This window comes from Carcharodon carcharias, chromosome 13 (assembly GCF_017639515.1).
Source record: "Carcharodon carcharias isolate sCarCar2 chromosome 13, sCarCar2.pri, whole genome shotgun sequence".
NCBI classification, from domain to species: Eukaryota; Metazoa; Chordata; class Chondrichthyes; order Lamniformes; family Lamnidae; genus Carcharodon; species Carcharodon carcharias.
The window spans coordinates 116,903,177-116,975,265 of record NC_054479.1 but is presented as its reverse complement, the minus strand read 5'-3'; the positions used below and the strand labels follow the sequence as shown (position 1 = coordinate 116,975,265).

General features: G+C 40.3%; 1 protein-coding gene across 2 annotated transcripts; it reads left to right on the top strand.

The window, feature by feature from the left end:
- Nucleotides 1-18,892: 18,892 nt before the first annotated feature.
- On the top strand, nt 18,893-64,518 carry LOC121285804 (guanine nucleotide-binding protein G(i) subunit alpha-1). 2 transcript variants are annotated; one of them, XM_041202637.1, is made up of 9 exons: nt 18,893-19,333; nt 38,531-38,573; nt 38,683-38,824; nt 46,066-46,223; nt 47,237-47,365; nt 48,562-48,691; nt 51,598-51,751; nt 53,082-53,289; nt 62,414-64,518. In XM_041202637.1, exons 1-8 carry the CDS (start codon nt 19,216-19,218, stop codon nt 53,270-53,272), a joined length of 1,065 nt encoding a protein of 354 aa, XP_041058571.1. In that variant the 5' UTR covers nt 18,893-19,215; the 3' UTR covers nt 53,273-53,289; nt 62,414-64,518. The 2 variants fall into 2 exon arrangements, with proteins under 2 accessions (XP_041058571.1, XP_041058572.1); XM_041202638.1 differs by lacking the exon at nt 18,893-19,333 and adding an exon at nt 29,762-29,806.
- The last annotated feature ends 7,571 nt before the right edge of the window (nt 64,519-72,089 follow it).

The window sequence follows — 72,089 nt, the reverse complement described above, 5'->3', positions numbered from 1 at the left end:
TAAAGTATAAAAAAAAGGGCAGTAATTTCATACATATTTCTCTGTGCTATTGTGTTAGCTTAAAAACATACTGACTGAAAACTATGCTTGCACCCACTGCATGGGAATGCAGGGATCTACCCCTGTACCTGAATGGATAGACCTAGGCTGGGCCTTGGCCTCATTGAACTGGTGATTGTCGACAGCAAATGTGGATTCCAAAGTAGCTTGCTGGAGGAGAGGTGTAGGAGATCCAGCCTCTGTATCGCTGACATTGCCCCTCAGCTAACTCCTTCAAGGCAACCAGGAGAAAAATGAATGGAGGGCTGGTAGTGGTGGCCAGGATTGGGAAGTGTGGGTAGCACGGTAGTAGTAAGAGATGCATCAGCACCTTGGGATGGTTTTCTATGTTAAAGGTGTGATACAAATGCATGTTGTTGTAAATGCTTCTTTGTGCAAGCTAGGATAATTCAAGAACAGGAGATCTTTCATGAAATGACTTGAACTGCAGAGTGACAGTGACAGCACAGTACCTGATAAAATGTTAGATTTTTATGCTATTTTTATCTTGTTCTTGTGATCTTGTGGACAACACTGGTATGACCAGTTTTCTTGCCATTCACAGTTGCTCTGAACTGGTAGTTGTGGACTTTCTTCTGAAGCACCATGTGATAATGGTGTACCCATTATGGTATCAGGTTGGGAGCCCAAGGATTTTGATCAGGTAATAATGAAAAAGTGTAGCATATATATACATATATGACATATATATATATATATATATATATATATCTCCAAATAAAGATGATATGTCACTTGCAGGAAATTTGCAGTAATTCTGTGCTCTTAATGTGGTTGCATTTGTCTTTCTTGGTGGTGGAGACCATGGAGCTAGAAAGTACAGTCTAATTAACCTTGATAAGTTTCTGCATGCTTCCTGTACATAATACTTACACACTGCAGTTGCACTACATAGGAAATGAAGAGGCACGATATTGAATTAAGTATCAGAGACACCAGTCATGCAAACTGCCTGATTGTGTTGAATGGGGTTAGCTTCAGGAATGTTATTGCGGTTGCCTCCATACCAGGCTAATGATAAGTATTTCATAACTCTACTGACTTGTTCCTTGTAGATGGTGGAAAAGTTTGGGGACCCAGAAGGTAAGTTACTCACCACAGAATACCTAACTTCTGTCCTGCTTTTGTAGCCACAGTATTTATCTGGCTGGTCCATTATGTTTCTATCCTTATTTGGGAGAATTAGTGATGGTAATGCCATTGAATATCAAGGGGAGATGGTTAAATTCTCTCGTCTTGGAGATGATCATTGCCTGGCACTTGCGTGGTATGAGTGTTACTTGGCAGTTATTGGCCCAAGCCTGAATGTTGTCCAGGTTTTGCTGTTTGTCAGTTGGACTGCTTCATTATCTGAGGAGTTACGAATGGAACTTAACATTGTGCAATCATCAGCGATCATCCCACTTCTGACCTAATGATGGAGGGAAGGACATTGATGAAGCAGCTGAAGATGATTTGGACAAAGACACTGAGGAACTCTTGCAGCAATATCCTATGCCTGGGTTGTTTGACTTCCGACAACAACAATTATCTTCCTTTGTGTTAGGTATGACTCACATCAATGGAGGGTTTCCCCCTGATTGCTGTTGAGTTAAATTTTACAAATGTTCCTTGATGCCACACTGAGTCAAATTATTCCTGGAGACAAGGGCATCTCACCTCTGGAATTCAGCTCTCTCTTCCATGTTTGGACAAAGGTTGCAATGGAGTCTAGAGCTGAGTGATCCTGGCGAAACCCAAACTGAGCATCAGTAAGAAGGTAATTGCTGAATAAAAAGTGCTGCTTGACAGCACTATCAATGACACCTTCAATCACTTGGCTGATGATTGAGAGTAGACTGATGGGGCAGTAATTGGCTGAATTGGATTTGTCCTGCTTTTTGTGGATAGAAAATATCTGATCAATTTTCCATTTTGGCAAGTATATGTCTGTGCTTTGCTGTTTTGGAATAGCTTGGCAGGGCGGTCTAGTTATGGAGCATATGTCTTCATCTCTACAGCCAAATGTTGTCTATCAATGCCATGATCTCTATCAATCATGGCTTACACCTCACATTCATATCTTTATATCACTCTCATACACATAGCACAGTTGCAAACCTCACACCCACACCTCACCTCTTGCACATGATACCAGCTGTTCAATCATCACCCAAACATGCTGCACCACACACTGTTGGAGGTCAAACTTCTCAGCCTCAGGTCATCAAGAGCAGTGTCCTTGGCCAGACCATCTTCAACTGCTGCATGAATTACCTTCCCTCCATTATGAGATCAGAAGTGAGAACGCTCACTGATGATCGTCAAGTGCTCAGTTCCATTCGTAACTTCTCAGATAATGAAGCACTCCTTGCCTGAATGCTGCAGTCTTGGGCTGATAATTGGCAAGACCTCACAAGTGCCAGGCAATAACCATCTCCAACAAGAGAGAATCTAACCATCTTCCCTTGACATTCAACAGCATTTCCATCACTGAATCCTCCAACATCAACATCCCTGGGTTTCCATTAACCAGAAACCTAACTGTGGTTACAAGAGCAGGTCAGAGGTTGGGGATTCTGCAGTGAATAACTGATCTCATGATTTCCAAAGCCTGTCCACCATCTACCAGGCACAAATCCTGCATGTGATGGAATAGTTCCCACTTGCCTGGATGAGTGAAGTTCCAACAACAATCAAGAAGCTCAACACCATTGAGGACAAAGCAGCTCACTTGATTGGCACCCTGTCCACCACCTTAAACATTCCACATTGATAGCAGTGTACCATCTATCAGATGCACTGCATCAATTCATAAAGACTCTTTCAACAGCATCTTCCAAACCTTTGACCTCTACCACGTAGAAGAAGGCAGCAGGTGCATGGGAACACCACCATCTGTAATTTCCATCTAAGTCATACACCATCCTGACTTGAACCATATTGCTGTTCCTTCACTGTCACTGGGCCAAAATTGCGCAACCCCTCCCTAATAGCACTGTGGTTTAAACTACACCACATGGACTGCAGTGTTTCAAGAAGGTGGATCACTACAACCTTCTCAAGTACAATTAGCGATCGGCAAGATGCTGGTCTTGCTAACAATGTCTACATCTATTGAATGTGTAAAAACTAAATTATTGGTAGGTGAGTGATGGGGTGTGATGCATTGAGCAGTGTGTGAAGAGCCAATGGTGCAGTTTGTGGGGAAATGGTATTTTAAGATACATTCAATGATCCTGAATACTTGTGTGAGGTGATTAATTTTTTTGCAGCACTCCATGCAGATCCTTGGATCTTGACACTTGGCATTGACTGCCAGAATTATCTGGTCCCATTGCTTTTGCAACATTTATCTGGAGGGCCTTCTAGCTCTCGTGTGGATGCATCACTCTCTCCTCCCCTGTGCCTCCTGGACCAAGAAGCCTAGGGCAGCATCAGAGAATCTTGGAGAATATTCTCTCTGTTATTGCACCATAATTCTTTCTGTTCAGACTCTTTTTTATAATCAGTTCCAGCACCTGCCCCAGCCAGAATGCACCTACCCTTTAAGGAATGCAGACTAAGCATAAGTACTGCAGCTTTAAGTGATGCTAATCTCAAACAAACTTGCAGCCCTTGCTGAGTTATGTAGCCACTCAATGGCATGTTAGCTCTAAATGCATGCAACAATCATGCAAGTGAGATATCTGTTTCACAGGATTAACAACTTGCATTTATATAATGCCTTTAATATAACAAACATCCTCAGAGCACTTTATAAATGTTATCAAACAAAGTTTGACACCAAGCCACATAAAGAAATGTTCAATCAGATGGCCAAAAGCTGGGTCAAAGAGGTAAGTGTAAGGGAAGGCCTTAAAGGAGGCAGAGAGATTAGGGAGAGAATTCCAAAACTGAGGGTTTTGTCAGCTGAAGGCATGACTGCCATTGGTGGAGCAATTAAAGTCGGGAATGCTAAAGACGTCAGAATTGGCAGAACGTAGAAGACAAAGGGTGTGGGTTGTAGTGGTGGGGGAGGTGGGAGGCTGCAAGGCTGGAAACGATCACAGAGATTGGGAGGTGTGAGGTCATGGAGGTATTTGAAAAGAAGGATGAGAACTTTAAAACTTTAACTGGGAGCCAATATAGGTCAGCAAGCACACGGAGAAGGTAGAACAAGGGAGGACAGTCAGACTTGCATTGGAATAGTGGACTTCAGCAGTGGATGAGCTGAGGCAGGGGCAAAATTGGGTGATCTTACAGAAGTGGAAATAAGAGGTTTTAGTGGTGGCATTGATATGTGATAGGCAACTCATCTCAGGGTCAGATATAATACCAAGTTTACGAATGTTATGGTTCAAGCTCAAGCAGCTGCCAGAGAGAAGGCTGGATATTATTGTATTGATATACAGATATTTTCATGTAAAATTTGGTTGAAATTATGTAAATTGGGTCTAAGATTTTTTATTAGAATGTACCAATCCCTTAACCACGAATAAAAATACTGAACTGATTGATAGTAACAAATGTCAATTCCTTCTTTTTCAACAAGTTTTTCCCCTCCTTTTATGATCTTGGTAGATCACCAATACCGGACACAAATGCTGGAGAGATGGGAGCCAGCTCACAGGTGCTGAGACCACACACAGAGAGAATGATGGAACTCTGTAACGCCACTTCATGACATTCTGGCAGAAATGGTGAGCGCCATTGAGGTGCAGGTATCAGTAATGTGTCCAGTGAGTGTGAAGCCAGACCATCACTTTGGTCTGAAGGTTACACACTGCACAGGAAGAGGCCCTGGACTAAGACACCTGCCTTTATCTTGTTCACGAACCAAGGTTTCACATCTGAATGGTATAAACACTGCTCATCATAACAAGGAGCCACAGACAAGGAAATGTTTTTGGGAGTTTATTTACAATAGTGAACATTATATACAAGTGATTAACACCAATGCCCACGTGGTGCAACTACATCTTCTTAACCTTCCTAACCGTGCTGCTATGTTTTGGTGTTCCCCCAACATTCACAGCGGAGGTGGAGGCAGCCTGCTGGCTGCTACATTCTATCTGTGATGACCTTGGCGGGCATCCTCTAGAGGGCAGAGACTTGGAGGGGCCCGGCCTGCTTTGGGTATCCTGCTGTGGGCCAGGTGCACCCTCCTTGGCCTGTGGAGCTGGAGATAATGGGGTCACAGGAAGAGGGGATTTGGATCGGCTGGACATTCCGGAATCACTTAGGTGGATGGTCCCGGGGTGTCGAGCTGCTGGCCCTCCACCCTATGGGTGCATGATGGTCCCTCTCTGCCACCTTGAGGAGAAGGGGAAGCTGGAGTGAGATCGAGCTGCACCACACCCCTCTCGTGTTGTCACTGCTGGAGGCCAACTATTGCATCAGCGATGGAGCTCAGCCCGCGCAGCAGTGCAGCACCAATGTCCTGGACCATGGTCTCCAAGGCGGCTGCCATACTGCCAGTGTTGACCTCAGCGTGAGAGCATGCCGGCGTTATCACCTCCGACTGAAGGTGGACGGACTCCTCCAACATCCTTTGCAATCTGAGGAGTACACCAGACATCCCTTCCTGATGTTCCCGTGTTTGTCTTTGCAGTTCTACCAACTGAGTGAGGACCGAGTCCAGAGGCTCATCATCTGACTCAGACACTGCAGTTTCTTTGCCTCCATCAGTCCTCTGAGTACTGGTGACCTCAAATGATCCTGTTTCCATCTGCTGTGGAACAGATTGTGTCCTGTACTCACCAGATTGTGATCCTGAGGGTGCTCTACATCTACATCCTACCGAGGTGTGTGTCGCTGTGTTGGTGGAGAGTGTGAATGAGCACCATGATGGGTCTTCAACAGTGCTGCCCTCAGGGCCCTCATCTGAGGTGCTCTTGATGCTGGGGTTGGGGTCAAATTTGCCTGAGGGCAACATCTCAGATGTACCTAGGACAGAAAGTGGAGATTATTAATGCTTGGCAGCCACATTACATAGTGTACTGTGGACACAGAGTAACACTGCCAGAGGGGGTGATGTGGTGCAGGATCCTCACATAGATGCTTACCGCTGACCTCATAGTTGCTGCAGGACAGTCCAATTCCTCTCTCACCAGCTCCAACGCACAGCTCTTGAACAGAGTGAGGACCTTGATGTCCGGCACTCCACCCTGGGTCTGGGACCTCTCCCGTTGATTGTGCGTGATCTTGTCCTGCATAAAGACAGATGGAAAGAATGTGAGCATGACACATAACCGGCCAAATGAGAAGGATGCCAGGCGTGCTTGTGTGCTGAGTGGAGCCATGGATGGGATGAGGAGATGATCTCCAGGGGAGCTGAGGCCAGATGGAAATGTGAGGGTGTGTGTGAGAGAGTGAGTGCTGATGTCCTTTGTGTTGGCAGTGAGTGAGATGCCAGTGAATGTGTGATGGGTTGGTTAGTGGGTGGGTTGAGTGTGATGATATAGTTGACTTAATGTGGCAACACGGATGACACCATTTGTTCTTTTTCTGTACTGAGTGGCCGCCCTCTTATGTGTAGCATTGGCGCTGACCAACTCTGCCACCACCTCCCAAGCAGGAGTAATGAGTCTGATGGGTATCCTGCAGCCAGAGCAGGGGTAGAGGACATTGCAGCCGGCCTCCATGGCATCCAAAAGGCATCCCAGGGATGTGACACTAAATTGGGGGGCTGCATTCTTCTTGGCTTCTGGGGCCATGCCTTCATTGGAGCAGCCCTGCAAGCATTGAGAAGTGTGCACGCGACTGCAGTTTAAATATGGCACCCAGAGTGAGGAAACAGCAAGGTAATGGTGTGGCGGGCAAATCAGAGGCCGCCTGCCAGTGATCTGACGTGTTTCCCATGACTGCATAATTTATGAGGTGAGAAAGTGACAATATGGTGCAAAAATCCGCCATTGAAGCTGGTGGGTAAAATGTTGTTTCTCATGTCTGCTACCATACTTAGTGCAAATCTGGGATGATTCTGCCCAAAATCCCAATTATTTATGAAAGGGTGAAGCCACAAGATTCCATAGTTTAAAACTGAAGAATTTCTACTACACAAGAGTCAACGAAGCAAACATTAAATCTATACATGCAGAATTAACTTGAGTTAAACAGAATTAACAGGCAAATTGTGTCAAATATAAGACATAAGTTGCAAATTAAATGGCATGTTCAATTAAGACAGATCTTACAAGTTGGCCCAGAGTCCACTCAGATTTTGATGATAACACTCAGTCACAAAGTCCTTCAAACTCTGTCTTCCATATAGAGAAGCTGATCCTTCAAGAACTAGTCTGAAACCTAGCCAACAGCAGTGCATAACCAACCTGAGTACATGGGTGTGGTCTTAACCACAAATGGCACACGTCTGCAGAAGCAGCTCAACTCAGTCTGGATGGCATAGATCCACCAATGTTATCTTCAGAAACAACTGCAGCAACTTATTCTCTTTGCTTATTCTCAGTTTCTGGATCTAGCCTCTTCTTGAATCATCCTCAGCTTGACTGTTCTGCTCCAGCGGACTCAACAACTGCTCTTGTCAGCTTGGACTGACCTTTGTCCTTTTATATTTTTCAGCAAGCTTTAGTTCTGCTTTCCCAACCTCAGTTTATTTTTGGATTCCTTAGAAATCAATTTCATTTCTAGGTTTACTGTTGTGGTATAAAGATGAGACCACTCAAGTCTGTGAGTTTCTAGTAAGCAAAGATTTTATTTATGCTGGGAGGTCACAGCCTACAGTACACAAGTTCTACAGTGTGTCTCTCCCCGATACAAAGGTTGTATAGCATATTTATATCTTTTAGTTATCATATTTCATTATACTGCCTAGCACAACCTCCAGTTACATGTCTTATGAACAGAATTATTCATGCTGCAGGTGTCTGTTATCTCACTGGGAGCCTGGGAAATGACTCGGTTCTAACGCTTTCCAGTCTATGCTCTTATTGCCCTAACATTTGCTTACCTATCTTGTGAAGGTCATTAAGTTCTATGACTTGTGATGGTTAGTTGGGTTCCCACAGTCCCATACCCATCATGCTTATGTGTTGGCATTATTTCCCATCATGCTCAGAAAGAGTTCTCATGGCTGCACTGGTCCACTTTAAAGCTGTTATTATTCATACCACATTTGCCTATTTTTTAAGCTGTTAATGCACACTTTAATATCAGTTTTAAAAATGAATTATTTCATTACCTCACTTCATTTACCTTTTCTGCTTCCTTTTCAATTTTATTTTCCATTCATCTTCTGTTTTAGTGGTAGTATCTGCTTCTAAGACATACAAATTAAATTTAAAAATATAGATTCCCCCACACTCCTGTCCTTCTTCTTCTGAGCATGTTGACTCATTGCTGAAGTAGATTGTCCAAATAGCCATTCTCCATGAATGGCTTTGAAGAATATGTTTATTTTATATTCATTTACTATTGGTGACTGATGGTATTTTAAAGAGATCTATGGCCTAGAAATTGGATGGCTCTGTGCCAATTTTGGATGCTAAACAGACTTGAAAGCCTCCAATACAGTAAGCAGGAGTGCACTGCATTACAAGATGGAAGTGTGCTTCCTGCCATATTGGTGAGGCAAGACATTATGGGCCAAAGCCCATGCTGGAAACAAGTGTTTGGCTCACAGAACATTCAGTTACATGACCTAAACCCTATTAGAGGCTCCTACTACAATATTGGGTTTTTCTGAATGCATTTGGTACCTTTTCAAGGAAATCAGATGCACATGTGGCCAAACCGATGCTCCTTACAGGAACTGCTTCAGGCCAAAAACCCACCAAGATAAATGAATGAAATAATTTGTTATTAAAACTGATATTAAGGTGTGCATTAACAGCTTAAAAAATAGGCAAATGTAGTTTGAATATTAACAGCTTTAAAATAGACCAGTGCAGCCATGAGAGCTCTTTCTGAGCATGATAGGAAGTACTGCCAACTCATAGGCATGATGGGTATGGTACTGTGGGAACACAATTAACATTTTCCTGAATGTGTAGCTAGGTGGAGTCGGTCATGACCTTAATGGCAGTTTTCTTGATCGCTCCTTTTTCCACTCAGCCCCCCTCCTGGTGTCACAGCAGCCCGACCTTAGAGTCCTTTTTTGCAGTGAACTGCCTGGGAAAGCTCATTAGGTTTCTGCAGCTTGCTGGCTCAATGGTAATGAGGCTCAAGGCCCAATATTGCATGTGTCTCGAGCTTACCCTTCAGGCACTGTAGTATAAGGGTATCTGGCATAGCAAGGGTTAATGTGGGACTGGGAAACAGTACTGCCCACAGTGTGATGTAAAGAGACACATGCCCTGAGACTAGAGTCAGTTGTGGACTGGATAGAGATCTGTGTAGAGCAAGCATGGGTTTAGCTCATAGCTTGGGCTATACTCTGTAGTCCTATACATAGTTATGTGTTATCAATAAACACTTAATTGTTCAACCATACAAATCAGAACCTCTTCATGAGACCCATTGAATATACAACATACAACAGGCAGAGGGATCATTCCTGTTCTCTGTTTTGGGATATATTCAAATTTCTAGTCTCCTAGTCTTCCTGACTGAAATGTACTTTCTTCCCAGTCAAAGGATCACTGACATTGTTGCTGCCTAATGTCATTTTATTTCTATTGTGGCCCAGCAGTAATACAGTGCTGTGTTTACACTTAAAACCTCATTTGAAACTTGTTGATGTTTTGCACAACTTGGTAAAAATGCTCTATTGATTGACAAAATATTGATCTAATAGAATGCCATAAGTGTGACATTACACACACATTTTATACATTATCTGCATTCATGCTTTGTGATCTTAGTGTAAAAGTGAGTAAACAGTTTTATAAAATCACTCTGCTATTTTAACACACTATTAAAACGGTGGGCAAAGAAATTTCGTGTTGATGCATCTCTACACAATTGCACAATGTAATTTCAACCAAATAAAGAATAGAGTTCCCCAATGTGAATTCAGAATGTGAACCTATGCCTATTATTCTGTGTGCTGTGCCACAAGGCCATCCTGAGGCTGGCTAACTTGAAATCATTAAAAATGTTTAGTGTTCAAGAATTTTGAGCAAATTGTGCTACAGAGCTGTCAAGTGCCTTAAATTCATTGATTGCTTCCACATTTGTTTGTTTATATGAAAGGACTTATGGTCTATTCTAGCTCTACACTACTTCTCATCCAATAATTTCCAGATTCTCTGGCCTTGACAGGTCTGTTGCAATTTATTTCCTTGGGGAAACAAGAAAAGGGAAAACCTGAAGGCTTTATTTCTCCCTGGACTGGCATGTCACAGTCCAAGAGATCTCAAGGTTTGTTATAATTTATATTTATGAAAAGCCAGTAACAAACTTTTCCTCATTCCAAAGCAATGCGATAACCTTGTGGTTGGTCGGCATTTCTTCAGATTAAAATGACATGAAGCTGAATTATGTTTTCTCCTCTGTACCATTTCATCCATTCGTATATACATTAGTAACTATAATATATGCAAAAATCTTGTGTTTATACATGGACCATAACTGAGTAATTCGTCTCTGCTATGCAAAAATCTGTCAGTTACTTAATTTCAGTGCTTAGAACAACAGCCTTTCTTAGTGTTGGATCTTGTGGATCCTTGTTGCATACTTGTAAGTGGTGGCTGAGTTGATACTATAGATAAAGTTGGTCAGGAGACACTTCTTAGGTGGAAAACATTATGTTTATTTATAAAGGTACTCAGCAGCCACCACATGTGTGCTTTCACTTTAAACCCCATCTCTATACTACTGACTATTAACTACAGTGGTAGCCGTGCAACTCCCCTATTGGTTACTAAAGATCATGTGATCTTCCTTAACCGCTTTCTTCTTAAAGGTATATTACACATTAGATAGACCAGAATTACCACATTTGGCTTGTTCTTGCTGATGAAAATGATGTATTTTATTTAAACTATTAAATTTAATTAAAAGGTTATGGTGACAAAGTTGTTTTTGTTTGACGATAAACATCATATCAGATTTATCAATACCCCAAATGTAAATGGTTTCTATTGACTGACCAGGCACATATTTATGAGGTAGAATTTTGCCCTTGATGGGCGGGCAGGCCCCAGCGGCTTGCCAACGGAAAAATTCTGCCCATGGTCTTTAAGCTTGGAAAGGGCCTAGATTTTTCAAATCCATCGTCAGACTGCTACTGTAGTGGGATAGTATTAACAGTAAAGAGATAAATCTGTCATCAATTTATTCGTCACATCATTAGAAATTACATTTATGATATGCATATTAATTCCAGCTAACTTTGTCTTTTTCAAACTCCTTTGAATGATTTTTCTCTATTTGGCTATAAAAACAAACAACAAATTGACATGGAGTTTAAAAGAGATTTGGAACCATCACTTTCCATAGATTAATGGATAACATTTCATTGTTGTTCTTGGATAAGTGGAAAATTAGTTACAAATTTTCAACTTGAACAATTAATCTTTTCTTCATAAAAGTCATTCTATTCAGTTGCACAATAAATTAGACATTAGTCATTGTATATTTTCCCAGTCCATACTATTCCTCATTAATTCTAGTTGTCCTTCTGACTTGCATCGAATTAAACAAAAAATGGGCATCAAACCAGTTAGTCAAAAAAAGGAACAAAAATGACAGATCAACTCTTTGCACCATAACAATTGAGAAGGAGGAGGTGTTAGAAATGCTATCTTTAGTGAAAATAGATAAGTAACAGGGTCAGATGTGATGCATTCAAGGGTACTGAGGGAAGTGGGAGTGTAAATTGCAGAAGCACTAGTGATAATCTCCCAGTCTTTCTTAGGCACGGGAGTGGTGCCAGAGGACTGGAGAATTGTCAATGTTACACCCTTGTTCAAAAATGGGTGCAATGATAAAGTCAGCAACTACAGACCAATCAGTTTGACTTTAGTGGCAGGGAAACTTCTGGGAACTATAGTTGGGGACAAAATCAATAGTCACTTAGACAAGTGCAGGATAATTAAGGAAAGCCAGCATGGATTCATTAAGGGATAATTATATTTAACTAACTTGCTAGAATTCTTTGAGGAGATTGATAAGGACAATGCTGTTGATGTGGTGTATATGGATTTTCAAAAGGCATTTAATACAGTGCCACACAACAAACTTGTGAGCAAAATACTAGCTCATGGAATAAAAGAGAAAGTAGGCACTTGGATAAGAAATTGGCTGTATGACAGGAAACAGAAAGTAGTGATAAATGGGTGTTTTTCATATTGGAGGAAGGCTTGTAGTGGAGTTCCCCAGGGCTCAGTGTTGGGATTCTAGTTCTTCCTGATATATTAATGACCTAGGCTGTGATGTTCAGGGTATGATTTCAAAATTTGCAGATAATATGAAGATTGGAAACGTTGCCAATTGTAATGGGGATAGTCTTGAATTTCAGAAGAACATAGGCATGTTGGTGGATTGGGCAGACAAGTGGCAGATGAGATTCAATGCAGAGAATTGTGAGATGATTCATTTTGACAGGAAGAATATGGAGCGCCAGTATAAAATAAAGGGTGAAGCTCTAAAGGAAGTGCAGGAATGGAGGGACCTCGGTGTATATGTGCATAAGTCATTGAAGATGGCAGGTTATGTTGAGAGCGCGGTTAATAAAGCATATAGTAGCTTAGGCTTTATTAATGGGACATTGAGTACAACAGTAAGGAGACCATGTTGAACTTATATAAGACACTAGTTAAGCCTCAATTGGAGGACAGCATCCAGTTCTGGGCACCATACTTGAAGAAGGATGTGAAGGCATTGGAGAGAATACATAAGAGATTCACAAGATTGATTCCTGGGATGAAGAACTGTAGCTGTAAGGACAGATTGGAAAGTTTGGGACTGTTTTCCTTGGAGAAAAGAAGGCTGAGAGGAGACTTGATAGAGGTATTCAAGATCCTGAGGGTATGGACAGGGTAAATAGTGAGAAATTGTTCTCACTCAAGAACTGGAGAGCACAGATTCAAAATAATTGGCAAAAAGAGTAAAAACGATGTGAGGAAAATTTTTTTCACCCAGAGGATGATTGGGGTCTGGAATAAACTTTCTGAGAGGGTGGTGGAGGCAGGTTCGATTGAGATATTTGAAAGGGAATTGGATTGCTACCTGAAAAGAAGAATGTACAAGGTTACAGGGATAAAGCAGGGGAGTGGGACTAGGTAGAATGCTCTTTCAGAGAGCCAATGCAGACTTGATGGGCCAAATGGCCTCTTTCTGCACTTTAAAAATTCTGTGATTCTTTGATTGTACCACTGTTGTAAGATTTTGCTTTACAGATTTTTTTTAGTAAGCATTTTCCTGCTTTCTGAAAGTGATGAGGCAGACAGCCAAGTGTCAACCATCCTGTAGTCTTTGGATTTCATGTTCAAAAGCCACGGAAATAGATTTTCCTTCCTTTTCTGATTTGACCTAACATTTTCCTGAACTCACCACTTCAATTGTAATCTAGTCCTGGTCTGTATCCCAACCTATTTGTACAATTTTTCTGCTAAAATTAGAGAACACCATGTTTATTATTTAGTAATGACCCAGATCAGATTGACCTTGAATATTAGTGATATATATAGACCCATGTATCAGTAAAGCAGAAATTCTTTCGATCTTATTTCCATTCAGCTAAGTTGTGTTTTTTTTGCTCACAGTAGTGTCTCATAATTGTACCTTGCTAGTTCTCTCGGTTCAAATAAAATAATATTAGAAATTATGTGATTTGTTCACTTCATGATTTATTATTATAATGTTTAAAAATCCAAAAATTAAAATTAAACCTAACTCAGATTTACTACTCAGAGCGATGAGTAACAATGCAGCATTTGAAAGCACAAGTTTACTACTCCTTTCAAGGAATCACTTAACATTACAACATTAGAAAGAACATTATTTTGTTCTTAATTGATATTGACCATTCATTCCAAAGCAATGTGATCTTCCTGGTCAGTAGCTCTATACATACCGCATGTTATAAAGGCAAACATTTACAGAGAATTGGATCAAGGCAGCAGAAGGCACTGTCACCAATGATGGGGTAAAGGAAGGGAGGAGGCACAAATTCTGGAGTCAGAGAAAGGATGCATGCTGCAGAATATTACATAGATAGAGTAAATTAGCTTATGGATGGAATTAAATACAAGGATAAGGATTTTAAATTTAATCCATTGGGGCAATGGGAACTCAGCTAAGAATGGAAGCTGAGCAAATGGGAAGGACTCATGCAGCAGAGTTTTGTTTATGTTTATGGGGAATGCAGCATGAGAGACTAGCAAGGCAGTGTATAAATAATGAAGTCTGGAGGTGACAAAAAGGGGCTAAGGTGGGGTGAAGGCAGTTAATGTTACACAGGTTTAAGACTGAGATGAGGAGGAATTTTTTCACTCAGGGGGTGGTAAACCTTTGGAATTCTCCACCCCTAAGGGCTGTGGAAGCTCAATCATTCAGCATGTTCAAGACAGAAATGAACAGATTTCTGGATATTAATGGCATCAAGGGATAAGGAGATAGTGGGGTAAAATGATAGATGATCAGCCATGATCTTTTTGAATGGCTCAGCAGGCCTGATGGGCAGAATGGCTTACTTCTGCTTCTATACAATGTGGCAAAGATTAGTGGTAATCCAGAGGATTGGGAAAGTTTTAAAAACCAACAAAAGATGACCAAAAAATAAATGGGGAGAAAATAAACTTTGAGGGCAAACTAGCAAGTATCATAAAAATGGACAGTAAGAGCATATTTAAATAGATAAAAAGGAAGAGAGAGGCCAAAGCGAACATAGGCCCCTTAGAGAATGAGACTGGGGAAATAATAATGGGGAACCAGGAAATGGCAGTGGAGTTAAATAAATAATTTGCATCAGTCTTCATGGTAGAAGGCACTGATAGCATTCCAAAAATATTAAATAATAAAAGGGCAAAAGGGAGGGAGGAAATAAATACAATAACTATCACTAGGGAAATGGAGCTAAAGTCTGATAAGTCCCCTGGACCTGATGGGTAGTATCCTAGGATCTTAAAGGAAGTAGCCATTGTCATGAAAATATAATAACTTTCATAATGTTATTGGTATTTATTGCAAAGTAGGAATAGTGTGGTCTGGATAGTCTGTATGTGTGTGTATGTGTGTGTGTGCTTACTGAATTAAAGACAGCTGGTCTGAAGGCTTTGATGTATCAGAAGAGAAGCTAGGTTTGAAACACTAAATAAATAAACATGGCTGAAGTATTAGAATGTGAGGTGTAAAGGAAAAATTGCATTTTTAGATAAGCCAGCATGGTTTGAATTTCAAAGAAGAGGGTGGAATGTTCCACTTAGCCAGAAGAAGCCAGCAGTGTGTTTATTTTTCCCAAAGCTTACTGATAAAATTGACTTAATGAAAGATTTTTATCATTAGAAAGGTAAAGTCCAAAGACATATTGAAACAATGAAATTTGCATTTAAAGGGAAAAATGCATAAAGGAGAGAAGGCTATGTGTAATCCGTAGGCATTCTAAGATCTAATGAATGTGAAAAGCCTCCAGCCTCTATGTACCAAACTACTGCCTATAGGAACTGAAGCTAAGAGAATTCAATGTGAATATCCCTGTTCAGGGTATTGTATGCTTTGTCTGGGTCTGTTAAAATCGATTTTGTTTTTACTTGCCTTAAGAGGGGTGTAACTGGGAGTCAGATTAATTAAGGGAGTTAGGAATTATCATAGTAGTAATTTGTAGACCTATGTATATGCTTAAAATTATCTCTTTTATCAATAAATGTTTAAGTTAATTTTGTTAAAAAACCCTAAGACTTGGTGGACTATTGCATTCAAGGCATGCATCTCAAAATAAAAATACAAATTGCAAAACAGTTGTGGCATTGTTTCCAGTTCCCCTCTGGGATTCTAGCAGCTTAACATTTACTATCTGCTGTGCCATAACACTACAGAGATAGTGAATGTACTGTTAGTAATCTTCCAAGAATCCTTAGATTCTGGTTAAGCCCCAGAGGATTGGAAAAATGCCAATGTAACATGCTGATTCAAAAAGGGACGGAGACAAAAAACAGGTTTTTTCGATAAGCCAGAGTGGTTTGAATTTCAAAGGAGAGGGTGGAATGTTACACTTAGCCAGAAGAAGCAAAACAGTGTGTTTATTTTTCCCAAAGTTTACTGATTAAAATTGGTACTGCGAAAGATTTTTATTATTAGAAAGGTCCAAACATATTGAAACAATGCATTCAAAGGGAAATATATATATAATGGAGAGTTACAGGCCAGTTAGCTTAACATCTGTTTGAGATGTTGGGAAAATGTTAGAGTCTATTATAAAGTATGTAATGGCAGAGCATTTAGAAATACATAATATAATCAAGCAGAGTCAACATGGCTTCATGAAACTGAAATCATGCCTGACAAATTTATTAGAATTCGTTGAGGAGGTAATAAGCAGGATAGATAAAGGGGAACCAGTAGATGTAATATATTTGGATTTCCAAAAGGTGTTTGATAAGGTACTGCATATAAGGCTACTTCGTAAGACAAAAGCCCATGGTGTTGGGGGTAGGATATTAGCATGGATAGAGGATTAGCTAACTAATAGAAGACAGAGAGTAGGGATAAGGGGAGTATTTTCAGGATGGCAACCTGTAACTAGTGTAGTACCACAGGGATCAGTGCTGGGGCCACAATTATTTACAACACATATTAATGACTAGGATGAGGGAAGTTAATGTGCTATCACCAAGTTTGTGGATGACACAAAAATAGGTGGGAAGGCAAGCGGTGAGGATGACACAAAGGGTCTGCAGAGGGTTATAGACAGGTTAAGTGAATGGGCAAAAACTTGGCAGATGGAATATAATGTTGGAAAATGTGAAGTTATTCACTTTGGCAGGAAGAATAGAGGAGCTGAATATTAGTTAAATGGAGAAAGACTGCAGAAAGCTACAGCACAGAAAGATTTGGGGGTCTTTGAGCACGAATCACAAAAAACTAGCATACCAATTCAGCAGGTGATGGGGAAGGCCAATGGAATGTTGGCCTTTATTTCAATGGGAATGGGGTATAAAAATAGGGAAGTCTTGCTAAAACTATACAAGTTAGGCCACACCTAGAATACTGTGATCAGTTTTGGTCCCCTTATCTAAGGAACGATATACTGGCGTTGGAGGCACTCCAGAGAAGGTTCACTAGGTTGATCCTGGGATTTTCTTATGAGGAGAGATTGAGTAGATTGGTCCTGTACTCATTGGAGTTTAGAAGAATGAGAGGTGACCTTATGAAACATATAAAATTCTTAGGGGGCTTGACAGGGTAGATCCTGAGGGGTCATTTCCCCTTGTGGGGAAACCAGAGGGTATAGTCTTAGAGTAAGGGGTTGCCCATTTTAAACAGAGGTGAGGAAATTTCTTCTCTCAGAGGGCAGTGAATCTGTGCAATTCTTTACCACAGAGGGGTGTAGAGGCTGGTTAAGTATATTCGTTAAGTATATTCAAGGCTGAGATAGACAGATTTTTAACCAGTAAGGGAATCAAGTGTTATGGGGAAAAGGCAGGAAAGTGGAGTTGCGGATTGTCAGATTAGCGATGATCTCATTGAATGGCGGTGCAGACTCGATGGGTTGAATGGCCTACTTCTGCTCCTGCATCTTATGGTCTTATGTTCCTATTCTTTATGACAGAAATGGCATAGCATTTAGAATTCAGCATATGTTCTGAAAAGTTATTACTAAGCTGTTATTACAAACTGTCTGGTTCAGCCTGGAACAGTTAGTGAATATGGGGATGGAGTTAAGGGCTATGGATTGAGGTTTGTGATAGGTGCCAAAGATAGAGGCAGCCATGGTTCAGTTGGTAGCACATGTGTCTACAGTCACAAGGTTCCGGGTTCAAGTTCCACTCCAGGGCTTCAGTACAATCAAAAATCCAGTGTAGTATGGAGAGAGTGCTGCACTGTTGGAGGTGCCATCTTTCAGATGAGATGTTAAGCCGAGGCCTGCTCAGATAGATATAAAAGGCCCCATGGCATATTTCAAAGAAGAGCATGGGAATTATCTGCAGTATTCTGACCAATTATTTATCCCTCAATCAACATCACAAAAAAGAGTATCTGGTCACTATCATAATGCTGTTTGTGGGAGTTGCTGTGTGTACATTGGCTGCACGTTTCCTGCATTACTGTAGCAATTATGGTTTATTTAGTGGGTAATGTACCTTTTAAGAATAATACTTGTTAGGCAATATCACGAACTGTGGTAACCAATAGGGTTTTAGCATGGGCTACCTCAGGAGTCAGTGTGGAGACAGAGTTAGAGTTGGAAGCAAATGTGTAGTTGCTGCTCAGTATGTTTTAAATAAACGTTGTGTCCACCCAAGAAGTGTCTGTAGATCAGCTCTATCATTAACGTACAACTCAGCCACCCTACAACAATTACACTATAAATAGTACTTCATTGGCTGTAAATTAAGTGCTCTGTATTTCCAGTGCTCGTGAAAAGTGTAATATAAATGCAAGTCTTTCTTTCTGCTGATGGCTTTTCTTCTGCCAGTGTTGAGCTGTGGAGGATGTCATTACTTATCTGTAAAGAATTACTGTGAGAGCCCAATAAGGAACACACATGCAGCAGGAACAGATCACGCACTGAGAGTAAGAAAAAGGGGAGGACGAAGAGTTAGACATCACGGTGCAAATATAATGTGTGACAGAAAAAAACATGCAACATGCAAAGACTGAGTCACAGGAATATCCAGCAAGCGACAACAACAAAAAAAAACTTTTAAATTGATCGGATGTCGGCCTTTGTGGCCGTTGCCATGGGTTACCAGCCGCTTCCGCCGGGGTGACGCAGGCGTAGAAGCTGGAGGAGACATCCGGGTCTCGGCATCTGCGCATGCGCCAGGAACCGCCGAGCCGTTGGCGTTGTGAACGGCGTCGTATGAACGAGAAAGGAGTCAGTCCCTGGGCAGCTGAATTCATCCACCCCGAGTCCCGGGAGGCCAATCAAAACTACGGGAAGGAACCTGCCCGAGGCCGGCTCCGGCATACCTGGACGACTTTGTTTGCCCCTCGTTAATTTTTGAAAGTGCTGCCTGGTTTCTGGGGAAACGGAAGCCTCTGAGTGAGTGTCGGGGCTGTGAAGAAAACTGCTGCTCGGTCAGAGAGAGAGGGGAGGCCGGGGGTTGGGGGGGGGATACAACCTGCAAGATGGGCTGTACGCTGAGTACCGAGGACAAAGCGGCAGTGGAGAGATCCAAAATGATCGACAGAAACCTGCGGGAGGACGGGGAGAAAGCGGCCAGAGAAGTCAAACTGCTGCTGCTGGGTGAGTGAGGGGAGGGAGAGGATGTATCTGAGCGACTGAGGGGGCTCTCCACCGTCCCCTGCTCCCCCACTTCAATTCCATTGCAACTCCCAGCTCAGGCTTTGAAAGGTTGAGAGCTTTCTCCTCCCCACCCCCCACCCCCCACCCCCCCAGTTCAGCCTTTATTTTTGCTGGTCAGTGCTTGAATTTATGACAACAGGTACTGCAGAATCACAGTCGAATGTTTCATCGAATGTTTTAAAGCTTTAAATCTTGCCATCCAGGTTTGCGATCCAATCTTTTTTCACCTTCCCCCTGTTTTTTAACCAGCCAGAATTGTCGTCGTCGTCCCCCTCCCTAAAAAAAAACCCCAGAACGTCAACACCGTGTAACTTACCTTATTTTTTGTCGTGAATGCCAGATGAATCCAGCTGCTGCTTGTTTTGCTCCCGCTTGTAATGCAGTTTTGGTTTTAAAATGTGCAGGAAATGAAACGGTCGGAGGTGGCTGCTTTTTCAGACTGCTTTGGATGGATCATTCGGAAAGTTTTTTTTCAACCGCTGACCAACTGTGTTATAGTAATTTTAATTTGTGCTAACACCGCGCTGGTGTGGAACAAAATCGATAGTTTAAAAACTGCAATCCTGTACCAATTCCGTGTCGTTAAAACTTTACGTTCTTGCGCGCATCTAGCTTGGCTTTGGATCTTCAATAGAACAATAATATATCAAGGAGTTAAACAGATCGTGACAGATTGGTCATGCGTTTTCATTCACTGGACCTCCGCGCATTTGGTGATGTTTAGTTCTCTGTTTGATTCCGATTAAGAGCATTTAGTTATGGAATATTAATTTGCAATTGATATTCTATTTGCAAGTGGTATTCATGTGGAGTATCTCGCGGTTTTTTGAGCTTTATAATATTTTGATGCAGCTATTAAACATCACAGGTTTTGGGTGTGTTCGAACAATCACTTCCCGTTTTCAGGTAACATGTGTTGCAGCATGCAATATCAATATGGAAAAGAATGTTTTGTGCTTAGGTTCATGTACATCTGTCTTTTTTTGACCAGAATGTTTACATTTTAAAAATCAACTTAATCACTTGCAATTCGTTCAAGCATATCAGTCTGGCAAAACAATTGGAAGTGGAAACCTAAGCAAGCCTAAGCATACTTCTAGTACTATTGCACTTAGTTTTAATCTATTATACAGTACAGTAATGTGTCTCGATTTCGAGATTTAAATATTACTTTTTCTGGGGGTGCTAAGGCTTGCTTTTAATGCATAACTGTATTTAGCATCACAAAATGGAGAGAGGGCTTTAGGCAAGGTTTTTTTAGTGCAAGCTATTGATGATGACCAATGTGTTTAACATATTTAATAGCCAGCCTTCTTTGAACTGTGAAGAAATTGGTACAATCGGGCACTGAAGATGTAGTTTTGTATATTATGAACCTTGAGTTGCTAATGAATTAGCCTAATGAGACAATTTTGAGATGTGCATTTTTGTATATCTTTATTTTCATTTCTGTAATTATTGATGTGAAAGCATGTCTGTTGGAAGAGTTTACACTGGTTTGTTGCCATATAGATGCTATAAGCAATTGGGGTGTCAGCTGATAATTGGATTGGATAATATAATGGCATTAGACTAGAACACATTAATCAATGTGTTAGCTACATGTGTATACTTGGATTTCTGATAAGCAAATACAAACTGAGTAATAAACACCATTGGACACATGACCTCAGTGCTCATATTCCCATGGTGTATGCATTAGTATGCTAACCTTTTTGTACATTTGTTGGTAAAGCTATAAAATGCCAAATAGTGTGTGCACAAATTATTTTTGGTTGAACATAACATCGGAAATAGAAGCAGGAGAAGACCACACAGCCCATGCAGCTTGCTGTGCCATTCAATATGACCATGGCTGATCTGTGGCTTCAACTCCACTCTCTGCACCCCCCACCCCCCCAAATATCCCTTAATTCCCTCAGAGATCAAAACTTTGAATATCCCAGCCATAAATATATTCAGTGATGGAGCATCCACAATATCCACAATCTTCTGGGCTAGAGAATTCCAAGGATTCATAACCCTTTGATGAATTTTCTCCCCATCCTAACCCTAAATTATTGGCTCATTATCCTGCGATTGTGCCCCCATGTTCTTGTTTCCCCTGTTGGGGAAACAACCTTTGTGTTTACTTTATCAAGTCCCTTCAGAATTATGTATTTTTCAATAGATCACATCTCATTCTTCTAAACTGCATGGAATATGGGCCCAATTTACTCAGCCTCTCATTCTAGAGGTGAATCCAGTGAATCTCCACTCTGCTGCCTCCATTGCAAGTATTTTCTTCCTTAAAAAATAATGCGAGTCTCTCTACAGACCCTCCAACTGCCTGATGAGCAGTGTTGTTTTGTAGTGTGAACTTTAATCGCGTGGCCTCCTTCAGACTCGGGTGATGCCCGGAACCTGTGTCTGTCCAGGATGCTGGTTTGGGTTGAGCTTCCAACGGCTCTGGGTTCCTGCCTTCCCAGCCGCAGTACATTCCCTGCTGCACACAGTATTCGTGTCACCAAAGCTCTGTACAATTGTAGCAAGAATTCTTTATTCTTGTACTCCAGCATCCTTGCAATATAGGCTAGCATGTCATTTGCCTTCCTAATTGTTTGCTGTTCAGGCATGCTAATTTTGTTCCTGGTATCCGTACACCTAAGCCCCTCTAATCATCAACATTTACAAGTTTCATGCCTTTTTAAAAAAAAATATTTTGCTCTTCCATTCTTACAACCATAATGAATAATCTGATACTTCCCTACATTATACTGTACCTGCCACCTTGTTGCCTACCCACTTAACTTGTCCAGATCTCTTTGCAACCTTTTTGTGTCCTCCTCACAACTTGTATCCCCATCTAGTTTCATACCATCAGCAAACCTAGATATATTAGTCTGTCTCTGTGTTTAAGTCATGAATATATATTGTAAATAGTTGATCCTTGCAGCCCCCTACTAATCACAACTTGCCAACTTGAAAATACCCCATTCATCTCTGCTCTATGCTTCTAGTCTTCTATTCATGCTAATTTTTACCTCGAACTAGATGAGCCCTTATCTTGCATATTGACTTTTGCATGGCACCTTATAGGGAAAGTGCGAGAATCCATTATTAAGGAAGTTACAACAGGATACTTAGGAAATCATAATGTGATCAGGCAGAGCCAACATGGCTTTATGAAAGGAAAATTGTGTTTACTTAATCTATTAGTTTTTTGACGAAGTATCATGCAAAGTGGATAAAGGGAAACCGGTACATGTGTATTTGGATTTTCAAAAGGCATAAGGTGCCACATCAAAGGTTACTACACAAGTTAAGAGAGCATAGTGTAGGGGGTGACTTATTAGCATGGATAAAGGATTGGTTAGCTAACAGAAAACAGAGTGGGGATAAATGGGTATTTTCAGATTGGCAAGCAGTAAATAGTGGCGATAAAAACGTCAACTCTTTTCTTCTCCGCCGATGCTGCCAGACCTGCTGAGTTTTTTCAGGTAATTCTGTTTTTGTTTTTGTTTTAGTAAATAGTGGAGTGCTGGTTCCTCAACTTTTTACAATCTATATCAATGACTTGGATAAAGGGACTGAATGTATGGTAGCTAAATTTGCCTAGGGCACCAAGATAGGTAGGAAAATAAGTTGTCGAGAAGGGGTAGACAGTCTGCAAAGGGATTATAGACAGGCTAACTGAGTGGGCAAAAAATGGGTAAATGAGGACTGACTTTTCCACTTTGGCAGGAAGAATAGAAAAGAGAGAGATTCTGAGTTACAGAAGAATCTTAGTGTTTTAGTATGTAAATGACAACAAGTTAGTATGCAGGTACAGCAAATGATTAGGAAGGCAAATGAAATTTTGGCATTTATTGCAAGAGGAATGGAATAAAACATAGGGATGTTTTACTGCAGGTATCCAGGGCCTTGGTGAGACCACATCTGGAGTACTGTGTACAGTTTTGGTCTCCTTATTTGACAAAAAGATATAACTGCTTTAGAAGCAGTTCAACGAAGATTTACTCAAATCACGCCTGGGATGAAGGGCTTATTTTATGAAGAAAGGTTGAACAGGTTGGGCCTGTATCCATTGGAGTTTAGAAGAATGAGAGGTAATCTGATTGAAATGTATAAGATCTTGAGGGGACCTGATAGGGTGGATACCCAGAGGATGTTTTCTCTTCTGGAGGAGACTACAATTAGGGCTCATGATTTAAGAATAAGAGGACTTCCTTTTAAGACAGAGATGAGAATTTGTTTTTTTGAAGGTCTGTGGAATTCTCTTCCCCATAAAGTAGCTGGGCCTCTAAATATATTCAAGGCTGAATTAGATTTTTGATCGACAAGGGAGTCATGGGTTATAGGAGGCAGACAGGAAAGTGCAGCTGAGATCATAACCACATCAACTATAATCTTGGAAAAACTCAGCAGGTCTGGCAGCATCGGCGGAGAAGAAAAGAGTTGACGTTTCGAGTCCTCGTGACCCTTCATGAGGACTCGAAACATCAACTCTTTTCTTCTCCGCCAATGCTGCCAGACCTTCTGAGTTTTTCCAGGTAATTCTGTTTTTGTTTTGGATTTCCAGCATCTGCAGTTTTTTGTTTTTATCAACTATAATCTTGTTGAATGGCGGAGCAGGCGCAAGGGGCCAAATGGCCACCTCCTTCTCCTATGTCCTGTGTTCCTTTTGGAAATCCAAATTTGATGTTAACTTCAGCTCTGAAGAAGAGTCTTACGGACTCAAAATGTTAACTCTGTTTCTCCCTCCGCAGATGCTGCCAATCCTGCTGAGTTTTTCCTGCATTTTCTGTTTTTATTTAGGCCTGTGCTGGAGTTGTAGCAACTATCCAATTAGTCTCATTTTCCTTTTTTTCAGCAAATATTTTCTTTTCAAGTATATATCCAGTTCTCTCTTGAAGATTACTCTTGAATTTGCTTCTACCGCCCTTTCAGGCAATACATTCCAGACAATCATAACTCGTGTTTAAAAATAAATAATCCTCCTTGTATGGCCCTTTTATCAATTATGTTAAAGCTGTCTTCTAGTTATCAATCCAGTGGAAATTCAATTAAAACGTCATAATTATGAATATATCAATTGCTCCCTATCCATCTCTACTCTAAAGAGAGCAATCCTAGTATCTCTCAGCTTTCCACATGGCTGAAGTCCCTCTTTCCTGTGTTTCTATATATCTTATATAAGGTCATAAATTGAAACAGGAGTAGGCCGTTCAGTCCGTTGAGCCTGCTCCACCCATTCATTAAACTTTATTACTGGGAGGATGTTTGGGTGGGGGTTGTGTGCAGGGATGGGGGAAATGAGCGTGGAGGGGAGGGGGTGTGGAGGAGAGCGGGGATAGGAAGGTGGTTGGGGTGACTGTGGTTGTGGACGTGGGGTTCTTTTATTTGTTCATGGAATTGGGACATCGCTGGCTTGGCCAGCATTTACTGCCCTTGAGAACTGAGTGGCTTGCTTGGCCAATTCAGAGGGCATTTATGAGTCAGCCACGTAGCTGTGGGCCTGGAGTCTGATGTAGGCCAGACCAGGTAAGGGACGGCAGATTTCCTCCACTAAAAGACATTAGTGAACCGGATGGGTTTTTACGACAAGTCGGCAATGGTTTCATGGTCCATCATTAGACTTCTAATTCCAGATTTTTATTGAATTCAAATTCCACCTGTGGTGGGATTTGAACCCAAATCTCCAGAGTTTTACCCTGGGTCACTGGATTACTAGTCCAGTGACAGTACTATTACACCACCGTTGGAGGTAGGCACGCAGGGGTGGGATTGGAGGCGGGCAGGCAGGGGTGGAGGAGATGGCCCTGCTGGGGGATTGGAGGTGGGCGGGGGACTGGGGGTGCTGGGTGGGCAGGGAGTTAGGGCGAGGGGGACAAAGGTGGGTGAGGGAGGGGTGTTGGGGAGGTGGTTAGTGGGACTGGTTGGTATGGGTTGGTGTCAGTTGTGGTGCTAAGTGTGGGATGGTGTACCCGGTTGTGGTGCTTAGTTGAGTTATGCTGGCTAATTGCTGAGTTAGACCAAGTATTAACTAGTGTAACATTTCTTGGGTACGTATTCAGGTAAGTCCCACGTAACTAGAGTCAAGCCTCTGACGCTGAGCTTTGTGTCAGAGATTTTCACTGAGGGTCCTGGATAGTGCAACTCAGCCGATTGGTACTTTAAACTTCCCGGGCAATTTCAGTGCGTGTGTGCGTGTCAGAACTTCTGCAGGATCCTGTCTTGCATCTCCCAACTTTCACTCCATCACTGACAATCTGGATGCTAGAAGATTTGGGCCCATATGATCTGTGTATGCATGTGCAGTAAGCTAAACCTTTCCATATCTGGGCATCTTTTGGTTTTGGTTTTCTTGAGCTTCTTGGAGGAAAGTGGAATTGTGCTGGTATCAGTCAGCAGTTTTCTAGCAGAAGGGCTTGAAGTAAATGAGTTGTTACATACCTACTTAATGAATGTAGAAGATCAGCTTTTTGATCCCGTAAGTTGTTCATAGTTGGAATGCAACAAATAGAAACTTAGATGTTTAGGCAATTGTACTTGTGTTCTACTATTAAGTTTGACGTGACCCTGTTATTTTAAACAGGAGGGATTGAAAATTTAAGTTTTAAAAATGGTGGATAAGCAGGTGCACCACTTGTAGTTGGAATATAGTTGCAACAAGTTTGCATGACAGATAAATTTAAGTGGTAACAATGCTCAAGATGTTTTATGAAGGAACAGGTCACTGGGTAAATTTGGGTAGTTTGCTCATTAAATTCAGGCCAAGTGAAGTGCTTTTGAAAATTAGCTTAAACTAAAATAGGACTTCTATCGTTGTTCACACAAAACTCTATCTGTTTGAGTCCGGTTCAAAACACATGCACTCCATGGACTAGTGCCTAGAACTAATTTCTGGATTCAAACATAAGATGAGATTCATCTGCACACCAGAATTTTCACAAGGTCCTTAACCTTGATAATTGTTTTAAATTATTTTTCTTGCATTGTGTTCTTGGCTGCCTTACTGACAATGCATAGGTCCTGCTAAGTTCAAAGATTTCTGTAAATTGCAAGGTATGGACCTTTTTTTTAACCTTGAGTTTTTGTGGACATCTCAAATTTTAATTGAATTTATTTTGTTCCTGTAGAACAACTGCCTTTCTGATGTTTCAGTAGATAAGTACATACAGAGCTGGAATTTGATTGTGTGCACTGTTAGCTAATCTTAAGGCAATGGTGGAGGTACTACAGTTAGCCTCTGTGTATTGGGGATAAGGGGAAGAAAAATCAGACCACAATTCCCTTATCTTTATTGCTATCTTGTAACAACCCCCCCCACCCCCACCCCCACCCCCACCCCCACCCCCGTAGTAAATAAATGCATTGAAGGTTTTAACGCCCTTCTACAATCAAAGCCTAGAAGCATAGTTAGTTGAAGGGCTAACAGCTGAAAAAGTTCCTAATACCTGCAGAGTAATACCCTACAGTCCACAGATGCTGCCAGACCTGCTGAGTTTTTCCAGATATTTTTGTTTTTGCTTTGGATTTCCAGCATCCACAGTTTTTTTGCTTTTATACCCTACAGTGGGTGGCTGCCTTATGAAACGAGAAAAAAAAATCTAAAAATGTTACCAGGTAGTAACATCTGACAAAATTTTAATTGAAACTCCTGGTTAATCTATCATAAAAACTATTTCCCATTCAGTATTGTTGAATGATCCACCATTCAGCTTCAAAGGCTTGGCTTAGTTTCCTCTTCTCAGCTTGTCTAGGGCTACGGTTATAAAGGAGTTGGGACACAAATCAAGATTAATTATTTTTAAAAACTCCTAATTAACATTCTATGAATTGTAAATTTGGGTTTTAATTTTTCAGCTAACAATGGTGATTACATTGGCTATTTTGAAAAAGTGACGCACTTGCATCTGAAAATGTTGACTGTGTAGAAGTTAAACAAAAAGGAAAATGCTGTATATGAAATAAATGGGGATAAACAGCAATTTATGGTGGTGATTAAATGCTATCTATCATATTGGATTCTTGAAGTGCATGCATACTTAAGCATCTTTGTGAAGATGAAAATTAGTGCTATATTTTGAAGACGATGCTGTGGATGCATTTTACTAATTGGGATATCTAACGTTTGGAATCTCTTGGCCGTTTAATACAGCCCAAGGGATGGAGAATGGTTTCCATTTGAATTCAGTAAAGTAAAAATGCTAGATTTCATACTGGAGTGTGGAGAGATGGGAATAGAGTAGCACTCCAACAGTCTAATAGACTATCACATTATTGCTGTTATTGTACGGCATCAAATACTGTGTGTTATTAATTGCTTGTTTAATGCTCCCACCAGACCTTTTAATAAATGAGGTGGTCTTAATATGAATACTGTCTTACAGATTGTTAGGAACCTAAAGCTGATCAGCAAAAGGTTGGTGGTAAAGATAGTTAATTCCCCTATTTTAAAATCAATTTCAAAAACAGCATGTATTTCCCCCAACCTGTGTTATCTACTTTCCTACCACTGTGCTGCATCTTGGGTGATATAGCTGAGAATATTCAGCCATTGGGCTTGACCCTAAGTGACCTTTGGATAGGTTGGTGGATGGGATACATAGTATGGGAAAGATACATCTGAAAAATTACTTCCGATTTAAATTGCAAGAGCAGGGCAAGGGTCTGTTGAGTAGGAAACCATAAACTTTCTCAAGTTTTCAAACACATGTTCCTTTGTTTCAAGAAGAGCTAATAGGATTTCTGCAGACATGATAGAGGGTCGTGCCAAGTAAAGCTCGTGGTTGAAACTTGCGATAAAAGTTAATGCTGCTATCGGCCTGTTCAACTATAATCCCATTATAGCAGGCAAGCTAAGCCTGATCTTTCTCAGTAGTTAATCATCTGGTTAATTGGCATCTTGGGAGAACAGACAGCCTTTACTGATCCACTTAAGGTGTCCTGGATTGTAAAATTGTGATACCTATTCCACTGCACGTTGCATGTATTATAGAATTACATCATTCTATTACTAACACAGTGCTAAGCAGAGTGGACTTTGGGCTAATAAATTTATACCTTAGTAATATTGTGCCTGAGAGCCCTGCCTAAAGTAGAGTAACTCAAATTAATAAAAGGCAAATTTCAAACCAATGTCTGAAACTCTTCATACACTGACCTAATGCATAGAATTGATCCCATAGTAGTAGATAGAAACATCACTTAAGGGCCAACTGAATGCTGCATTGATGAGGTGCTATCTTTTTAGATAGTTGACTTAAAGTGAGCTGAATGGTCTTGTTTTGTCAATGTTTATTTTTGCTGAAGCATTATTAAAGTTTTTGTCATAAGGTAAATGGTGCCCTTTTAAAGCAAAATACAACCGCTTGCTAATGAGTATAACTGAATTTCTTCCATTTGCTGTTGAGTTTTGTTAGTGGCTTTTTGTCACCAGATGACACATACTGTGTTTTGAAACCCATAAACTAGATGTATATTTCAGTATGTACATTAGAAATACATAAGGCATATAATGATAGTGTTATTTTTCTTAATATTTCCTCTACCAACTTTTTCTCTTCCTTTCTGGAGACATTTAGAATGTCATATGGCATCATGGACACTGGTTAACGTCAGTGCCTTGCCAAGGGTGCTGATGAGGTACATAGTAAATACCAGCAGACCTTTCAATCACAGCCTGAGCCCAATCTTTTTCTAACCTGCATTTGTTGGTCACGTTGCTTCATTAAGTTCTCCTCAGATAAACTCTAAAAATTTTAAGACACGGTGTAAGTACAACCCCATTCACACCATCGTGGAAAACAAGCTAATAGCACATGTGTTGCAGCACAGGATTTTTGATGTAAGTGGTCTTTCCAAAATGGTGTCTCGCATTAGATGACAAAAATTACCACCTTTCCATTATTACAGCACTAGAACCTAATGTGTTTAACGTGCAAACTTTTAAAGTTAAAATTGTGTACTTACCAACTTGAATTTCAACAATTTCCTGGATTCCTGCTAAGAATGATCGAGGCATCTGAAAACAAGTGAGGATTTTCAGTAACTGGTCTCATTATCCTCAAGTACCAAAGGGGACTGTAAAAGTGATATCGCCAAACATGTTGAAGATGCAATGAGATCCAGAGTATGTAGCATTTTGTTTTACACTTAAAAAAGGGACTATGGGAGTTGGAGATTATTTCATCTGTTGCAAGTGATTTTTCAGAGAAGAATTTTATGCCTTCCACTGTTTATTTCAAAATTTGAATGTTTTATACATTTCAGTGTAATACTGTGGAAAATGAGGCTAAAATTGGAAACAATCAACTTTGAAGGTCTTAACTGGGGAAATCTTCTTTCTTTATCTATTTAAGCAGAATGAATATGCTGTGAAATATCTTGGAAAAGGTACTTGTAGGCTTTCCTGAGGAACACTTCCAGGTATCGCAAGTAGAGTATAAATGCTTATATTTTCGTTTGTTTTTTTATCTTGTCATATGATCTATTTGAAGAATTGACACAATGCTAGGATTATATCCCACTGGATCTGATGTGATTACAACATTACAATAGAGCCGTTGAAAATGTATTTAAATAGTGTCATGGGAAAATCATAAGTTTTGTTGGAACGATGATCTGTGCTTACTTTTGTGAACAAGTGAGTACTTTCTGGAATTCAGTCTATGACTAGGAATCTAAAGCTGTGAAATACAGTCTAACACCAGAGTTGATTGAAAAGGCAGAAAGGAGTATTTGTAGCTTGATGACTGGAGCCTCCATTCTTTCATGAACTTAATTTTGTAGATATCCTATTTCTTGACCCTTGAACTCTTCAAAAAGGAAACTGACCTCTTGATTTTGCAAGTTAACTGGAAGAAAGCTAAAGTCCAGTAACTCAGCGTTTTTCTCCCCTTGCTCCCATCTAATTTTGAGATTTCAGTTAAACTATGGAATGTGTGGAATGATCATGTTGAAGAACCCCAGAAATATGACAATGGCATTGATGTGCAATGCTTTTATCTAGTGTTTTTTTATTTTGCTCTGCTCAAAAACACTGGATAAATCCACTCAAGCATTGGTAAAGCCTTAATACCATTTTGTTAATGGGATAGAGGCCTATTATAACCTAATTCTTATAAACACATTATGTTAAGTGCATAGCTAAAATTAGTTTGGGCATTTGGATCATTGTTTATTCAGTCCCTTAATTGTCTTTACTTGGACGTGCAGTACAAGAGATTGCCCTAAATGTAAGTTTTCAGTTGTCTTATAATTAGAGCTTGCATTTTTAGCAACTAGCTGTTTTGGAATCTTTTGAGTCAGGCTGCTTTTCGAAACCACGCTGTATTTGTCACTAGGCTAGAATTATCTGTTTAATTAAAAATCATTGAGATTAAAACAAATGTCTGAATAGTGCTTAAGTGCCGTGGAAAAAGTCAAATGCAGTCAATGTGGTTATCATTTTGAAAAAGTGTAGATTAGTTTCAAGTGGCACATTACCAAATGGATTTCAAAATCATTTTACATTTGTACATTTGGTACATAATGTTTTAAAAAAAACCTGACATCAATCTGTGATGCAAGTTTGATAGATTTCTGTTAATTCGAAGATACTTTCTGTTTGAATGGCTTTGAATGATCCAGTAAAATTCAAATTAAGTGTAACTGAAAAAAGATGTGGAAGCTTTTCATCCTGCGCTCATCATGACATATGCAAGAATATCAAGTTTCAAAAGGGAACAACAATTTATATTGCATGGAAAAAAGGGTGCTGAATGGTTGGCAAATGAACTCTGGTCAAAATTTGGCATTCTCGCATCTGTCCTGATGAGTGCAAGACTAAAAGCTTTGACAGTGTGTCACATTTTTTTCAGCAATACTCAAATCAAATTAAGTTGCTTAAAACAGCACAAGTAATTGCAAAAAATTAAAAACTATTGTTTAGGGTAGTTTCTGTTTCATTATTTTGTCCACTGATGTAAGCCTACTACTTTTCCTTGGTTATCCAAGTCTGATTTATATCTGTTTTTAAAGATAGAAAATTAATGTTCATCCCCTCTCCACAGATGCTGTCAGGGTTGCTGAGTATTTCCAGCATTTTCTCTTTTATTTCATATTTCCAGCACCTACGGTATTTTTCTCTAATGTTGGCTATTTATCATATTGTTCATGTTGCTGACTCAAAACTCATTCATTGTGGGTTGCTGTAAGAATTTTTAGGTATGACACTTCATAAGTTATGCTCATTTGATGTGGACCAATGAAAGAAAAGAGCTTCACCAGTCAATAACACCACTCTTCCTTTGTACCTCTATTGTCCATTTCTTTATCCAATAATTGGGGTGGATTTTATCTGTAGTACTGTGTTTATTATCAATTGAATGCAGCCTTTGTTTTCCAGAAGTGATTTGCCAATAGGTGGTACATCACCCAAATTTTTGTGTTGACACAGCACTCATTTTTTGGGATTGTAGTCTGCCACGATGTATGCTCAAGCTTTTTTGTTGCTCTATTCTTAATTTGTATTAAACTGAATCTGTTCAAATAGTTTGTCATTTTTGAGTTCTGTTCATCCTTGAGGCTGGAATTAAAAGTAAGTAGTTCAATTATATTTATTCTTTTCAAATACTGTATTTTGTAAGTGAATTTTAATACATAAGGGGCTGTAACTTTTTGTGAAATGACAATTGAGTCAGATTGCCACTCTGCTCGAAACTACTTACCCAGAGATCCAGCTGATCCTACCTCGGCTGAGCTTCCGGCTCAGGCAGGTTGAGATCTGTATAGTGCAGCATGCTCCCAGGGCCTGCAAGGGCAGCTCAGTCAACCAGAATCGGGCCTGGTTGGGGGAAAATGGGAGTTGGATCTGGTGGGGTTGGGAGGGGGTTGGTCGGGTATTGGGAGGGGGCGGTAATCCTGAGGGGATAGGGGTATCATGGGAGGAGTCCTGAGGGGAGTCGGGGTGTGGGGAGGAGGAGGGGTGGGGGTGGGGCGAGGTCAAGGGAATCAGTACAGTAGTTACCCAGAGGCTAGAAGTGGTTCTGATTCTTCTAACTTTTCCTGGGTAACTATTGCTTTACGACAGAACAATTTCAAGTGGTTCCCATGCAGGGAAATTGCTCAAAGGAAGCTTGAACTTCCAAGGCAATTGCCATGCAACCTTACCTGGGAACTTACGGGCAGGTTCCCCAGCACATCTTTGGGGTACTCCCAGATACATTGCCCTGGAGCTCGGAAGTTACGGCCCAAGATTTTTCTGCTAACTTTTCCTACATTTTAGTTTTAATGCATTTTTCCATTACAACAAGTAAGAGTAATGAAACCTAAATATTGTTAGTATTTCCAGCGTGCACATTAGGCAGCATTTGTGTGAGCAGAACAGTTTTAACTTTTCAGCTCAATGACTAGATTAGATTGTAGTTACAACATCTACTTATATTTGGACAACAGGCTGCAATATAGTCTCCAGGAGGAAATGTGCTATGGATATGCAACCTTTTCAAACCACGGGCCAGATACATGCATCAGGACCAATGAGTGTGCTGGTTATGTTTGCATAGCGCAAGGGATGTGTATTTTCCTCCTATGCATCTTCAAAACTTGAAAGCTTCAACCTTAGCTCTTTGAGTCCCTAGGACTGGAAGGTTCTTGAAGTGGAACTGCGTAAACATCAAAATTTGGGTGCAAAAACAAAAGGTACTGGCAGGGAGCTTATGGGATAAATGAAAAGCATTTGTGGGCAAAGTTTGCTGCAAGACTAGCCCAGAATATTGGTTCTCAAACTGGATCTATAGCGACTTTTCAGGGGGGGAAGTCTGCACAATAATATGGAAGTGCTAACTGAGAAGGGCTGGTCTTATGGACAGGCAGCTATCCAGCGATTGCACCTCATCTTACAACCAGGTAGCTATTCGGAAATGCTTGCCATTGCTTAAGATGCTTGGCTTTTTGTTTTAAATCCCCACACTATGTGATATGGCAAATGTTAATGGAGTCTGCAGCCTCTTGAGTTGGTGCATTATGGTACTGGGTGTATAACCCCAAGATCAAGAGTTCAAATCTCACAATGGCAAACTATGTCACTCAAGGCTGTTAGTCTTATCTCAGACCATCCTCCTGCTGGTCTCCCAGTGCCCTGAAGAGCCACTGCTTTATCAGACTGAGTAAATCAAACTTTTGTTTTTATGGTAAAAATAGAATGCTGCGGAAACTGGAAATCTGAAATAAAGTCTGAAAATACTGGAAATACCCAATGGGTCTGGCAGCATCTCTGAAGAGAGAAACGGAGATAACGTTTCAGGTCGATGACCTTGCATCAGAACTGGAAAATTGGAGGTGTCATGGGTTTTGAGCAGGAGTGGGTGGGATATAGGAAGGCCTGTGATGGAGTGGAAGACAGAAGAGAGTGAATGACAGAAGAGTTAGTCTTAGAGGACCAAAGGGAATGGTGTTGGGGCAAGTAAACAAAAGACGTGCCTAGAGCAGGTGTGCTGCTCTTAAAGTGAAAACAATAATAGGAAAAACAAAATAATAGAAAAAAGGAAAGGAAGCAAAGTTGTGTGGGGGGAGGGAGAGAGAGCTTATGGTCTGAAGCTGTTGAATTCAGTGTTTAGTCTGGAAGGCTGTAAAGTGCCCAATCAAAAGATGAGCTCCTTTTCCTCAAGCTTAAGTTGAGCTTCATTGGAACAATGCAGCGGGCCAAAGACAGAGATGTCAGCATGAGGGTGAAGAGGACAATTGAAATGACAGGCCACCGGGAGTTCAGGGTCATGCATGTGGATTGAATGGAGGTGTTGCGCAAAGCAGTCACCCAATTTGTGTTTGGTCTCCCCCTTGTAGAGGAGACCACATAGTGAGCAGTGAACACAGCATACTAAATTGAAATAAATATATGTAAATCGCTGCTTCACCTGGAGGGAGTGTTTGGGGCCTTGGATGGTGAGGAGACAGAGGAGGTAAAAGGGCAGGTGTTACTACATCTGCGTTTGAATGGAAAGACGCTGTAGGAAGGGCATGGTGTGTTGGGGGTGATTGAGGAGTGGACAAGATATCACGGAGGGAGCAGTCCCTTCAGAATGCTGGGAAGGTATAGTTAGTGGCATCATACTAAGGATAGATAGACTTTGCTGTAGGAAGCAGGGACACTCCTCTCACTGATACGTGTATAAGTAAATATCTGTTATCTTAAGCATTATTAAAATACTGCTTACAGGCAACACTTCCAGGTGAATGTTATATATTATTTTAATTTAGATGGGTGGGTCTATGCTTCCTAATTCATTTGAAAGGGTGCTTCAACCAAAAATGTTTGCAGGAGTCCAGTACACCCCTGCCATAAACTGCCACTTTAAAACTGGAGTATTATATACATAATCCAAATTGAAAACAGTTACAATGCCTAATTCATACTTTTTATATAAATGTGAATCCCACATTGGCTGCGCAGTTTATTCACTAATGGTTTCAGCACTACAGCCAGTCTAAATATTTTCTTTATAAAATTGCTTTTTGTGTGCCTGTGACAGCTAAAGTGGATACAACAATTGTACCCAACACACTTCAGCTATGTTCTTTCATGTGATATAAGGATTAGTGATCCAGGAACATGTATGCAGTGTTGAATGGTTCTGCACATGGGTTGTGGTCTGATACAGTAGTGGATCAGAATGATGACAATAGAAACAAAAGTAGCAATTGTCGCAACTCTAAACGGATATCAATCTAATTGTATAAAACTTAGCTCATTTATGTATTTTTGTATAATGGCTATTTACTGTGAATTTGACAATTAGAGAACATACTTTTTTGTCCTGCTGGAAAATACTATAGTTGCATGATGTGGTTTATTCAGAGCCAGAGTCCATGTCTTTTATAAAGAAGTCAGAAGCTGCTTTGGCAACTTGCATTGATTTTTCAGGATGTGGGTGTCGCTGGTTAGGCAAGCATTTATTGTCCATCCCTAATTGCCTTTGAGAAGATGGTGGTGAGCTGCCTCTTTGAACTGCTGCAGTCCATGTGGTGTTGGTACACCTAAAGTGCTGTTAGGGAGGGAGTTCCAGGATTTTGCCCCAACGACAGTGAAGGAATGGTGATATGTCTCCAAGTCAGGATGGTGACTGGCTTGGAGGTGAACTTCCAGGTGGGGAAGTTCCCTTGTGTCTGTTGCCCTTGTCCTTCTCGATGGTGGTGGTCATGGGTTTGGAAGGCACTGTCTAAGGAGCCTTGGTGAATTCCTGCAATGCATCTTGTAGATGTTACACGCTGCTGCCACTGCACCGGTGGTGGAGGGAGTGAATGTTTGTAGGTGGGATGCCAGACAAGCGGGCTGCTTTGTCTTCGATGGTGTGATGCTGCTTGAATGTTGGGCTGCACTCATCCAGGCAAGTGGAGAGTATTCCATCACACTCCTGACCTATGTCTTGCAGATGGTGGACAAGCTTTGGGGAGTCAGGAGGCGAGTTACACACTGCAGGATTCCTAGCTTCTGACCTGCTCTTGTAGCCACAGTATTTATATGTCCAGTTCAGTTTCTGGTCAATGGTAACTCCTTGGATGTTGATCATGGGGAATTGAGTGATGGTAATGCTATTGAATGTCAAGGGACATTGGTTACATTCTCTTGTTGGAGGTAGTTAGTTGTTGCCTGGCACTTCTGTGGCGCGAATGTTACTTGCCACATATCAGCGTAAGCCTGAATATTGTCCAGGTCTTGCTGCATTTGGACATGGACTGCTTCAGTATCTGAGTAATTGCAAATGGCGCTGAACATTGCGCAATCATCAGCAAACATCCTCACTTCTGACCTTATGACGGAAGGACGATCATTGAAGATGGTTGGGCCTAGGACACTACTCTGAGGAACTCCTGCAGTGATATCCTGAAACTGAATGATAAGCCTCCAACAACCACAGCCTTTGTGCTAGGCATGACTCCAACCAGCGTAGAGTTTTTCCCCCTGATTCCCATTGACTCTAGTTTTGCTAGGGCTCCCTTATCTCTCAGGATATCTCAAAACACATCATATCCAATGGCTTATTTAAGTTATACCCTCTAATTACCTATTAATAAACAAGTTAATAAAGCACTTCCTTATTTACTTTTTATAAAATCTTCATATTATCAACATTTCCCTGAAATAGAAAAAGTTAATTAGAGGCCATTTTTTGCAAAGCTACAGTTGCTCTTCTCTATGAATATCTAAACTTCTGAAACCTGATCCATTTTAATAAATTTCTTTTGTACCCTATTGATGGCATTAATATCCTTCTAAAAGACAGAATTCTAAACTAACTAATTTAACTGCAGCCTAATCGATTTCCAGTATATAAGTCAGATTAATATAAACTTTTGCCTTACTATCTGCATTTGACTCACCAGTGCTATTTATAAAACCTAGGATTTCATGCTTTAATTTTTAACAACCTTATCAACAATGTTTTAATATTTGTGATTCTAAACCCCTAGCTTGCAGTCCTCTTATTAAATGTTGAAAACTTTATGAATATTTGATCTATATATTTTGTGCAAAATATATCACTTCACAGTTCTCTGCACTAATTTTCACTCAGTCTACCCAATTTAGCAATTTTGTGTTCTCTTGTGACCACTTACTTTTCTGCCTGCAAATTTGCACCCGTCTGATCCCAAGAATATGTAATCAACTAATCTGTTTTCAGTCCTTGGCCAACATTGCATTTGTGCTGCCACATTCCTTTTAGTATCTGTGCTGCCACATTCTTTTTAATGTCCTATATCTTAATTTTACTAAAAATCAATGAACCATCCCAAATGCCTTTTGAAAATGCATATACAAAACATTTTTTTTATCATCTGATCTACGAGGAAAGATTTAAGAACATGGGATTATTTACTTCAGAGAAAAGCTAGCTGATGGAGTTTATTTTTAAGGGAATGGACCCTGAGGAATATAGTTGAGGAATAAGTTTAGAAATAGAAAGGCTTGCAAAAAGTTTAAATTTAACTATTGGGCAGACGTGTGGAACAAACTGCCCAGACGGACATTGGGGCATATAGTACGGGAACAATTAAGGGAAAATTACATAGATATTTGAGGAAGCAAGCACTTTGCTGTACTAGTTTTTATAACTACCAGATGGCAGAGCTGCTTCTTTGCTCCCTCAAGTTTCTATTAAATGGAGTTTGGAGAAAATTGAAGAAAAAAAACATGCTGAATATTTGAATTGGCAGCTTTGTAGAGACTATCAGGATGATGGGCCTTTGCATCTAATGCTTCCTCATGGGCCTGGGTGTGTGTGATGCTGAAAATGTTCTGTGCTACAATATTGTACGCACGGTTAGTTTTTTTAAATCTTGTTTTACTGGGGGATAACTACAGAGGAGAGTGCTTGCATATTGTTTGTTTCATTGTCCCTTCTTGCTTTCGACTCTTGTCATGGGTTAATGTGCAATAAGGAACCAGTGGATGCCATAACTAATATCTCAATGATCATATGCTTACTCCTATCCCTAATTCAAGAGAAATCCTAAAGAGACAAAATTGTATATATGTGGTGCCTTTCATGACCTTGGAATAGCTCAAAGCACTTAACAGCCAATTAAGTACTTTTGAAATGTTGTCACATACTGACAGCCAGTATGTGCACAGCAAACCCCACAAACAGCACTTGTTTTAACCTGATTTATTTTGTTGGTGGTTAGTAGAGATGGTTGAAGGGCGGGTAAATTGAACGCACAACCTCCTGTCTCAGGCGAGAGTGCTACTACTGATCCACGACTGACTTAAAAAAAAATCCACTCACGCTACAGTCAAGCCCATCAGCAATAATGAACATGTAAAATAAAATGTGCAGAGCTCTTTTTTTTAGTAAATGTGAAATGTTTCCAAATTGTTAGTTTGCTTTTCATTTAGGATTGATGTAATTACTTTGCAATTGGCAAAGGGTCTGCATTTTCTTTACACAGTCAAAAGTACTTTGTATTTTAATCTGTTCCTGATTTATTACTTGTGCTTTCACTCAGGATCTCTTTTAAGATCTGACTGATCACAACCTGGCTTGTGTTTATTCATTTGCACTTGGTTGCAGTTCAAAACTTGTATGATGTACACAGTGGGGGAGGGGAAAGAGAAAAGAAATTGTTTACATTCAGTTAATATGCAACTGATGGTGCTTCTGTGTCTTACAGGTGCTGGCGAATCTGGCAAAAGTACCATTGTTAAACAGATGAAGTAAGTACAAAATTTTTTTTTGCTGGGCAAGTGGGCAAAAAGGTGTCCAATTTTCCTCCTCCTGTTGAGAGAGACTGTCTTTGTAAATTTTACATTTTTTTGTCTATAGGATTATACATGAGGCTGGTTATTCAGAAGAAGAATGCAAACAATATAAAGCTGTTGTCTACAGCAACACCATTCAATCTATTATTGCCATTATTCGAGCAATGGGAAGGTTGAAGATAGACTTTGGTGATTCTGCAAGAGCAGTAAGTAGCATAAAAGTATGACATTGCGATAATATCAATCTTATTGAATGGTGGAGCAGGCTCAAGGGGCCAAATGATCTACTCCTGTTCTTATTTCTTATGTTCTTATCTCATTTTTCATATAACCTTAAACTAATTAATGCTTTGTGTTATGCAGAAAAGGAAATGTGCAGATAAAACCCTAAGACCAAACTAGTGTTTAAACTTAATAGTTTATTAAACTCAATACCACAGCAAAAAGAAAGGGATATTGTCTTCATTCAGTTTGCTTAAGAACTGTTCTGAACTTGCTGTTTCTCAAAGTAAGACCAATTTGTGTTGGAGTGAATAAGAGCTTTTTGATCTATTTTGAAGAAATTGGCATACTGCAAATTTATTAATGTTGAACACCTACTTGCAATGAACTGAGCAATTATTCTGCTCAATTCAGTTGCTTATTTCATTAGTCTTACAGTTCCAATGTAAAGAAACATTGGGGTGGATTTTCAATTGCCGGCAGAGTCGGGTATGGGTGCAGGTAGGATTTCAAAGTCTGCTTCCTGAACGGTATCTCTGGATTCCGATGCCTCTGGGACACACTCCAGGAAGATGGGGTGGGATGCTTGTTGGGGGGGTGGGGTGGGGTGTGCTGCGGGTAGTGGAAGGGAACTGGGAACCCGCTCGCCTCTAATTAATGGCCTATTAAGCTCTTTGAGGAGCTTGTTGATGAGCCAGGGAGGTCAGGATTGCAGTTTTCAAAAGTGAATTTGACAAACCTGAACAGTCTGGTGCAAGTCAGTGCAAAGTTGTCATGTTCAAAACAGGGCGAAGGGAAAGTTTTTATAATGAATTGAACATTATGGGCCCTGGGGGATCTTGCATTAGGTTGTACCATTACCTTTTTGGCCGGTATGGCACTCTTTTTGAACTTTTATGCTGTTGGCCCTCCAGTATTCTGCCTATTCCTATGGCAAGGTGCCCGTTTTGGCTGCCAACTGCCTTGCCACTTGCGCTTTGCAGGCATGTCCTGCCTCTTGCAGACATTTGGCGTACTAATTAGACACTGAGCTCACCTCCTGCCTAGTTAGAACACTTAAATTTCAAAATAACATCACGTGAGTGATGCAGTTAGAGAGCAGGGTTGGGACCCAGAATTTATCTGGGTGTTGTGTTCCTGATCCCAATTTGAAAATCTGGCCCATTGTTTTGTGTTTATCAAGGAGTGAAATAATTACTAACATGCGCAGTGGATAAAGGGGAGCCTGCTGACATACTGTACTTGGATTTCCAGAAGGCATTTGATAAGGTGCCACAAAGATAATTATGGAGGAAAAAAAAGTGAATGGTGTAATGGGTAACATATTAGTATGGATTGGCTGGCTGGCAGAAAGCATGAATAAATGGGTCTTTTTCAGATTGGCAGGATGTGATGAGTGGCATCCCACAGGGGTCTGTACTGGGGTCTCAACTTTTTACGATTTACACCAATGACTTAGATGAGTGGAGTGAAGACATGATAGCTAAATTTGCAGATGACAAAGATCGGCAGGAAAGTATGTTGTGAAGAGGACATAATGTGTCCAGATGTGTATAGATGAATTGAATGAGTGGGCAAAGATCTGGCAAATGGAGTTTAATGTGGGAAAATCTGAAGTTCACTTTGGCAGGAAGAACAAAAAGAGTATTACTTAAATGGAGAACAGTTGCATAATTCTGAAGTGCGGAAGGATCTAGGTGTTCTAGTGCATGAGTCACAATAAGTTATTATGCAGGTACAGCAAGTAATTAAGAAGGCTAATGGAATGCTATCCTTTATTACGAGAGGGATTGAACATAAAGGTAAGGATGTTATTCAGTTATGCAGGGCATTGGTGAGACAGCACGGCGAATACTGTGTGCAGTTTTGGTCTCCTTATTTAAGGAAGGATATGAATGCATTGGAGGCGGTTCAAAGGAGGTTTACTAGATTGATAGCTGGAATGAGTGGGTTGCCTTATGAGGAAAAGTTGGACAGACTGGCTTGTGTCCACTGGAATTTAGAAGAGTGGGGTGATTTGATTGAAGACCCTGAATGGCCTTGGCAAGGTGGACGTGGAAAGGATGTTTCCTCTTGTGGGTGAGTCCAAAACTAGGGGGCACTGTTTTAAAATTAGGGTCACTCTTTTACGACAGAGATGAGGAGAAATTTTTTCTGAGGGTTTTGCGACTTTGGAATTCTCTGCCTCAAGGTTGTGGAGGTGCGGTCATTGAACGTTTTTAAGGCAGAGTTAGCTAGATTCTTGTTAGAAAAGGAAATCAAAGGTTATCGGGGTTAGATGGAAATGTGGAAATCGAAACACAAGATCATCAACCGTGATCTTATTGAATGGCGGAGCCGGCTTGAGGGACCGAATGGTCTAGCTCTGTTCCTATTTGTTATGTTCTTATGTATGTATGTGAAAATGTGACATGTTGACATCCTGATGTGTAAGTTACATAACTAGTATGCAACAAAATCTGGGTACTTCAATAGCATCTATATCTAAAATAAACAAATAAAGAAGAACTCTAACTATGTTCCTCTTCAATTCGTTAAGGAAGGCAAACTGCATTAAAAAAAAATAGAACATTTTTGGCAGCTAATGTGAGTAGGAGCATTTTAATAGTTCTAGATCTTAATGTTTTATAAACAGAGGCATAGAATATGAAAACAAAGAAATCATTGCGCTTTTAAAAATCGCTTGGTTCAGCCTCAGCTGGAGTGTTGTGGACAAATGTAGGTACCAGACTTCCGGAAAGGTGTAAAGGCATTGAAAGAAAGGGTTCGGTAGAGGTTTATCAGCATGTTACCAGAAAATAAGGGGCTTGAGTTGTGAGGAAAAGTTAACTCTACTTCCCGGAACAAAGAAGGTTAAAAGGTGACCTAATAGAGGCCTTCATGCTGAAGGGTTTTGACAGAGCAGATATAGAAAAACAGTTCCATCTTGTGTTTGGATCAGTGTCCAGAGGCCAAGATTTAAAATCACTGGCAAAAGATCTGGACAGTGGGGGAGGAGAATTTTTTTCATTGAATTGTCAGGACCTGGAGCACACTACCCGAAAAGGTGGTGAAAGCTGATTGCATAAATACATTTAAAAGGGAGCTGGACAGGTACTGGGGGATGAGGAACTTATTATGTTATGGACAAAAAGTAGAGATGTGGGACTAAAAGCAACTGCTCTTTCGAAGGGCCAGCACAGGCACAATGGACTGAATGTGTTGTAAGTTTTTTTTTTATCTTTCTATGTACTAACAACACCTTCCTGTAGAGTTAACTCATCTTTCAAAACTAGCCCTGAACTAGATCGTTATTGTTTATCGCAAGGGGAATTGACTACAAAAGTAGAGAGGTTATGCTTCAGTTATACAGGGCATTGGTGACCACATCTGGAGTACTGTGTACAGTCTCCTTATTTAAGGAAAGATTAAGTGCATTAGAAGCAGTTCAGAGAAGTTTACTAGATTAATACCTGGAATGGGAGACTGGACAGACTAGGCTTGTATCTGCTGGAGTTTAGGAGAGTAAGAGTGACTTGTTTGGAATATATAAGACCCTGAAGGGACTTGCCAGGGTGAATGTGGAGAGGATGTCTCTTCTTGTCAGAGAATCTAGAACTCGTGCTCACTGTTGCAAAATAAAGGGTCCCCCATTTAGGACAGAGATGAGGAAATGTATTTTCTCCGAGGGTTGTGAGACTTTGGAATTCTCTTCCTCAAAAGGTGGTTGAGACAGAGTCCTTGAATACTTTAAGGCAGAGGTAGATAGATTTTTTGATAAGGGGGGTGAAAGGTTATCGGGGGTAGTCAGAAATGTGAGGTTAAAATCAGATCAGCCATGAACTTATTGAATGGTGGAGAAGGCACGAGGGGCCTAGTAGCCTACTTCTGTTCCTAATTTGTATGTATGTATGTTTGTAGTGGAACCCATTGGGGCACAGCCAAGATATCAAAACCTAAAAGGTCTCTTTACCTAACTGTTCTGTGCGCAACTGTAGCCTTTAATAATTATCCTAACATTTTACTTGGAAGCATTGGGTGAATATCTAAAATGTCTGATTTTTGTGGATAGTCGATAACATTTTTCTAACTTGCTGTTACACTTGCTTATTTACTCCCTGTGCAATTTTTTTTCTAAAATGTTTCCTTTTCTGATCTAAATTCTTCGCGTTCTTTCTCTTTCAAAATTTTGAACTTGATTCTCTGGATGGAGGGCAAGGTTAACTGCTTAACTGGCCCATGTGGGCTAACATCCTGGATCATCAGCTGTCTTGTAGAGACTTATAACTAGCAAAATATTGCATGTTATAATTTTCAAACAACTATGTATGCACAGGTACTCCATTGAAACTATGGACTCCACCCCACTATACAAATGAGGTGGCTACCATAGAAGCAGTAGCCTTCACTTGTATTTCAGAGCTGCTTATTTAACTTGATGCTCAAACTGAGTTCAAAACTGGAACTGTTACCAATATTAATTTATCATATATGCATTGACTTGTAATACAGTGGCTCAGTAAGACACAAGGAAGCAGCACTTAACGTTCTAGCATGTTTTATGTTTGAATTTGTTAAAAACATAGCTTATTAAAATAGTCATCAGCTAAAAGGCTCAATTTAGCATAAAATGTTCAATTTTTAACAATAGTTAATGGCTTTCACTTTGGGTTTGGTGGCACAGGTGTGATATTTTACCTGATCAAAACATTTGATTACAGATAACTAAAGTTTGTGTGTGCATGGTAACAACGGTCATCTTGACTCTGGGCTTTTAATGAGCAAAAGTTAGTTTATTTTGTGCAAACCCTTCTTCAAAACAAACTTGTATTGACATCAGTGGACAGCAGAAACTAAAATTGTTCATTAACAACGTCTTCAACTACTCATTCGACAATATCTTGTCACCCTTCTCTTATCTCCTATTTTGTGACCTGATTATTTTTTGTCCCTATGTGAATTGCCTTGGGATAGTTAGCTGCATTACGAAAGGTGCTAACTTAGCTAAGTGCTTCTATCTTCCAGAGAGAACAAGGACACTTTATACCTCTTGTTGCAGTTTACCTGGTGTTACTATGACAATACCTAAACATAAGTTTTTAATTGGATGCACAATGAGATTGCTTGCATCATAATGCAAGTGAGCATATTGTATTTCCAGCATAGGGTGCTTGCTCATGAGTTGCACAGTTACATTAGTCGTAATTTATTTATAAATGATAGCAGATAATTTGGTCAAATACAGTATAAAGGATAGTGTTTCCATTTTTAGTTGCAGCTGGGAAACTGTGCCCTAAATGCACTTGAAATTGCACTGGTTAGGTTACAGTTCAATTTTCTGATTAAAACTCATTTGGATATTCACACAAAAATCTTCCATGAGCCTTTGCAATTGGGCAGCTTGCTAGAACATAATTGTTTCGCTTTTTTCTGTTTACAAAGCATTCCTTGTGGTAATTCGATGCAGTTTCTAGTAAAACTGAAAATGGGTTTATCATCAACAATAAACATTTTTAATAAGCGCCCACCACCACCTATGAGTAATCGGATTTAAAATCACTTCTCTACTGAACCATTTACTAGTATCATTGGTGTACATTAGTCAGCCCAATTGTAATTTTTTTTGATATAATAAAGCTTTTAAAACGTGCCAACTTGTGCCTGTGCACCTGAGAAAATGACTGCAGCTTCCTTAACCAGCAGAATCTTGCAATTTCAACTTGGGTGGCAGTGGCCAGTTTTGTCAGCCACACTGAATCTTAAGCCAGAGTAAAAGATCACAGTGAACACAAATGCAAGAAGAAATACAGGATTTTTCAATTACGTTGAATTTGTTCTATTTTTCCTGTTCACTTCTGCTTTGACTTATTTTATGGGGATAGGTGTTTTGTAGGGTTAGATAACTGAGTGTGTGGATGATCTTGCCCCCACTGTCGACCAATAACTTGAGACACAAAGCAAGTTAGTTCATGGGCTGCTTGCATTATTATACTTATCCTACTTTGCCTTTAATAAATTTTCTATTTGTATTTTATACATCCTGTCTCCTCTCAAGAAGTTGTCCAATTAATGCATTTGAAGTTGATCCTGATTGCACCCTGTTTTCTCAACTTCTATTTCTTACTATCCCTCCCTGATTCGGGATCAGAATTTGGTATACCATAAAACACCTATGTATAAGTCCAGAGGCCTTTTAAGCTTTCTGAGCTTGTTAGTTGTGCTTTGTGGTAGAGTAGTCTTGTGGCTTATTATTTTGCCAGTAAAAACAGCAAACTCCAGGCATCAGGATTGAAGCACCATTAGCCAGCACCTGATATCCAGTCTGAAGTGGTAGGCGTTGACATTCAAGTAAACTTGTCAAATCTTTTTAAGGGGGCCAGCCAGGAAGACTTGCTTTTGATGGCATATCTTCCAGTCACCAGTCTTAATGAATTTAATAAGTTTACTTTGGTGTTTCCAGTGACTGCAAAAACCATTCACTTGAGATACAGCTGCAGTGCCAAGAACTACAATTATATAAAAGCACATCATTTTACGTAACTGAGCAATCCTTCAACCTTGCCTGAATTCCTAAAGATAATTTTAGTTTTATTTGGGTACATAAATAATTTTTGTTCCTTCATTCTATCTTCTTTAAATCTGAGCTGGTGTGAAATATTCCATTATTTTAATGTTAGAATCGAGGCTTTCTGTTTGGATACAATTAATTCTTAATAACTTGCCTGCTCTCTGTGGATAATGTACTTATTGATACATACATAACCAAATAAAGGTTGAGAAAGGGATTGTTTTGCATTATCACCATTTGGTTCACAACTGTTGCCACTCTCACTCTGCAATACAGAGCATTGACCTAGTCTATAAAACCATCTGTTGGCATGCCCTGGGCAAACATTAGACCCAGTTATTATCTTTGGATTTATACATAGTGTTTAGCTGCAGTAATTTCTGCAGGATTGCATTTAGAACAGTTCCCTATGGTTTATTAAATGAGGTTGTTTGAAACTCGACATGGTCAGGTTGGCTCACTCCTGAAAGAAGCCCTTTAATCTCCTACTTTAGTTTACTTGCAAGATGTGAAAAATGTTCCTTTTTTAAAGGGTGATGTCCTACAGGATAGGTAATTTACTGGGAGGGGAAAAAAAAAATAAATGGAGAAGCATGGAAAAGAGAGGAATGTTGTAAACTCATTAAAGAACATGCTTGAAATCCTATTTTATTCACACAATACTAACATTTTCTTCAGGATGATGCTCGTCAGTTGTTTGTATTGGCCGGTGCAGCAGAAGAAGGGTTTATGACTGTGGAGCTTGCTGGAGTAATCAAGAGACTCTGGAAGGATAGTGGTGTTCAGGCCTGCTTTAATAGGTCCAGAGAATATCAGCTTAATGACTCTTCTGCATAGTAAGTATTGTGTGCTGCGGTGTTCAACATTACAGAAAATATAGAAATGGAAATAGCTGCAGTTGTCTGAAGCTGTCTTAATGGTAAAAAAAATTATGCTAGCCTGAAGATAACAACTGAAAGCTGTAGATGCTTTCTACTAAATGTGATTATTGTACAGGCCACCTGGCATTATAACAGCCTCATGGTATGTTGTGATTTACCTATCATTGTTCCTTGAAATCTTGACCAAGCTTTTGGTCATTCCTCTTAATAGCTCCTCCTTTTGGCTTGGCATTCATTCTTGTTTCTGCCTCTGTACTGCTTGTAGCGTTAATGTGGTAAAACATCACAATATAAATATAAATTGTTTTAATATCCCTATTTGCCCACTGAACTCTTGACTTGATATATTCCTAAAAGGGAATATATTTGTTCTGTATTTTAGGCAACTCCATAATTTGCTTAAAACAGGCATTCTTGATGGCAAATCCAAGTTTACATTTGGGTTTTCACTGGCTGACTGAAGCATTTTCTTTGCCAACTGTCAACCAAACATTTCAATATAAAAAAGGTGGAAGTGAGATTTGACACTTGAATCATCTAAAAAGAGGATGAAGGTGCTTTAGAATAGGTCTCAATACTACTGATGATGGGAAATCTGACAGTTTTCCTACTTCTAAGTGACATTTAGTAACCACTATGGAAGAATGGCTACTGGATGATGACTGCATCAGCCTCAACTCTGCTACCTAGTTGAATAGCATGCCAGCATTCACTGTCAAGGTGGGCATTTAAATCATGAACACTAGACAAAGCACCAGAGGGTAAATTGGAACAGCACCCAAGCAAGCAGTCAGACTTTTGGGACAGGAGAGGAGGCAGCGTTTCAGAGCATTGAGCTTTCTATTTAAACTGAGCATCAAGCATTAGTTTTGCTAAAATTTTCAAAGGTCTGTGGAAATTTGATTTTGATTAAAAAGATTTGAAAATCACTGCAGTATTTTGTATATAATTCTCATTTTTATTCTCAGTTATCTGAATGACTTAGACAGAGTAGCACAACCAAGTTACATTCCAACTCAACAAGATGTTCTAAGGACCAGAGTTAAAACAACGGGCATTGTGGAGACCCATTTCACATTTAAGGACCTTCATTTTAAGTAAGTACTGTAATTCTTTAAATGGTTTTGATTCTATTTCATTTATCTACTTCGCTGACCATCTTACTTGAGTAATATTCTGAAACTTCAAATTGAGTTAACAGAAAGTGAAATCTACTAATAATTCAAATAGCTGAATCATTTAAAAAATTAAATTGAATAGTTAATAGTTGGCCAAATGGGATCTTATTGTGTTCATGTATTTTAAAAAATATGAGTTTAAATTAAATGACTTTGAGAGGCTGTGTAGTATTTGGTGTGTTTTCTTGTGCAGCTCTTGTTTAAATAGCAGCGTTTCTTATCAAATTGACATTTTTTTTGTTTGCAGTACTTAGGGTTGCAACAACCACTTAACGTGGTTGGAAAAATTAAACAAAGTGTAGACAACATTTTGACAAGTGTATTTTCAATTTTAGTTAATGCAGAATATACTAGAAAATGTGTCTTTTGGCTGCAAGTTTATTCCAGCAAAAACTAGTCACTAGAAGACTTGAATGATCTAAAGAGATTGAAGGTGTTGTAAATTGCAATTGCGGAGAACATAAAAATGAATTTAAGAATAAAATGGAGGAGAGAGACTAGGAAAGGGATTTGAGTAGTGCATTGATTATGTCTTGGGATTAGGAAGGTCACCTTTTCGATGTTCAACCTCTTGTAAAATATGCACTGCAAGAGTTGTTTGAAATGCAACATTTTCATTCAAGTCTTATATTTTGACTGATTGAAATATAATATCAATATTTAACCTAAAGCGGTAGGGTTCTTTAAAGCGGAGAAAATATGAAAGCAACTTTGAAACAGAAAAAAAGATCCACTTAAATTAACTTGTCTTGAGACATCCTGTTAATCAGCTGCCTTCAAGTTGCATTCTTAAATATTATTGGTTTGGCAGCTTTGCTTTGGTCAATAGATGTTCAGAGCTTTGAAGATTTCCCTCCCCGAATGATCTCCTAAATAGTTCTTAACGAGGCTTGATATTGGACTTGTCTGTATTGTATTCAAGTGATGCAATTCCATTTAATAGCTGGATAGATGGAATTTACAGATGGAAGTACTGCTAGTGCGCTTCATTTACCTGTAAAGTCTGCTTGTGTTTTTACAAATAATATTGTTTTCGTAGTTTGGAATGATAGTTGAGGTTAAATGGCTTCAGGCTTTTATAAATGGAAAAACTCTATAATACGATTTTCTCTTAGAATGTTCGATGTGGGTGGCCAGAGGTCTGAGCGCAAAAAATGGATCCACTGCTTTGAAGGAGTAACTGCCATTATATTTTGCGTGGCACTCAGTGATTACGACCTTGTTCTTGCAGAGGATGAGGAAATGGTAAGTGGATTGATCATATTTTTCAGGATAAGTATTTAAGGGAATAATGCATAGAATATAGTGTACAATTAGTTGTTTTCCTTTCTATGCCGGCTCAACAATTAATTCACAGGTAGCCGTGCTGTGCTCTTTGTTGTTAAACTCAGCTGGTCTTTCCCTGAATTTGGATAGAACCACAAGCAGATCACATATTAGAATAGCTCTTTCACCTCCACACTACAGAATTCTGACCTTGGATACATTGTTGCAGGATGGAGTTGGGAATGGTGGGTTGGAAGAGATAGTGGTTAGTGCTGACTGAGTCTCCATGTTGGTGATAGTGGGGAGGAGGAGATGAGTGGAAAATTGCAAGCTAACTTGAGATGCTGTTGTACACTCCCAGCGGTCAGCTCAAAATGGCATTAACAGAAGGCAGGAAGCAGGATGACTCTAACATTTGCAAGGTCTAGCTGACCAGGGAGCAATCAAATACCTCAACATTTTCCTTTTTGTAACTTTTGTTTCTCAAAGTATTTTGCTTTTTGAAGTGGTACTTTCAAGATTTGAGATGAGTTTAAAAGAAAAAAATTCTCAACACAGAGCATTGCCTGTGCTCACATTATTGTATAGAAGCTTTCCAGTTTTAAATCTGGTTTGAATTATTTTGGGTGCATGATAAAGTTACAGGATATTAATGAACCTATAAACTGCTATTAAAATAATGCTGTTGTTTTTGTATTCAGCCATGTTATGGGAATAATATTTTGTGGACATAATGATCCCAAGACCTGACTGAAAAGTCTCATTTCGCCACATCAATCATAAAGCTTTCTCTGACGATGTAGCATATAATGACTACCATAGTATGTTTATTTCACAAAGGAAGCTGGTATTAACTACCTTTCTATTTGCAAAATAGGCACAGATCTTTCAGTCTTTATTTTTCCCTTTCACTTTCCTTTTCTTAATTGCTTTCCAAAGATTCATCCCTCCAGATTTCCTTCCTTCTCTTCCTCCCTTAGTATCAGTTTGGCTGCATTGGTACTACACTTGCCTCCAAGTTACAAGGTTGTCGGGTCAACCTTCAGTACAGAAGAACTATAGGACATGAGTCATAAAAATTGACCATCTTGAAATTTGTTTTCAGTTTGTGGGATCTAGTTGTTCAAATTGTTAAACAATTTGTTTGTTGCATTTGAACAGTGATTGCTCTTCAGACCTGTGTTTTGGGATGTCCTGATGTGATGAGCCATTATATAAATACAAATTTATTTATTTCTTACCCTCCTTTTTGCTCTTCTCCCATCCCCAACCTATCTAATTCTTGTACAAAAGTCAGAACTATCTTTGTTTTGTAAGTTGCATATGTCACTAGCTATCGATTAAGAAAAGCCGATTTATCCTGCTGATTTATCCAGAAAGAACCTACAGTTTCCATATCACGATAACCCTTTCTTAAATGCTTCTAGGATTTTGCATCCATTACCTGGAAGTTCATTGCATGTGTTGATCACTCTGTGAAGAACATCCTGACACCAGTACTTGATCTGCCTTTTGCTGAATTAAACCTTGTACCCCCATGTCCTGCCGTCACTGTTTTTATTATAGATTTACCTCTCCACACAGTTTACTATGTCTTATACCCTCTGAGACACCACCTTTTCGCATCTGAGTAGCCCAGGTTTTCAATCTGTTTTCATGTCTGTCCTTGGACATTAGAAAGCAGCTTCATGGCTCTTCCTCTGCAGCATATCCCAAAGCTTAAATATCTGTCTTATGTATTATTGACCAAAGTTGAACATAGCGTGCACCTGAAATATTATCAGAATTTTGGTGTAATATCCAGCAGACATAAGGTTTAGCACATCTCTACATTTTGATTGTGACTTCATAACTTTGTATTTTTTTAGAACTTTTAAGCAGGATTAGTAAGCAATTGCATTGTGTAGGTTCTTGATGGTTAAATCTCCAGCCTACCTACATATTCTTAATTTTAGTGAACTATAATAGTAGCAGTTTTGTTCATAGTTATATTTTTATTCTAGAGGCTAATTTGGATTGTTAATAACCAAAAAGTAAAATACTGTGGATGCTGGGAATCGGAAATAAAAGCACAATGCTGAAAATATTTAATAAATCTTGCAGCATCTGTGGAGAGTGTGCGTTAATGTTTCAGATCTGGAAATTCTGATGAAATGTCACAGACCTGAAATGTTAATTCTGTTTCACTCTCCACAAATGTCAGACCTGCTGGCTATTTCCAGCCTTTTCTGTTTTTATTTGGCCTCACTAATGTTTTTCTGCTTGATTGGAAACTCAATTGATCCACTTCATTCATTTGATAGTAGACTTGGGAAACAGTGCTGGAGTATCCAGCCTCCTTCACCTCATTGGGTATGGTTGCATTGGGTATGGTTTAAAATGTTAGCAATTTTCCAGAACTCTGCTACTTTTTAATTACTAACTCTTTCAAATTAAATTTCTTTGCTGAGAACGAAGGATAAATTTTCATGACAATAGCGCTTTCCAAGATGTTGCAAATTGTTTCACTTAATAAATTTACTTTCGAAGTGTAATTCCTGTTATTGGATAAGTACAACATAATATTATGCACAATACAAAATTCCACCTACAGCAAATGAGGTGGATGACCAGTTGGTCTAATTTTGCTGGTGATGGCTGAGGGAGGAATATTGATGATATCATTGGGGAAACTTTGTGCTGTTTGAAAAATGCGATATCTTGTATGTCCACCTGTACAGTAAAGCCTTGCTGAACATCTGGTTCAAAAAGCAGCATCTCTGAAAATGCAGTGCTCCTTCAGTGTTGCATTGAATTGAGTTTAGATTATTTGCATAAATCCAATTGAATAGACTGTTTGAGTTTAAAGTAATTGTACTTATTCTAATAATTATGTAATTTTACAGAACCGAATGCATGAGAGCATGAAGCTGTTCGACAGCATCTGTAACAACAAGTGGTTTACAGACACATCTATCATTTTATTCTTGAATAAGAAGGATCTTTTTGAAGAAAAGATTAAAAGAAGCCCCCTTACAATTTGCTATCCTGAATATGCAGGTAAAATTTTGTACTGGTAATATTTTAATTTTTGCATGAAAACATTGCAAGTTTTAAACCACATTTGAACAAAATTTTAAAGTAACCCAACAAGTGCCAAGGAGATGAGTTTAATAACCTTTGTACTGATGACTTATGGAGGTAGCTGACTGTATAACTTGGCAGCAGTCTTTGCAGTCTTAGTGCTGTTTCGTGCATTGTAAGGTTTACCTGGCTAATTGGGTGATAAGTCTTTCCTAAGTGCCTCGAACTCACTTTTTAACCAAATCTACTCCAGCTTATAAAATAGGTCATATGGTAGCAAACAGTTGCCTTAAAGCTTTTAACCTTCTGTGAAAAAAGGTTGGGAAAGGTCATATATTGGTCAGAAAATAGAGCACAAATTAAAAGTAGGGTAAAATCCATGGGAGAGGAAAGAGACAGCAAGTTGAATGTAACTGTTTGTAACTGTTTATATATGAAATAATTTTATTCAAGCATACTAAGTTAGGGTCAACACAATAACAGTTCCCACCTACATCCGTGATTCCTCTGACATCACATCAACAATTTCCAGTTCCCTGGCCCCAACCGCTTCCTCTTCACCATGGACGGCCAATCTCTCTACACCTCCATCCCCCACCAGGATGGTCTGAGGGCCCTTAGCTTCTTCCTCGAACAGAGGCCCGAACAATCCCCATCCACCACTACTCTCCTCCGTCTGGCTGAACTTGTTCTCACACTGAACAATTTCTCCTTCAACCCTCTCACTTCCTCCAAAAACATCAACACACAAAAACAGTTATCTTGATCAGTTTCCAAGTGGTTGTAGTCCACTTTGGTTGCTATGCCACAGTTGTTCCAAGATATTGAAATCAAGGAGTCTACACCTTAATGTAATCCTTGAAACAAATAGTGGAGAATTGTGGCTGCAGGACTCTGCTCTGGTGTCTTGCCTTGTGGTTCTTTTAGGATGAGCATAATTTTTCAGAAAGCATGGACCCATCAGTGTGTTGAAATACTGTGTGTTCCTTAAACTGCAGAACTCTCCAAATTACTACTGTGGTATCTGTCCGTTTGAATTTGGAAGCTGCATTACAGGGAGGACTTTATGAAAGGCTGTTAATCTAACCTCTTACATCATCAACACAATGTGGATCTTCCTGTTGTGATATGATCTTTTAAAATTGTAATATTCTCTGGTAGTCACTTTGCAATTTCAAAGAAAAGATGGTGTACCACAGTGCAAGTCAATATACTGAAGGTTCTGTGACTGCAAATTCAGTGTTACAATAGTCAAATGAGCTGTGTCTATAATTCGTATTTAGACTTTGACTTTTACTTCATGCAGGATCAAACACATATGAAGAGGCTGCAGCATATATACAATGTCAATTTGAAGACCTGAACAAACGAAAAGACACTAAGGAAATCTACACTCACTTCACATGTGCCACAGACACCAAAAATGTGCAGTTTGTGTTTGATGCAGTCACTGATGTCATCATAAAAAATAACTTAAAGGACTGTGGTCTGTTTTAAAGCTGTTGAAGGGATTGGTAAGTTGCCTTAGTTTTTCCCCAAACTCATTACGGTATGTGGTCTTGATATAAAGATGTCAGGCCACATTTTCAACAGGTTCATTGCGTTGAAAATATTTTCCATCTGCCAAATGATGACTGCAACGGTTTATGGCTGAGAGGCAGGAAGCAGAGGGTGATGGTAGAGGGACGTTTCCAGTGGGGTTCCGCAGGGCTCAGTGCTGGGGCCCTTGCTGTTTATGGTGTACATAAATGATTTGGACCTAAATGGATCAAGAAGTTCGTGGATGACATGAAAATTGGTAGGGTGTTAAATAGTGAGGAGGATAGCTGTAAACTGCAGGAGGATATCAATGGCTGGTTAGGTGGGCAGAGCAGAAGCAAATGGAATTCAACCCAGAAAAGAGTGAGGTAATGCACTTGGGGAGGGCTAACAATGCAAGGGATTACACTATGAATGGTAGGACCCTGGAAAGTACTGAAGATCAGAGGGACCTTGGTGTGCATATCCACAGATTCCTGAGGGTAGCAGAGCAGGTAGATAAGGTGGTTAAGAAGGCATATGGGATACTTGCCTTTATTAGCTGATGCATAGAATACAAGAGCAGGGAGGTTATGCTGGAACTGTATAATACACTGGTTAGGCCGCAGCTGGAGTACTGTGTGCAGCTTTGGTGGTCACATTATAGGAAGGCTGTGATTGTACTGGAGAGGGTGCAGAGGAGATTTATCAGGATACTGCTTGGGCCAGAGGGTCTGAGCTATGAGGAAAAATTGGATAGGCTGGGGTTGTTTTCTTTGGAGCAGTGAAGGTTGAGAGGGGACCTGATAGAGGTGTATAAGATTATGAGGGGCATAGATAGAGTAGATAGGAAGGTACTTCTTCCATTAGTAGAGGGGTCAATAACTGGGGGGGCATAGATTTAAGGTAAGAGGTAGAAGGGTAAGATAGGGAGTTGAGAAATATTTTCACCCAGAGGGTGGTAGGAATCTGGAACTCACTGCCTGAAAGGGTGGTTTGAGTCAGAAACTCTTGTAACATTTAAGAAGCATTTAGATATCCACTCGTGTTGCCATAGCCTCCAGGGCTATGGGCCAAGCATTGGAAAATGGGATTAGCGTTGTCAGACCTTTGTTGACCGGCGCAGACAAGATGGGCTGAATGGCCTCCTTCTGTGCTGCAAACGCCTGAGCCTATTTGTGAAGTGATTCGGTCATTTGCCGAAAAACTGTTCATTAAAGATTTTCTATTCTTTCAGGAAGAAACCACCTGTACTTGTATTTTAACTTAAAGGCATACTTGACTCAATCACATTCTCTGCTATATTGTCTGTCAGTTTACAGCAAGTGCCCTACTTCAGTATTGCTGGGAAAAAAAATACTTTTTTGTTGAAGCTTTTCGTTTTGCACTCATCAGGACAATTTGCAGGAATACCAAATGCAAAGGGAACAATAATTTGTACCACATGGGAAGAGACTGCTTATTGGCTGGCAAGTGGGCTCTGGTAGAGGTGTTGATATGGAGAATGCACCAATTGATCTGACGGCTGACAAGCATTTGTTTGAAATTTAAACCAGGCAGCTTGACGCTGGTCAAGGCATTGCTCTGACGAATGAACCAGCGCATGGCTGTCACTTATTTTGTTTAGCTGAAACAGGCACAATGTGTACATGTTCTTTCTGTCTGCAAAGAACAGGGCCCTGTGCATTTATACATAGAAACATAGAAAATAGGAGCAGGAATAGACCATTCAGCCCTTTGAGCCTGCTCCGCCATTCGTTATGATCGTGGCTGATCATCCAACTCAATAGCCTGCTCCTTCTTTCTCCCCATATCCTTTGATCCCTTTCACCTCAAAAGCAATATCTAACTCATTCTTGAAAACATACAATGTTTTGGCTACTCTATGTGGTAGCGAATTTCACAGGTTCACCACACTCCCGGTGAAGAAATTTCTCTTCATCTCAGTCCTAAATGGTCTACCCCATATCCTCAGATTGTGACCCCTGGTTCTGGACTCCCCCACCATCAGGAACATCCTTCCTGCATCCACCCTGTCTAGTCCTGTTAGAATTTTATAGGTTTCTATGAGATCCCCCCTCATTCTTCTGAACTTCAGCCAATATAATCCTAATCGACTCAATCTCTCCTTTATATGTCAGTCTCACCATCCCAGGAATCAGTCTGGTAAACCTTAGCTGCACTCCCTCTATAGCAAGAACATCCTTCCTCAGATAAGGAGACCAAACTGCACACACTATTCCAGGTGTGGTCTCACCACGGCCCTGTATAATTGCGGCAAAGCATCCCTGCTCCTGTACTCGAATCCTCTGGCTATGAAGGCCAACATAGCATTTGCCTTCTTTACCGCCTGCTGCACGGCATGCTTAGCTTCAGTGACTGGTGTACGAGGACACCCAGGTCTTGTTGCACATTCCTCCCTCTCAATTTATAGCCATTCAGATAATCTGCCTTCCTGTTTTTGCTACCAAAGTGGATAACCTCACATTTATCCACATTATACTGCATCTGCCATGTATTTGCCCACTCACTCAGCTTGTCCAAATCACACTGAAGCATCTCTGCATCCTCCTCACAGCTCACCCTCCCACCCAATTTTCTGTCATCTGCAAATTTGGAGATATTACATTTAGTTCCCTCATCTAAATCATTAATATATATTGTGAATAGCTGGTGTCCCGGCATCGATCCCTACGGTACCCAACTAGTTACTGCCTGCCTTTCGGAAGAAGACCTGTTTATTCCTACTCTTTGTTTCCTGTCTGCCAACCAGTTTTCTATCCATCTCAATACACTACCCCCAATCCCATGCGCTTTAATTTTACACGCTAATCTCTTATGTGGGACTTTGTCGAAAGCCTTCTGAAAGTCCAAATGAACTACATCTACTGGCTCCCCAGTAGTGAAGCAGAGATGCTTCAGTGTGATTTGGACAAGCTGAGTGAGTGGGCAAGTACATGGCTGTACTAGTTATATCCTAGCAAAATTCCAGTAGATTTGTCAAGCATGATTTCCCTTTCGTAAATCCATGCCGACTCTGTCCGATTCCACCACTATTTTCCAAGTGCTCAGCTATTAAATCTTTTAAAATGGACTCTAGAATTTTACCCACTACTGACATCAGGCTGACTGGTCTATAATTCTCTTGTTCTCTCCCAATCTCCCTTTTTAAGTAGTGGGGTTACATTAGCTACCGTCCAATCTGTAGGAACTGTTCCAGAGACTATAGAATCTTGGAAGATGGTCACCAATGCATCCACTATTTCTACGGTCACTTAAGTATTCTAGGATGTAGATTATCAGGCCCTGGGGATTTATTGGCCTTCAATCCCATTAATTTCTCCAACACCATTTCCCTACTAAAACGGATTTCTTTCAGTTCCTTCCTCTCATTAAATCCTGTGTTCCCCAACATTTCTGGTATGTTATTTGTGTCCTCCTTTGTGAAGTCAGCACCAAAGTATGTATTTAGTTGGTCACCCATTTCTTTGTTACCCATTATAAATTCCCCTGTTTCTGACTATAAGGGACCTACATTTGTCTTCACCAATCCTTTTCTCTTCACATACCTATAGAAACTTTTACAGTCAGTTTTTATGTTCCCCACAAGCTTACTCTTGTACTCTATTTTCCCCTTCTTAATCAATCCCTTGGTCCTCCTCAAAAACAGAATTACCTGGAAAAACTCAGCAGGTCTGGCAACATCGGCGGAAAAGAAAAGAGTTGACGTTTCGAGTCCTCATGACCCTTCGACAGAACTAGGCGAATCCCAGGAAGGGGTGAAATATAAGCTGGTTTAAGGTGGTGGGGAGAGAGAAGTGGAGGGGGGTGGTGTGGTTGTAAGCAAAAGCAGTGATAGAAGCAGATCATCAAAAGATGTCACAGACAGCAGAACAAAAGAACACATAGGTGTCGAAGTTGGTGATATTATCTAAACGAATGTGCTAATTAAGAATGGATGGTAGGGCACTCAAGGTATAGCTCTAGTGGGGGTGGGGGGAGCATAAAAGATTTAAAAATATTTTAAAATAATGGAAATAGGTGGGAAAAAGAAAAATCTATATAATTTATTGGAAAAAAAACAAAAGGAAGGGGGAAGAAACAGAAAGGGGGTGGGGATGGAGGGGGGAGGTCAAGACCTAAAGTTGTTGAATTCAATATTCAGTCCGGAAGGCTGTAAAGTGCCTAGTCGGAAGATGAGGTGTTGTTCCTCCAGTTTGCGTTGGGCTTCACTGGAACAATGCAGGCACTTTACAGCCTTCCAGACTGAATATTGAATTCAACAACTTTAGGTCTTGACCTCCCCCCCTCCATCCCCACCCCCTTTCTGTTTCTTCCCCCTTCCTTTTGTCTTTTTTCCAATAAATTATATAGATTTTTCTTTTTCCCACCTATTTCCATTATTTTAAAATATTTTTAAATCTTTTATGCTCTCCCCACCCCCACTAGAGCTATACCTTGAGTGCCCTACCATCCATTCTTAATTAGCACATTCGTTTAGATAATATCACCAACTTCGACACCTATGTGTTCTTTTGTTCTGTTGTCTGTGACATCTTTTGATGATCTGCTTCTATCACTGCTTTTGCCTACAACCACACCACCCCCCTCCACTTCTCTCTCCCCACCCAATCCCACCACCCCCCCACCACCTTAAACCAGCTTATATTTCACCCCTTCCTGGGCTTCGCCTAGTTCTGTCGAAGGGTCATGAGGACTCGAAACGTCAACTCTTTTCTTTTCCGCCGATGCTGCCAGACCTGCTGAGCTTTTCCAGGTAATTCTGTTTTTGTTTTGGATTTCCAGCACCCGCAGTTTTTTGTTTTTTGTTTTTACCTTGGTCCACCTTTGCTGAATTCTAAAGTGCTCCTAATCCTCAGGTCTGCTGTTTTTTTTTCTGGCCAATTTGTATTGCCTCTTCCTTGGATCTAATACCATCTCTAATTTCCCTTGTAAGCCATGGTTTGGCCATCTTTCCTATTTTACTTTTGCACCAGACAGGAATAAACAATTGTTGCAGTTCACCCATGTGCTCTTTGAACGTCTGCCATTGCCTATCCACCATCATCCCGTCAAGTAACGTTTTCCAATCCATCGTAGCCAATTCGCGCCTAATACCATCATAGTTTTCTTTATTAAGATTCAGGACCCTAGTCTCTGAATCAACCACGTCACTCTTCATCTTGATGAAGAATTCTATCATATTATGGTCACAAATCCCCAAGGGGCCTCGCACAACTAGATTGCCAATTATTCCTTTCTCATTACACAATACCCAGTCTAGGATGTCCTGTTCTCTAGTTGGTTCCTCAACGTATTGGTCCAGAAAACCATCCCGAATACACTCCAGGAATTCCTCCTCTAAGGTATTGTTATTAATTTGATTTGCCCAATCTATATGCAGATTAAAGTCACCCATAATTACAGATATTCCTTTAGTGCATGTGTCTCTAATTTCCTGTTTAATGTCATTCCCAACATCACCACTACGGTTTGGGGGTCTATATACATCCCCCACTAACGTTTTTTGCCCCTTAGTGTTTCTCAGCTCTACCCATACAGATTCCACATCGTCGAAGCTAATATCTTTCCTATTGCATTAATTTCCTCTTTAAACAGCAATGCAACTCCACCGCCTTTTCCTTTTTGCCTGTCCTTCCTAAATACTGACTACCTCTGGATGTTCAGTTCCTATCTCTGGTCACCCTGCAACCATGTCTCCATAATTCCCACTATATCCTACCTGTTTACATCTATTTGCACGGTTAATTCATCCACTTTATTCCGAATGCTCCTAGTGTTAAGGCACGAAGCCTTGAGGCTTGTCTTTTTAACATTATTTGTCCCGTTTCTACTGTTTTTCACTGAGGCCCTGTTTGATTCTTGCCCTTGATTTCTCTGCCTATCACTTTTCTTATTCCCTTTCTGCCTTTTGTTCTTGTCCTTGATTTCCCCCTCCTTTGACTCCTTACATAGGTTCCCATCCCCCTGCCATTTTAGTTTAAATCCTCCCCAACCTCTCTAGCAAATATTCCCCCTAGGACATCAGTCCCGGTCCTGCCCAGGTGTAACCCGTCCCACTTCCCCCAGAACCGGTCCCAACATCCCAGTAATCTGAAACTCTCCCCCTCACACCATCTCTTCAGCCACTTATTCATCCGATATATCCTGCTGTTTCCACTCTGACTCGCACATGGCACTGGTAGTAATCCTGAGATCACTACCTTTGAGGTCCATCTTTTCAACTTACTTCCTAACTCCCTATATTCTGCTTTTAGGACCTCATCCCTTTTTTTTACCTGTATCGTTTGTACCAATGTGTACCACGACCACTGGCTGTTCACCCTCCCCCATCAGAATGTCCTGTAGCCGCTCTGAGACATCCTTGACTCTAGCACCAGGGAGGCAACGTACCATCCTGGAGTCTCGTTTGCAGCCACAGAAATGCCTATCTATTTCCCTTACAGTTGAATCCCCTATAACTATTGCATTCCCACACTTTTTACTCCTTGCCTGTGCAGCAGAGTCAACATTGGTGCAACTAATTTGGCTGTTGCTGCTTTCCCCTGAGAGGCCATTCCTCCCCCCCCCCTCCCCCCCCCCAACAGTATCAAAGCGGTATATCTGTTTTGCGGGGGAATAGCCATAGGAGATTCCTGCACTGCCTGCCTAATCCTCTTGCTCTGCCTGGTGATCACCCATTCCCTTCCTGCCTGTGGACACTAAGCCTGTGGTGTGACCATCTCTCTATATGTGCTATCCATGATACTCTCTGCCTTGCGGATGCCTCAGTGTCCCCAGCCGCCTCTCCAGCTCCAAAACCCGGGATTCCAGGAGCTGCAGCTAGAGTCACTTCCCGCACATGTGCTGGCCCTGGGTGCTGGAAATGTTCCCGGCTTCCCACATAGAGCAGGAGGAGCACACCATGGCTTTGAGCTCTCCTGTCATAACTTACCCCTTTAAATTAAATTAAACCTTTTGGAAGATGCTTACTATCAAATAATATCAATTACTCTAGGGCCCTTCTTCCCTGCTCCTTGCTGTTACAGAATATAGCCCTTACAAACAATGAACCACAAAATAAGACCTTAAAAACTGTAAGCGATAGAAGTAGTGAATACTTACCCGACTGTACTCAAGTGCTGTACTACCAAATGACTTTGTCCTACTTCAACCTTTTAAAGTTTACATGCTTGATAACCTTTTAACGTACTTACACTATTCATTCCCACCACCCACCCCGCAAAGAAATTCTGCATACAGGAGTCAAGGGCTCAAGTGTGGTTTGATTTGCCCAGAGCTTAGCTATGTAGCAGCAAGTCAAAGGATGAGTGTTCTCTCTCTTGCCTTCCCTCACCTGTTCCCTTTATTGCTTGCCTGCCCTCTTTTTTTTTAAGTATCTAATTGCCATTATCTTTGCCCCCCTGAAAGGCACAAATGAGATAATGAAAATCATATTTTTCAATTCTTCGCAGATCCAGCTATTTGATTTCAAGTTTGATCAGCGTCATCTCTTATACTTTAGCTCCTTGCATAATTAACTATTTTTGTGTCACTATCTCTCAAGTTCATATATAATGCCACATTTAACCCATTGCTAAAGCTGCCACCAAGTAGCCTGGTCTCCTCTCTTGTGACCACACCTTTTCCCCTCAGCAGCTCTCAAATCTATAAAGCCAAACTATGTCTAGCACTTGAGAGCTAGTCCGTAATCTGGGGTGACCTTCAAACTATTATGTCAAAACCAAGGATGTTGGTGTCAATAAGCTCTTTTATATATATTAATAGCTCTTTTTGATATATATTAATGGCTTGGGTTTACAGGGCATAATTTAAGTTTGCAGATTACTCAAAACTGAGAAATGTAGTAAACAATGAAGAGGATAGTAACAGACTTCAGGAGTTCATAGACCGGTGAAATGGGCTACTGGATGGCAGATGAAATGTAATCTAGAGAAGTGCGAAGCGATACATTTTGGTAGAATGAAGAGAGGTAATATAAACTAATTGGTGCAGTTTTAAATAGGGTATAGGAGCAGAGAAACCTGAGGGACTATATACACAGTTCTTTGGTCAATAATCAGAGAAAACAGATTTAAGGTGATTGGCAGAAGAACCATGCACCACAGAAACACGTAATATGCTGCAAGCTGTTATAATCTGGACTACACTGTCTGCAAGGGTAATAGAAGCAGATTCAATAATAACTTTCAAAAGGGAATTGGATAAATAAATAAAGGCAAAGGGAGGAAAAACAAGCTCTGGGGAGAAAGCAGTGGAGTAGGACTATTTGGAAATTCTTATCAAAGAGCTGTCATAATCATGTTGGGCTGAATGGCTTCAAGGCTTGGTTTTTGCCTCTTTGTATAACAACTTTGCCTCTTTTTGATATGACAGTTGCCAGTGTGCTTCTGCGTTTTGTTCCTTCTAAGCTGTAAATATATTGCAATAGTTGCTGCTCTTCCTCCCTATATTTTCACTGTGCCAAAATCAAGACGTATTGTACCCTTTTATTCTTAATTCACTCCTCAGCTTCTCAATTTTCTTTGATACAGTTTTGAGACTTTTAAAACATAAACTGGTATTCCTGAATAATTTTACAATTTGTTTCCTCATTTACCTTTACTTTTGGTAGGGCCATGCCCATTAGTAACTGCATGGCACACACTTAGATTCCAGATATTTTTTTTATAAAAATGAGAACGTTTGTGTTTTCTCTTCCCAGCTTTTATAAATAAGCTGCTCTATTTTATACAACTCAAAGCACCTTGGCTAAAAGTAGGATGTAGTCATGTCATTCAGTGGCATTATCATACACCAATACTGTTGTTTTCTGATGAGATTTATAAAATGCCACGTAAACTGAAAATTAGGAATTTAATATAATTTAAGAGTTATTGTAAAAAACTTATTTGACATTTAAAAATTTTGATGAATTTATGGCCTTTTTAAATCAATCATCAGAAATGCAGTCTTTAAAATAATAGTTATTGCACTGCAATCTTTGCAGTGTAAAACTTGGAAATAAAATCTTTAGTTCCAGTTAGGAGAATGCCTGTAGGGTTTTTAATTGTTCTAAATGGAGGATATAAAAATAAAATGCCTTCTTTTTTTCTGCAGATTGAAAATAGCTATTCAGTTGACTTGAATCTGCTTCTGAATATAAGAGAAGATATGCTGAATGGACCAGTACTGTACAATTTGCCAGTTGTAACAGCTTTATTTATGTTTGTCTTGTAAATTTTTTAAGTAATTAGGATAGTCTACATTGAGCATTTTTGTGTTTAATTTTGTATGTATACCTGTAACTGTAGCTATGTTTATTGTAAAACGTTTTTCAATTTTTTTCCTCTGACCTTCACTATTCCTTTCAGAGGAAGAAAGATGAGCCCTTAGCTTATCTAAGAAAAGGCTGATTACACAATACATTTCTTTTTCCAACTTTGTTAATTCTGCATGCCTTTTTAATTGTATAACATACTTTGCTTGGCAGAATGTAGAATGAATCGTTTATGCTAATGGGTTTATTGTGATCACCTTATTTTCTCTCAATGATTGAAAGCACACCTCTGTGCACAGCTCCATTTCTGAAGGGTTTTATCAATTAACTCACTGCTCATTACAGCAGATAGAGTACTAAAAATCTTTGTTGTGCATTGCCTTAAAGGTAGTGCCAAAGTTTTATACATTTTAAGCTGAAATAAACTGAGTTTTTGTTTGTAAATAGGACTTAACATTTGTATATGTATTCTTTTGAAAGTATCCGTGAGCATTTGGGGGTTGGCGGGAAAGCAGTGTGACCAGACATATTATTGAATATAATTGCAGTGACTCAGGCTGTGTTGAAAAACTTCTGAGTATTTGAGCTCCGGTATATGTTTCACCACAAAAGTTGTCTAAACTTAAGGGGAAAGAATAACCTTTCTTCTGTAACATGGAAACTTAAAATAAAGATTGGAGCTCCATGGTTAATGCCTGATGTTAAGGTACTTTTTGAGTTTACCTTGCTGCAGAAGGAGCTTTGGGGTTTTTTTTAAGCTATGTTCTGACTGCCTTTGGTTTAGGTCAAGTTTGTTGAAATTTACTTCAGATGCTTGCTGCTGTACAGGATATCACCTCATGGGCTATTTCTAACAACTGCATTTTCATTCAGTGTAGTATTAGAATTCAAATCTTTAACTTTTTATTTGCTCATTTCCAGATGATAAATTTTAAATGTTGACTGAGTTTTTCTAATAAATTTTTGTTTTGCACCTGCTTTTTATGTAGTCCCATATTTGATGGTGGTAATGTATCCATGAGATATCTGTGGACATTAGCATTTAGTGAATTGTCTGTAGATGCTTATTTAGCTCTATTTCTGGAAAGTTTTCAGTGTAAACTAGTTTCTTGTAGACATGTGCACCCAATTGAACAACTTTGGCATTTAACTCATACTGAAAGTAGGCCAGAAACACATACATTCTTTGTGTTACAGGACCACAATCACTACCGATATGATTTCGTACTGTTAAAACTGTTATAGCGGCCCGAAAGAATATTGCAGACTAAGAAAAAGGACCAAAAGAAAAATGAATTCTTGGGGCTATTTTGTGCATTTGAGTGACATGGGCAAAGATTATTGGTTATATGTACTAACTATACAGATGAATTTATGTAAAGTTTATTTTTGGTTAATTGACCTACAGGTATAAGTATGAAAAAACTTTACAACCTTTACTGAGATTAGATAATGTAACAAAAAGGCATTTATAAAGTTAATAAAACATTAATTCTTGTATGTTGGGCCAACAAACGTATGTATATTGCTTTTTGGATTATCCAGGTTGGTTTTCTCAAATAAATTTTCCTCTTTGCAATTCCTGCAAAAGGTGATTGGGACTTGGATAATCAACAATTGATAAAGGATTACTTAAAACTAGTCCAAATACTTGTGCCTTGCTGGTGAACAACTTTTGTCAACCAGGTCTTATTTCATTAAACATTTTCTGATAGAAGAAGCAGCTAGATCCACAAGCTATTGATCATACTTGATACAAAAATAAGTGGTGGAATTTAAATGTGGGACCACCTTCTGTTATTTCTGAAAATGTAAGGAGTTTGACAAGACAAAAAAAAACTACTGACTCAAATATTGGTGATCATTACTACTGCTTTTTTGAACTTGGTCTGTACCATTATGGTTGTCAGTAAGTGAGCTTAATAAAACAATTCTAAAATTTTAAGGTGTCTAAACTGGTTTGTGAAATAACATTTGAGATTGTGTGTGATCCCTAGTTGAACCTTACTTTATTTTCAGTCACAGTGGGGTTGTTCCTCTGGTTTAATTTTGTATGTCACAAGAGCAGGGGAATGTAATAAATTAATTTTTCCTAGTGAGTTATTGGAGGTTAGGTAGGAGGAGGGGGTTTAGATGGTGGAAAGAGTTTGCAAAGTAGGAAGTGAAGATAACAAGTGCAAGAAGCTCATGGATTTATTTATCACAGATTGAGACTATCTGTTCAGCTGCCTCTGCTAGGCACCTTGACATTCTAGATTTTCAAAGTCCAGTTTGATGTGCCAGGTTTATTCATCAACTGCTTAATTGAGGTCCTTGCTTTGAAGCAGATCATTATGCTTGTTCTCCACCCGAGCAGTAGCCCTAATCCCTTGTGGCCATCATGTTCCCACATCTCTCTCACCCACCACACCCTCGTGTTTAATCACCCAGCTAACTTTTTTGAATATTGACCTGGCCCTTACATCAGTCACTAATGCAGTACATTCACATCCTCAATAATCTGCAAACAAAACTTCCTCCTGCTCTCTGTCCAAACAACACTTATAGCTTGGACCTATGTTCTTTTGTCCTGGACCCCTCAAACACTAGAAACAATCTTTCTGTCTACCTTGATCCACCCTTCAAAACATTAAACAGTTCTAACCAATCACTGTTTAATCTCTCCTAATGAAAGTAAGCTCAATTTTCAAGTCTTAAATATATTGCTTCAGCTTCCATCCTGTAGTGTATTACCCAAAATTGCATACAGGACTCCAACTATGTACTTAGATTCAACACTATCTTGTTTACCTTCTGAAACTCAGCATAAAACCAGTATTTACTTTTCCAGATGGTTTTATCCACTCTGTTCCTTTTAAATGCCTTATAAAACAGATATCCCATTGGCCCAACTTTTCTTTCGTGCACCATTCAACCATCTATTCAAAATATCACTTCACACTTACTTTGATTGAATTTTATCGGTCACTTTTATTTGTTCATTCCAAAAACTTGTAAATATCCTCTTGCAGATTCACATGGTCCTCAGTTATTTAATATGCCTTCTACTTTAGTAATACCTGTAAATTTGGACACCACAGTCTAGCCCTATATTCACAAAATTAATATACACATTGAGCAGAGGGTTCCTGAACCCTTTAGGATGATGTCACCCATTCCTGACCACTGAGAAACTGTCCTTGACAACCACCCCCCCCCGCCCTTTTTTTCCAGCTTGTTTTCATCCAAGTTCCTACCCTTACCCTAATTTTATATTCCTTCATCTTCCTCAGTAGTATCCTTTCTTACTAGGTCTTTGACATCGTCCTTAAGCCTATATACCCAACATCCTATGCATTTCCCCTATCCACCATATCTGGCACTTCCTAAAAAGTCCTATCAGGCTTGTCAAGAATCATTTTCCTTTCTACCCTTCCACCCTACACTTAGTTAACACAGGCAATCATGAGTAACCTGCTGTACTCCCTCAGGTCATTAATATCCTTGACTTTAGTCTTCGAATAATGTACTTATAGACCTGGGAGGCAGTTCAGTGCACAGGGGGGTTGGGGGGAGTGGGGCGGTGGTGAATGGGATGCTGTTGGTGAAGAGTCAGCTGTTGAGGTCAGAAGAACAGATTTCCTGAATGTGCTGAAGAATTTAACTGTAGAGCCCCTTTTTCTTCTGCGGTGCTCCTGCTGCCCATAGGCAGCCTGATTGACATGCTGGAGGCCTTTTCAGGTAGGCAACCTGCTTTACAGGGCCAAAGCCTAAGAAAGCAGATGGGTATATTTGGGTGAGGGGGAGAAGTGGGTAAGAGAGACAGATCAACATTGGAGAAGGAGGTGCTTCGATAGCAGTTAGGGAAAAGCCGACAGTTCATCCTGGAGGTGGTGATGGGGAGGAGGCTTATTTGCATTGCTTATTGAGCCTGGCGAAAGCACTCCTTCCCTGAACCAGAAGCAGTATTATAAAGGATTTGCATTTTGAATTCAGCAATTCTCACTCCCTTTCCTGAGGCCTGGGAAACCTATCCAACTATGGTTAAAAAATCAAAAGTCTATTAAAATGAAGGCAAGGCAGCCTCATTTCAATATTTAAATGACCAACCCACTTCCTATGAGCAGATTGGTTCAATTGGCTGACTTTCTAGTAACCCAGCAAATACTCCGCAGTCTGTACTCTCATATCAACTGTTTAAAAGGAGAAGTCATGTAGACTGGGATTTTCTGCTCCTGTTAGCGGTAGACAGGCGTGGAAAATATTGCGAGAAGGCCAAAAGTTGGTTTTATGGCATCATAAAACCAGTTTATGATTGTGCGCTGCAACCTTCAAGGGTGGGCCCCTGGCTGACCCCTTGAGAAGGGGTAGCTGGACTGAGATCTACGTGCCCCGCCCATCTTGCGTAGCCACTGATGGATGCCAGCAATGGCTACAGTGATGGAGTGCTGTTCCTTCAGCAGTGCAGGACCAATGTCCTGGACCATGGCTCCATGGTGGCCGCCACCCTACCAGTGTTGGCCTTGGCACAATAGCATGTGGAGATATCACCTCAGACTGTACGTGTCCATCATCTGTTGCAATCTGGAGAATGCAGTTGACATCTCTTCCTGATTTCCTGATGTTCCCATGATTGTTGCTGCATCTCCGCGAACTGATTTAGGACCAAGTTCGGAGGCTTGTCATCTGAACTCAGCAGAATCTTGGCTTCCCGCAGTCCTCTGAGTGGCAGTGGTCTTGGATGTTCCTGCCTCCACCTGCTGTGGACCAGAGTGTGTGCTGTGCTCACCAGAATGTGACCTCAAAGCTGCTCTAAAACTAGATCCCACCGAGATGTGTGGCACTGCGATGCTGGAGGGTGTAGGTGAATGCTGTGATAGGTTTTCTATGGTGCTCTGACCTGGTTTATCATCTGAGATGTCCTCAGGGCTGGGGTTGAGGGCCTGGCTTGTGGATGCCCTTGGACAGTTTCCAGAGGTGCCTATGAAAGAAAGTAAATTGGTGCATGGCAGGCATCCATAAAATAGGGAAGTGCACTCTCAGAACAGTTGTCTGAGGGATGTGCTGGTGCAGGATCCTCACTTGGTTGTGTACCGCCCACCTCACCATTGTCGCAGGCAGGTCCATGTCTTCTCCGGCCAGCTCGAAGGCTCAATTCTCGTAGGGAGTGAGGACCTTGATTTTGGCCACTCCACATCAAGTCTAAGAGCTCTCTTTTTAATTATGTACGAGCTTGTCCTGCACAAAGATAGGTGGAAAGTGTGAGCAGGATGCATGCCAGGGCAGATGATAAGGATGCCTGCCATGTGTGGGTGGTGAGTGCAGCCATGGTTAGGATGAGGATGTGAACTGTGGAGGATATGAGGCCAGATGGAGATGTGAAGGTGCGTGTGAGAGAGAGTGGTGATGTCCCTTGAGCTGGCGGTGTGTGAGATGCTAGTGAATATGTGATGGGCTGGTGAGGGTGTTAATTGAGTGTGATGAGATGGTGGATTTACCTTGGTGGCATGGATGAGATCATCCTATTTCTGTACTGGGTGGCTGACCTCTTCTGTGCTGTATTGGCACTGACCACTGCCTGCCAAGCCGGAGTGGTGAGATTGGTGGACCTCCTCTGGCCACCACGGGGGTAGAGAACAACCCAGCAGGCCGCGACTGCGTCCAGCAGGTCTTCCAGTGAGGTGTCACTGAATTTCAGAGCAGCGTGCTTCTTCTCTTTGGGAGCCATGTCTTCCCTGGAGCAGTCCTGGGATGCAGACGTTAAAAAAGCTATGATCGGGTACCGTTTTAATATGGTGCCCGGAGTGAGGAAGCGGTGAGCTGAAGGCCACCCACCTGTGACCGGCATGTTTCCTGCGAGTGCATAATTAATGCAGTGGGAAGTGTACAATATGGCGCAAAAACCCGCCATTGTGACTGGCGGGTAGAATGCCGTGTTCCATGCCCACTGCCGCGCTTAGTGCAATGAGGGAAAAATCCTGTTATAGTGTGGGGAGAAAAGGCATGCCGATAAAACTTACTTAGATTCTGTACGCGAAAGAGTCTTCCTTCAAATAGTTGATTAGCCATAGATGAACTGGCACAAAAGTATTTGCAAATATCGAGCTTTTGAAAATGACAGCATTTTACTGTATGCTGCCTGGATCTGGTCCCTGAATATGATCTGGCCAAGCATAATGATGTAAGGAATTTCAGACTTTCATATAAGATTCATGCCCTCTCTGAATATTAACTCTTCTGTGCCAGAGGGATCTCCTGCAGCACAGCAACAGACCGACTATTGTGTTGGTGCTGCTGCTTCCAGATTGCCCACAATGTCTTCCTAAAATGTTTTGACCCAACTTACTGATGTAGGGAAAAACCAACAAGAGCTTGGGGAGAGGCCCTGTGACCAGTACAGCAGCAAAGCTGTCAAATGCCTACTAATGATATGAAAAACAAGTATTGACATAACTATATCAGCAATTACGACTTTGACTGCTGACAATCCATTTTGTGAGTGTGGTTAGGCATCTGAAATTTTCTGGGATCAGGATCATGAATAGCAAATAGAATAACATGTACAGCATGTAATGTGTGTGCAGATCCCACACGTGAATTGTGTGCATTCCTGTAATTGATTTCAAAAAATTGTAGGGCTGGACAGAATTCAAATTCAAAAGAAAATAATATGTACTGACCCCCAATCCCCTAAAATAAAATTAGAAATGTGTGAAAATTCAATAAAAGCCCATTTTAGCAATCTTTGCAGATTTTCTGTTTTCAGATTTCTAGCCCCTTCATTTGTTTTACACTGGCTGCCCTATTTTTATTCACGCTGTCCTTACTCATGCATGCTGGCATCTCCACCCCATTGAGTCTGTTCAACTGACATTGACAAGCCTGCATAAAGTTGAGGGCTCAGACTTCCACTGGCACAAACTTCCAATGCAAAACATAGTTACAAATATCAGAAATATGTCTCGGATTATAAACATTACTTAAGGATAATAAGGATATGAAAAACAATTCTATTGCTAAATGTAATAACATTGTGAAACTACTTTCAACATTTATTACCTGTGTGTTTTGGGCTAGCTGTAGGAAAACAAATGGGCTAAAAGATTGTAAAATTATTTTGTGATTTGATTAGTTTGGTTTCTCATTTCTTTCATGGGTAGATTTCCTAACCACTCATAGAACCATAGAACCATAGAACACTACAGCACAGAAAACAGGCCATTCGGCCCTTCTAGTCTGTGCCGAAATATTATTCCGCTAGTTCCATTGACTTGCACCTAGTCCATAACCCTCCAGACCTCTCCCACCCATGTATCTATTCAATTTATTCTTAAAACTTAAGAGTGTGCCCTCACTTACCACATCAGATGGTAGCTCGTTCCACACTCTCACCACTCTCTGAGTGAAGAAGTTCCCCTTAATGTTCCCCCTAAACCTTTCCCCTTTCACCCTAAAGCCATGTCCTCTCATGTTTATCTCTCCTAATCTAAGTGGAAAGAGCCTACTCGCATTTACTCTGTCTATACCCCTCATAATTTTGTAAACATCTGTCAAATCTCCCCTCATTCTTCTACGCTCCAAGGAATAAAATGCTAACCTATTTAATCTTTCCCTGTAACTCAACTCCTTAAGACCCGGCAACATCCTAGTAAATGTTCTCTGCACTCTCTCAATCTTACTGATATCCTTCCTGTAGTTAGGTGACCAGAACTGCACACAATACTCCAAAGTTGGCCTCACCAATGTCCTATACAACCTCACCATAACATCCCAACTCCTATACTCAATACTTTGATTTATGAAGGCCAGTATGTCAAAAGCTTTCTTTACAACCTTGTCTACCTGTGACGCCACTTTCAGGGAATTATGTATCTGGACTCCCAGATCCCTTTGTTCCTCCGCACTCCTCAGTGCCCTACCATTTACTGTGTATGTCCTACCTTGGTTTGACCTTCCAAAATTTAACACCTCACACTTTTCTGCATTAAATTCCATCTGCCATTTTCTGGCCCATTTTTCCAATTGGTCCAGATCTTTCTGCAAGCTTTGAAAGCCTTCCTCGCTGTCCACAGCGCCTCCAATCTTAGTGTCATCAGCAAACTTGCTGATCCAATTCACCACATTATCATCCAAGTCATTGATATAGACAACAAACAACAATGGTCCCAGCACAGATCCCTGAGACACACAACTAGTCCAGACCTCCAGTCTGAGAAGCAATCATCCACTATCACTCTCTGTCTTCTCCCACACAGCCAATTTCGAATCCAGTTTACAAACTCTCCATGGATACCAAGTGTCTGAACCTTCTGAACTAACCTCCCATGTGGGACCTTTTCAAAGGCCCTAATAAAGTCCATGTAGACAACATCAATAGCCTTTCCTTCATCTACTTTCTTGGTAACCTCCTCGAAAAACTCTACAAGGTTCATTAAACACGACCTACCACGCACAAAGCCATGCTGACTATCTTTAAACAACCATTGGCTGTCCGAATAATTATATATCTGATCTCTCAGAACACCTTCCAATAATTTACCTACTCACTGGCCTGTAATTACCTGGTTTACTTTTGGAGCCTTTTTTAAACAACGGAACATGCGCTAACCTCCAATCCTCTGGCACCTCACCCGTGGCTAAGGACATTTTAAATATTTCTGCCAGGGCCCCTGCAATTTCTACACTAGTCTCCCTCAAGGTCCAAGGGAATATCATGTCAGGCCCGGGGGATTTATCTACCTTTATTTGCTGTAAGGCAGCAAGCACCTCCTCCTCTTTAATCTCTATATGTTCCATGAAACTACAGCTTGTTTCCCTTCCTTCCTTATGCACTATGCGAGTTTCCTGAGTAAATACTGATGCAAAAAAAACTGTTTAAGATCTCCCCCATCTCGTGAGGCTCCACACATAGATGACCACTCTGATCTTCAAGGGGACCAATTGTGTCCCTTACTATCCTTTAACTCTTAATATACTTGTAGAAACCCTTCGGGTTTACCTTCACATTATCTGCCAAAGCAACCTCATGTCTTCTTTTTGTCTTCCTGATTTCCTTTTTTAGTATTTTCTTACATTTTCTATACTCTACAAGTACCTCATTTGCTCCTTGTTGCCTATATCTGCTATACACCTCTCTCTTCTTCTTAACCAGATCGCTATTATCCCTTGAAAACCAAGGTTCCCTATGCCTGTTAACTTTGCCTTTAATCCTGACATGAACATGCAAACTCTGCACTCTCAAAATTTCACCTTTGAATGCCTTCCACTTACTGAACACATCCTTGCCAGAAAACAACTTATCCCAATCCATTCTTCCTAGATCCTTTCTCATTTCCACAAAATTGGCCTTTCTCCAATTTAAAATCTCAACTCGAGGACCAGACCTATCCTTATCCATAATTAGCTTAAAACTAATGACATTGTGGTCACTGGACCCAAAATGTTCGCCTACACATACTTCTGTCACCTGACCTGTCTGGTTCCCTAATAGGAGATCAAGTATTGCATCCTCTCTTGTTGGTACCTCTATATATTGAT

Bases quoted from the DNA above. Each gene is read 5' to 3' on its own strand.
- LOC121285804 (XM_041202637.1), top strand. From the start codon at position 19,216: ATGGGCTGTACGCTGAGTACCGAGGACAAAGCGGCAGTGGAGAGATCC. The intron at 19,334-38,530 runs GTGAGTGAGGGG...TGTGTCTTACAG, and splicing joins AGTCAAACTGCTGCTGCTGG to GTGCTGGCGAATCTGGCAAA. The intron at 48,692-51,597 runs GTAAGTGGATTG...GTAATTTTACAG, and splicing joins TTGCAGAGGATGAGGAAATG to AACCGAATGCATGAGAGCAT.